At 50.1% G+C, this 69,929-nt stretch overlaps 2 protein-coding genes and 1 long non-coding RNA gene across 3 annotated transcripts; 1 reads left to right on the forward strand and 2 right to left on the reverse strand.

The window, feature by feature from the left end:
- Nucleotides 1-1,293: 1,293 nt before the first annotated feature.
- On the forward strand, nucleotides 1,294-51,329 carry HTRA1 (HtrA serine peptidase 1). The gene is made up of 9 exons (XM_072972045.1): nucleotides 1,294-1,907; nucleotides 26,841-26,940; nucleotides 27,369-27,573; nucleotides 44,072-44,266; nucleotides 45,252-45,284; nucleotides 47,207-47,321; nucleotides 47,953-48,010; nucleotides 49,467-49,562; nucleotides 50,618-51,329. Exons 1-9 carry the CDS (start codon nucleotides 1,313-1,315, stop codon nucleotides 50,784-50,786), a joined length of 1,566 nt encoding a protein of 521 aa, XP_072828146.1. The 5' UTR covers nucleotides 1,294-1,312; the 3' UTR covers nucleotides 50,787-51,329.
- Nucleotides 45,345-47,212, reverse strand: LOC102532739 (large ribosomal subunit protein eL28-like). Its single transcript, XM_072972046.1, has one exon. The coding sequence runs from the start codon at nucleotides 45,795-45,797 to the stop codon at nucleotides 45,399-45,401; it is 399 nt and encodes a 132-aa protein (XP_072828147.1). The 5' UTR covers nucleotides 45,798-47,212; the 3' UTR covers nucleotides 45,345-45,398.
- A 5,094-nt stretch (nucleotides 51,330-56,423) lies between the features above and the next one.
- LOC140699867 (uncharacterized) lies at nucleotides 56,424-58,887 on the reverse strand. Its single transcript, XR_012078125.1, has 2 exons — nucleotides 58,808-58,887; nucleotides 56,424-57,308 (listed from the first exon to the last, which is right to left on the reverse strand). It is a non-coding gene; the product is annotated as an uncharacterized lncRNA (long non-coding RNA).
- Nucleotides 58,888-69,929: the final 11,042 nt, after the last annotated feature.

Genomic DNA, 69,929 nt, shown 5'->3' on the forward strand with positions numbered 1-69,929 from the left:
CATGCCCCAGGCTGCTGGAACTCCTTCTTCAGGGATCTTGGTCCCAGGGATGCCTCTGGACCCTGGATGCTAACTTACCTCACATTGGGAGGTGCTCTGTGTGTGGGGGGGGGTTATACATATTTGGATTTTACTTTTATACTGTTTTTGTTGGAAAAGTACCACGTGCGCAAATACAGAAGAATGGTGAAAAGTCACTAAGCGTCTAGCGCCCCTCCCCACCAAGGGCGGCAGTCTCAGCCCAATTGTACCCACCCGCCCTTGGGAGCCTCTGCCCGGCCTGGCCCAAGGCTGCGCGAGCCCGCCTCTTTCTGGGCCCTCCGACGCAAGCTTTGCCCGTCTGCTCGGTGTTGGTTTGGAGGCCGCCACAGGCCTGGCACAGCCTGGGCATGGGGACCCATCTCCAGGGTCGCCACTGCTCCTCCTGGGGACGCCGAGACTGGCATCTGTCCCAAATGATGCACTGAGGTCTCTCAAGTGCAAGATCAAAGGCGAACTCTTCCATTTAATAACAACAATGTATTGAGAAAATCATGCACGTGGTGAAAAATTCAAACACTACAACGCCCCTCTCCCACCCAAGAATCCCCCGCCGAGTCCGCGCATTATCAGCTTCTCGCGTTTCCTTCCGGAGCTGTTCCGTGCATGTACAAGCACGCATCCCACCCATAACAACTTTTCAAAAGAATCTCATTCTGAAGATTATATTCTAATTACTTCTGCTCTTCTCTTTCTTTCACTTAACGGTGGGTTTGGGCGCTGGCTTTCTGCCAGGTCCACGGGCCCCGCCTTCCTTGTACAGCTGCACAGGGTCCACGGTCACGGTCTCGCGTGCCGAGCACTGGGGTCAGTTCCAGAGAGGTGCTCGTCCTCCTTCTCTGGAGCGCGTGACCGGGGCGAGCGGTGTCACCGCCGCCCGGGGTCTGGGCCACGGCCCCTCCCGCGGCCGGGGCGGGTCCCCAACTCGCCACTTTGCGGGAACTTTCCCGGGCGCTCGCGCGCGGGGCCGCCGCCGGTTCCCCTGTGTAGAGCCTCTTTTTCGTTTTAAGGTCGCGAGTCGCGGGGAGGGAAACCGCGAAAGGAGGCTACGTGGGAAGCGCAGACCGGGAAACCGAGCCCCGAGAGCCGGCTGACCCACCCGCGCGCCGCCCCGCCCGCGCCCACGAGCCGCGCCGTGCCCAGGCGTGCCCGCCCTGCCCCCGCCGCGGGCGGTCCCCGCTCCAGCCGCCCGCCCGCCCTCCCGCCATCCGGCCGGCCCCCCTCCCGGGCGCCGTGCCCGTCCCCAAGGCGGCTCGTCACCGCCGCGAGGCCAATGGGCTGGGCCGCGCGGCCGCGCGCACTCGCACCCGCTCGCTCCGAGTCCCTCCCGCGCTCTCCCCGGCGCTGCTCTCCGGCCCTCGCCCAGCCCGCCGCCGCCGCCGCCGTCGGAGCCGCCATGCAGCCCCCGCGCGCCTCGTTCCTCCCGCTGCTGCTGCTGCTGCTCGCGGCGCCCGGCTCCGCGCTGCCTCCTCGGTCCGGCCGCTCGGCGCCCGGCGCCGCCGGGTGTCCGGAGCGCTGCGAGCCCTCGCGCTGCGCCCCGCCGCCGGGACACTGCGAGGGCGGCCGCGTCCGCGACGCGTGCGGCTGCTGCGAGGTGTGCGGCGCGCCCGAGGGGGCCGAGTGCGGTCTGCAGGAGGGTCCGTGCGGCGAGGGGCTGCAGTGCGTGGTGCCCTTCGGGGTGCCGGCCTCGGCCACGGTGCGGCGGCGCGCGCAGGCCGGCCTCTGCGTGTGCGCCAGCAGCGAGCCGGTGTGCGGCAGCGACGCCAAAACCTACGGCAACCTGTGCCAGTTGCGCGCCGCCAGCCGCCGCTCCGAGAGTCTGCACCAGCCGCCGGTCATCGTCCTGCAGCGCGGCGCCTGCGGCCAAGGTACCTGCACTCCGGGAGCTCCCGGGTCTCCCTGTCCCGGCCCCGACCCGGCCCGCGGGACTGACGGGCTGGCCGACGGACAGCGAAGTGTTGAGGGGTGTTCCGAGTACCCACTGGCTGGGAGAGGCGGGCATTGGCCCCGGGGTGGCAGCGTTCCGCTGGCTTCCTCGGAACCGAGCTTTGCACCTAGCCCAGGGTCGGTTCCGCGCGCGTCGGGTCCTGGCCGCGCTCTGTCCCTAAGCCCGGAGCCTCGGTGACGGGACATCCCGCCCAATGGCTGGCTGCTGGGTGCCCCGCGGGGAACCACACTGCATCAGGGCCCGGGGGACAAACGAGACAGGAATGTAGGCATAAAGAGAGTTGAGAAGTTCGGGGCTGGGAAAGGTGCCTTGGACTGAGCGAGCCCGAGGCGTTGGGACAAGGACTAATTTCTGGGGCTTTCCCTTCCTTCTCTGCATCTGCGCCCCTCCCCCCTTTAAGATTAAGCATGCATTCATTTTTTTAAAATTACTTATCCTGTCACTGAAAACTTTAACTTTCTGTTTAAAAGTAACAGTACTGCCCGTCCAGCTCCCCAGTTTCCCCAGGTGACCCCCTGGGCAGGCACCGGTTTACTCCCGCGAGCATTGTAGCGGCGTCGCTGACTGCTTTGCTTCCCGTTTTGAGCCAACTCTACAAAAATGAAAGTGACTCCTTTTGAATTAGCTGAACGTGGCAATGGATCACGAAAAATGCAGAGGCAGGGGTTGGTGGGGGGGAGGGTTAGGGATGAGGAAGAAGTGTACATCTTTCCCTCTTTACGCATCTTTTCTCTATCAACAAGACCGGTCTTGGCGGAGGAGGTGGTGGTGATGGGGCGAAGGGTGGAGCGAGCGTCTAACTCTCTCGCGGGACCTTCCGGAGAGATGCTTCTGCTCTCCAGTCAGAGAGACCATGTGGAAAAACAATACGGAGCTCAGCGTTGGCCAATCCAGCGGGGAAGGGACGGGCCAGCCCTGCTTGGCAGTGCACTTGGCTGCAGCCACACGCTGCCTCCTCACCGCGGCCAGTGCATGGAAAGGGAAAGCGGGGAGCCCAGCGTGAGAGGCTGGTCTAGATTTTCTTTGTAGGAATATAATGCGGCCGTAGGGCCTGGCACAGTTTGACTGACACAGAGAGGAAGGTGCTAGAATGGGGTAGGTGACAGAGATGGTGTATTCCAGCAGCAGGGGAGCAGAGAGCCAGCCTCCGCCCTCAGGAAACAGACTGGTTAGAGGGTGGAGGAGAGTTATGCTGGAGAGAAGGGACCCTGCGGCGTCTGAGGTATGGGCATGAAAACACGTGCTGAGTCCGAGCGCCAGGCGTGTTACAGGTGTGACCCCACTTGGCGTTCACCACCTGGCGAGGAGGGAGCCTCTGCTGTCATTCTCACTTAAGGGTGGGGGAACTACTTGCCCAAGGCCACTCATCTGGAATTTGAACCTCCAGACAGTCTTACTCAAAAGCAACCCAGTGCTTAACTCAAGGCTGGGGAAGAGAGGTCAGGCAGGGTAAAGGAAGTTTCTGGGGGGGAAGGGGCGGGGAGGGCAGGAAGTGCATCCCAGGTGGCCTGGGGAGAAGGCTGAGCAAAGTCTTGTTTGGGAGGTGGTGAATAGATTGGTGTGGCTGGGAATGATTGGGGAAGGCATCCAGAGTGACCCGGCTGTTGGCACAGAGCACCGGGGCCGAAAAGGCTGGCCTGTGCTACGCGTACTCAGATGTTCTTGAACCGGGGCAGCTCAAAAAAAAAAAAAAAAAATCCTGGATAGGACCAGCCTAGTGGCGGAATGCAGAATGTACCAGGGCGCGGAGTTAGGGCTAGTGCAATAGTCTGGGCGTGAGGTGATGACTTTAAAAAAGCACATTGTACGCTTTTGTCAAAAACAAGTCAGCTGTTACTGTTTGGAGTCTCGCTGCGCGGGGTCTGGGGTAACTGGCACTGTCCAAACACCTAATTTATTGCCAGTGAGGTGGAGTCACTTAGCAGCCCTTGGAGTTGGCAGAGTTGTTAATAGTCACCATGTGAAGGGAAACAGGTCCTCTCCCACTGGCCATCAGGCCCGCGGCAGGCTCCTGGGAGAGCCAGTGTGGGGACAGCCATGGAAGGATAAGCTTGGCGGTCTAGAAAGGCTGGAGAGACAGACAGGGTGCAAAGCCATGTTCCTCTGTCCCTCTTTCTTCCTGCAAATATTTACTGAGCACTGCAGTGCGCCCGGCACTGCTTGTGTGTGTCTGCCTGGCACATTGGGGCACCTGGCAGGTAGGTGGGTGGATGATGAATGAATAAGTGAATGAATGGAGAAACAAGAGGTGCTGGAGATACACGGCCACCCAGTCTTTCCTCAATGGAAAGCTTCGCTTTTGCTGCCCTTCTCCCTTCATCGAACACTCCACCCACCCTTGACTTCCCGGAGGTACCTCTGAGGACAGGAGCCTGGGAGCCAAGACTTCATTCAGTGGAAGCCCTGCCCACGAGCAGGTCACCTGACGTCATTGTTAAATGCGGTGAATTGGCCGCCGGCTCTGGCTGAGAGGCTTGGCAGGAGCGCTGTTTTAGCTGGAGTGGACATGGGAGGCCTTACGGAGGAGGTGCTGTTGGACTAGAAGCCTGGAGTTGGAGCGAGGATGTGGAGAAGGAGCTCCCCAGACAGGAGCGGCTCCACGACTCACAGGATCGTGAGGAGGGCTTTTCTGGAGCAGAGAGCCAGGCGGACAGGAGGGAGGAAATGCCAGCAAGGGGCACCCGGGAGCCACAGTGGATCGTTGGATGGCGAATGTGTCACCATCCAAAGGAAAGCCCTTTTATCTATAAGCTGTTTAACAAAGACTTCAGAGAGAGCCTCTAATCATGGTGCTGGAAATGTGCCGGCAAATCATCTATTTCAGAAATCAGCGCTGCTGTCAGGGTTTGGATGAGAAAGTAGATGGTTATACCACAGAACAAAGCTGTCATCTGCCACCAGGAGCAGTTTGGATTAGTTTAATGCAAAAATTACACACCAGTCAGGGGATTACAAAAAAGAAAGAAATTGCAATTAATAATAGTCTGATAGTGAGGGCTCACATACATTTTGTGCTTGTTATGTGCCAGGTACGTGTTAACCCATTTGGTTCTGTCTCACCACCCGGGGAGGGTGTCCTGCAGTCCTTCCTGTGTTATAGCTGGGAGAGAGAGTCCTAGAGCAGCACCTCGCCCAGGACTGGAACCCATGCATCTGGTCCACAGCCCATTCATAATCACCATGCTGTGCTGTTGACAGAGAAACTGAGATTATAAGCCAACCCCAGCTAAGCTGAAGCTAATAGCTGAAATAAACAGTGCTCCAGATGGCCGTGGCCTTGAGATGAAATATAGGACACAACACAGCTCTCTCTCCATCAGTGCGGGGGCTGGAGGACACTGTGGCCCCCAGTTGCCTTCAAGGCAGCCTTTGATGAAGGAAAGCAAAAAAGCAGAAGGGACTGTGATAAAGATGCTTGCAGACCAGAGCTCCAGGCCCCAACCTGCTCTTGGGGAGAGAAGGGTCTCTCTGGACTGCCAGACGTTGCAACAGACCAGCCAGAATGGGCAGCCTTGCAGATCTCTGCTAAAAATGGACAGGAAGCCAGGAAAGGAGCCTGAAAAAAACTCTACAAACTTCAGAAGTCTAGTCCGTTTCTCCTAGCACTCACTCTGGGAAAGCCCCCCTCAAACAGCAGCCCGCAGTCCCGAGGTCTCCAAGCCCAGGAACTCCCCATCCTGGTCTCACGCCAGGCCTGATGAGGGAGGGCTTCTGTAGGTGGAGGCCGGTCACGCCTTCCTGGTGCAGAACCACCACTGGCTTAGATGTCTTCTGAACAGTTTATAAGGCTTGGCTCACTCTGGTTGGTTGTCGTCTTTTATTCTCTGTTGGTTTTGCTCAAGAGTTGAAATATTAAGGTTTTATAAAATTAGTAAGCCAAGAGTATAGAAGCCAAGCGTTTGAGTAACTTCATTCCATCCAGAAGGGCCGTAAATAGGTTGCATTAGGGCTTAAAATAACTGCATTCAGCAAAAGATTATGGCCGGGACCATGAGCTAACTGCAGTCAGACGTCCGACAGCCTCGGGACTGCGGGGCTGGATCCTGAGTCCGTTTGCCGTTGTCTGCTCCTGGACGCAGTTTGATGCCTTGGATTGAGAAATCAGACTTTCCATGAGCTTATATTTCAAGTGAATAGCTCTGGTCAGGCTTAATTTGAAGAAGAAATCAAGCTTGGCAGTGGGTGAGGGTTCCTTGGAAGGGGTGGAGGGGGCGGCAGGGGGAGACTGGCCCTGACCCTTCCTAGGCTGTTACCTGGCCAGGTGACCAGCCCCCGACCTCTCAGAGCCTTGGCAATGAGGGGTTTGGACCACATCTCTCTGAGGGCTCTTCTTGCTGGAATGGTGTGTTATTCTTGTAGGAAAATGAGTCTCTGAAGAATTGTGGTAACCTCATCAGTGTTTTAGAGCCTGGGCTGGCGTCTTTAAGAGTTCTTTCTTTTTCTCTAATTATTGATGATTCAAGCCAAGGTTGGCGTTGAATGCCTTTGGCCCATCTTGGGCCTGGTGACCTTGCACTGCAACTTTGTGCCAACTGCTGAAGGTCCCTGGATGGCCACCGTGGTGACATGCCCAGCCCCAGGGTATAAGCTCTGTTGAACCTGGGGCCCCTTGCTGACCCGGGGGCTCTGAGGCGAGGCTGCATGGGTCCTCTGGAGAGAGAATCCCCCCACCCCGAGCCCTTTATCCTTCCTTCCCCATCTCCACTGAGAAACTGAGACATACAGCCATTCCAGATGCTTTTCCAGAAGGCTCCCTGAAGTGGCCGGAAGTTGGTGTGGCCCAGTGCTACTGGGTGACATGTGACTAGAGCCACTGACAGGTACCAGTGGACAACTCGCTGAAGGACAGAAATGAGTGGCAGCGAAGACACATGTCTGTTGCTGCTGGAAGGTTGCTGAGTCCAGCTTTCAGAATTAGTGACATGAGTGCTATTTCTTAATTCATTCAGAGCATTTATTGAGCACCTACTGTGTACTCAGAAGGTCCAAGTATAGGGAGTTAGAGGTGAGTAAAGCTGCGTAGCCTATGATCTCAAGGAGTTCGTAATAGGTCATATCATACCCGGCTTAAGGAGTCAGATCACCACTTTCTAAATGTGTGACTTGTATGTGACGAACTCTCCAAGTCTCTTCTTTCCTCATCAGTAAAGTCATAATAAAAATACATACATCGCATACACATGTCCCAGGATTGTCGAAAGATGGAAGCACTCAATTATATGTTCTTGGTGCTTAGAGCTGTGCCCAGTGCATTACTAGAACTGGGTCAATATTAGCTGTAATAACATTTACCATCACCATCCCCATCATGAAGACATCTAACAAGGAGTCAGCTCAGTGGAGAAGTGCAGTGAGGATGTCTCCCTGTGGATAAGGTGGGCAGGTGGCTTAAAGACGGCATCACAGAGAAGGAGGGTGATGTGGGACCTGTGTGCTGGAGGCTGCCTTAGAATTTGCCAGTAAATACGTTAGAAAATTTTCTCTGGGCAGAGGGAGTCAGATACCACCTTGGCTGTCACCTGCTGAAACCCCCAGTTGTTGTCTGGTTCGTCTGAGGCATGTGTGACTTCTCTTGAATGAAGAGCTGCGTGTCTGGAATCCCTGGGATTTTACAAATGTCACCCTGTTAACCCTCCCTTGAGTTGGTGATGCTCCAGAGACAGCGGTATATAGAAGCCCCAGGACCTTCTTGAATGATGGTTTGTTTGGTTTCCATGCTTTGGGACTTCTTCATGAGGAAAGATTTGTCACATCTTAAGGGAAAAAAAAATTTGGGAGTCTACTGATAACCTATTATTTTAGATTCCTAGGACAAAGTGTGAAGTCAGCGCATTCCGTAAAAACAATCCTCCACAGCATCACGTGACAGCAGCTGGTCCCTCACCAGGAGATAATCATGTCTCCTTGGGCACGTGATGGTTTTGGAAGGCATATTGTAGTGGCTGGAATTTTTGATAATTTTCAAATTTGAATAAGCCCTGTCTTAATGAGTCAGAGCCTTGTGCAATATTTTCAAACTTCAGGAAACATCTTTTTCATTAGTTGTGCAATCAGATCTTGAGAAGAAGACAGTAGGCCTGTCTGCATGATGAGCTGGGTGTTTTGTTTTTTTTTTCCTCAGAGTTTGGCGAGATTTGCAGTAGAGTTCCCTTTCACATTGTCTCGGGTGAGATTTTACTGGATCATCCAACAGTTGAGTCATCTCACACCCCATGACTAGGAGAGCCCTCTCTTTGGTGCCAATATTCCAAGTGGCAGTCACCGCTTGGTGGGGATGGATGGACACAGAGGCTTCTTCTGCCAGTTGGGGTTGCCCAGGCAGATGGCTGCCAGCTGGTACAGAGGAGAGAAGGCTCAGCATTCAGGGTCACATCTGCTTTTCTTTTTCTCTGGCAGAGTGAGCTGGCATGGGGTCGGGGAGTGGTAAGATAGGGGACGGGGTTCTCCAGCACAGCCGGCTGGTGGGAAACAGCACAGGGTAGAACAGGGACATGAAAGCTGCCACCGCTGGGTGTGTTCAGGGGGTTGGGTGTGTGCTTATTGTGTTACGGGCCAACCTTGTGCTTCCCTCATCGCCACCCAGGGAGGGAGGAGCGTTATCTCGTCCTCTAGCAGAGGAAATAGGTGAGGCTCCAAGAAGTGACCGATAATTGTCCAAGGTGACCCGGGAGGAGGACACAGAGTCAGGATCTGAGCCCAAGTTGACCTCACCCCCAGCTGCCCTCAAGACTTCTTTGACTCAAGTGTTACTTAAGAAGTGTGTTGTTTAATCTCCAGAGTCTTGGGGCTTTTCCAGCTCTCCTCTGTTATTTCTAGTTCAGTTTCATTGCAGTCTGAGAACATACTTTGTATGATTTCTGTTCTTTTAAATTTGTTAGGATGTGTTTTTGGGTCAAGAATGCGGTCTCTCTTGGTGAGTGTCCCATATGAACAGCAGCCTCTTCTCCTCTTGTCGTGTGGAGTGTTTCATAAGCCTCAGTTAGGTCTCGGGGATTGATAATGCTGTTCGGGTCAACTGTGTCCTTACTGATCATCTCCCTGCTTGGTCTGTCCATTCCTGGAAGATGAATGTTGAAGTTTCTGGAGTCCCTTCTCAAGCTCTGAACTGCCGTCTCCTTTATGGCCTCTGAGTGTTCCAGCCTCACCTTGGACCTTTTAGTTGCTAACTCCCTTTGGCCTCCATTTCCTCATCTACAACGAGGGGATAACAGTGCTGCCCAGGAGACCTCAGAAGGACACTGTGAGGGTCAGATGCGATAATGAGTGTGAAGGTGCTTTGTCAACTTTCGGTGCTGGAGCACTGTGGTTGCAAGGAATTAGGACCTTGAATTGGCAATTCCAGACTCTTCCAGGACTCCCGGGAGAACCAGCACCAAACACGGGATCCAGAAATATGGAGAAAATAATATGCTTCCTGGGTGCCAAGACCTGGGTCACCTCTGGGCTTGTCAAGCACTGACCTGTTTCAGGGAAGCCAAAAGCAGAGCTCACTACCATCATCTCCCATGGCAGAATGCTTTGGCTCAAAACACTAGCATCCAAATATTATACAGGGCACACAACCATCTCTTGTGCCTACATCCTAGAGAACACATGCTCCTTATCGGGGAAGCTGTAGTCTGTATTCTGAGCTCCTCAGGCTGAGTTCCTATTGGACATTTGTTGGTCAAGAAATGGCCCGAGTTGAGGTTTCTTAGATCCTAGTTTGACATTTCTCCACCAGTTTGACATTTTTGGCTCTGAAAAATGTAGCTCAGTATGGTTCAGCCCTCACTGGCAAACACCCAGGAGGAGAAGTCCGGTCATAGCACAGAAGGTACAGGAGGAAGGGCAAGAACCCGGGACCACCTAGAAGGGCCCCACGTGCTGTGACATCTTCCCATCTGTGGGGTTCTATAGTACTGTCGTCCAGGTCTCTTCTCTTGGAGTACCCACCGCTGGCCACCCATACAGTCCTCCGTCCTCTGAAAAGCATCGCTGTGCTCTCGCCTTCCACAGCCCGCCTCTAACCACATCAACTCCCCGTTTTCATGTTTTCTGGGATCTGATGGACAGAGACACCTCCTTCCCTGCAGAGATGCTCTTGACTGGCTGAAGCCACCAGTTGGCTTATGGACAGAATCCCAGAGCACAAAATCTAAGTGTGGAAGGTTCTCGCAGTTCCCATGGCCCAACCCGTCACTTTAGAGAGAGGCATCCAAAGGGAATATGACTCTCACAAGCTGTTTAGCTCATCGGGGAGGGAGGCAGGGTTGTTGGCCAGTGTGGACTCCGTCCTGAGGCCCAAGGCAGAGCCTTGGAGCCCTGCCCACCTCAGCTGCACCTTTCTGCTGGAGCTGGTGGGTATTTGGGACAGGCTAGGGGCCATGCACATGATTTTCCCAGGAGGCAGAGAAACAGTGGGTGCTTTCACTTAGTCTCCCACTAAACAATGATGCTGAAGAAAACTCCTCCCACCCCTCACCCCAAAAATCCCCTCTTTGGGTTGGAAGATGACCAAAAAGCTATGTAATGACTGACTTCTCATCTCAAGAGTTATAAGCACATATTAATGCCCTTGAACCAAAATTACAGTGCTCTTGCTGAAAGGAAAAGAAATCAGTATAAACAGCCAGGTAAATGTGCCAGATAAGTCAGCGCTGAGACGCTTCAATGTCTTTTATGCTGTGGTTAGATTTTCTTTGGGATAACTGTACCAAGATTTTCCTCTCTTAGCATAAAGGCTCTTTTTAACTTCTTTTCACTGTACTGTTCCGATATCATGAGAAATGCATTCATACATTTGATAGCATATTGCACTGTACCAGTTTTTTAAAAAAGTTATAAAGAGAACTTATTACATTGAAAATGAAAGAAGACAAAAGATGCAGGATTCCCCCATCATTCCAGCAGCTTCATCACTTCTGTCCCGAGCAGCACCATGCTTTGGTTTACTGGTCCCTCTTTGTGTCCATTTGGGCCCTGGTTGCTGTTGTAGACAATACAGAAACAAACGTTTTCATGTTCATGGTTATTTCTGCACTAGGGTGGTTCTTTTGGGATAGATCCTAAGAAGTGCAGTGGCTGGATGGAAGGGTGAGGACTTTCTATGTCCTTTGGTGTATGTTGCCAAATTATTTTCTAGGGGGTTGGACCCATATTCATTGCTCTCAGCTATAGAATTATCAACCTTCTAAATCACTGGAAGCTGGGGCAGCCAAGAAGAAATTCTCCCAAAAGAGATCCTTCAGAATAAATGGAATAGGATGGTACCAGCCGCTCTGCTCAGTCAGTAAATTACGTGGTCTGTCTTTAAGTGACTGTTATTCCCAGGTTGACTGATTTTAAAAGATAAGCAGCATTTGAGGTAGAATGAGAACTTTTAAAATTTGGTTTTGCTTGTGAATGGAGCTGTGATTACAGACTGACCGAAAGGGGATTGTGTGGTTGTCAGGTCAGCTGATCCAAAACTTGTGTTTTCAGCGATGGACCAGGACCAGCCAGGGGACGTGAAGGCCTGAGGTCACAAGCCTGGTTGTGTCAGAAACTCTGAGTCCCTGGCTGCCCAGCCCAGGGCTCTGTGCCCTGAGCCTCCCAGCTGCCAGCTCTGTCCAGGATGCAGGAGGAGGCCAGACCGTGTTTGTTTGGAAAAGTGAACAATATGTTTATTCAAATGTTTGTTTACACATAGACCAAAATATAATGTAGACCAAAATATAACATGAGCCGCATGTATAAAATACAGTTTTCTAGTAGCTACATTGAAGAAGTAAAAAGAAACAGTGATCCCTTTTTTCTTTTTTAATGCACTTCTATTGAGATACAATTCACGTGCCATAAAATTCACCCTTTCAGAGTGTGCAGTTGAGAATTTTTATGTGTCTACAGCGAGGTGCATCTATCATCACTATGTAATCCTAGAACAGTTTTATCACTCCAAAAAGTAACCCAGTACCCATTAGCAGCCACCCCATACTTCCCTTCTGCCCTAGGCAACCAGTAATCTGCTTTCTGTCTGTATGGATTTCCCTCCTCTGGACATTTAATGTAAAAGGAATCATGCACTTGTGGTCCTTTGTGACAAAGCCTGGGCTTCTTTCACTCAGCATAATGTGCTCATGTTGCAACGTGTATTCGAGCTTCATCTTGTTTTATGACCGAATAATATTCCGTGTGTGAATATAGGAAAGCCATGCTTTTATTTTATTTCCTCTTCCTGATGGGGAAACCCTAATCCCAGCCCCCAAAGTCACTTTGAAAGTCTAGATGGCTGAGGTGGCCCTGACTTGTTCTATCGGGAGACACTGGAGCATGGGACGCAGAAAGCCAGCCTTGAAAATGAGAGTATTCTGTACAGATGGGAATTATATGCTGGAAGGAAAAGATCAGGAAATGCACTTTTCAGACTTATTAGATCAGGTAACTTTTTCTGGAGCTGGCAAGGATGTTGGCAATGGTCTAGCCTACCCCCTCGTCTTACTGACGAGGTAACTGAGGCCCAGAGAGGGGAAATGGCTTGTCTTGGGTCTGAAAGCCCACTTTTCACTTCTCACGTGAGCCGAAGATTCCTTCTGACTTCTGTCTCAGTTTTACAAGTCCCCCTCATTCTCCTCCTCACACCTCGAGCAAATGGGCAGGGGATACTCCTGAGGAAGAATGGTCCCCTTCCTGGATGGAGGGTCTTGATTCACAGCCCCACCTCTATCTTCCCAGCTTCCTACCCCAAACCCCAGGCCCGCCCTCCTCCAGTGGGGGCCGTGGGAGGGTGGCTGCTGACAGCTCAGGAGCCTGTCCCAGACCCATTAATAAGCAGAACCATCACCTCCCAGCCCGCTGCTTGTGGCTGGACGATTCGGGAGCCTAAACTGCCCTGGCTCCTTCAGACACAACAGCCAGGAGGAGCTGGAGCGGGAAGAGAACCCAGCTGAGAAATCTGGGAAGGTCATGACCGGAGCCAGATGCTTATCAAGAGGAGAGTTAATAGCGTTTTTGTGGACTGAGCAGTCAGCCTTTTCCCCGAGGATAATAATAGACACCATGTCGGGCATCCAGGAGATTTCCGAAAAAAGACGTTGTGGGGTGAAATTGATGGGAAACTTTTCTCCTAATACATAAAATAGGTCAGCAAAGACGCTTAAAGGTGACAGTACCCACCAAATCCACATTCACCACAGGTTTACAAGCAAGGACCTTTTTTTTTTTGGCCAGTGAGACTGAAAAGTGATTATCAAAGACAGGCACCTTTAAACACAGACGCGTTGTTCTGGAAAAGCCACCTTTTCCTGGGAAAGTGGTTGCTGCAGAACCGGGCCGTGCTGGTAACTGACAGCCAGCTGGCCAGGTGCCCCGCCAAGCTCGTTCCTCACCCGCAGGCTGTCTTAGACTTGTTTGGGTGGCCCTTTCTCTTCCTTCACTTCACCTGCCCAAGTCTTTGCAGCACCATCGACAACAGCCTTGGCCCAGCCCCTGCAAACAGTCTCTTGCTCAGGGCACATGGATGTGGGGGACGGCTCTGCAGGCTGAGGTCTGGCGTCAGGTGAGCTTTTCCCATCCTGCGCCGTCTGGGAGACTGCAGTGGAAAGAGGGGCTGCCAGCGCTTGGATGTGCCAGTGTGGGCAGGAGACTGAGGCCGGGCGCCCAGGCTCTGCCGCCTTCCCTCTTTATTCATCGGGAGGGATGAAATGGGTCACACCTCGCTCTCCTGAATTTTATTTATTTCCGTGCAAATGGCAGGGAGTGCAGCGGCCCACCATTCCATTTTGAACCTTAAAGAAAAAAAAAAAACAGTTGCTACTTGTGAATTCAGTTTAAGAAAAATAGTAAACTGACTATACTGCAATTAAAAAAAATAAGAAAAGAAAAATAAGGCTGAGGGCCTTTGGCCATGGGAAGCTTGACTCCAAAGCTGCGTCTTTCCCATCTCTTTCTCCCTTTGATTTGCAGACAGCGGCCCCAGTGACGTGCGGGACTTTCAGGCTGATTTCAGACTTAAGCCGGCTGCCTTGGCCACAAGCGATGCCTTTCTCCTGCTGGTGCAATTTCTCTGCAGGGTTCAGAGAAACCTAGTTGCATGGGCCCCTCTGCCCTGGAATTTGCAGCCGCAGCACCGATTAGAATGGGGGTCTGGTTTTCTGGAATGTGCAAGGTCTCGCTTCTGTTTCTGCTGCCTTCACGGTCCAGACCAGCGCTGGGCCAGACTCTGGGTTGCTGCTATGGCTGACACGTCTCCTTGGAATTCAATGTAGTGGGACAGACAGAAGGCAGTCACTCAAACTGCAGACATGGAGAAAATGAGTCTTGCTGGGCATCTTTGCTGCATTCACTGGGTTGTGCTTTTCTTTCCTCCCCCAGTCCCCAGCTCTTGCCAAAGGAGGCCCCATCCCCTTTACACTTCATGCGTCATTACCCATTAGGAACCTGTTTAAATTGATTTCTCTCCTGACCCTCAGGGAGAAAGTAGTCAAAGTTCAGTGGAAGAGGAGGAAGCACTGTGTTTCTCCGCTGTCCTGGCTCCTTTCAGTGCAGCCTGCCTGCTGCTCTTTCTCCCCCTCCGCTGGGCTGGACTTCTCCTCTGCCTTCAAGGTAAATCTCAAATTCATCACGCAGACTCACAAAGAGAGCTTTTCTTAGTGAAAAAGCATCCCCTGTGCTCTCCCTGACGGTGGGCCAGCCCTTCTGCCAGCTGCGTGGTGTCAGGTTAGTTAACTGCTGGCCTGTCTCCTGGGCCTGTCGCCACACGCCTGCACACCTGGGTCAGGTGTCCCACCTGGACCTCGGGTGCTCGCGCTTGGCCAGGTTCTGGAAGCCATATTCCAGGCCTGCCACAAAGGTCCTGATGTGGGAGAAGCGTGGCGGGGCCCCGGCGGGCAGTGTAAGGCTCAGTCTTCTGGCTTCTTTTTCCGCGGTGCCAGCGGCTGGCTGTTGCAGGTGCCCCGCATCAGCCGGCCTTGGACTGCAGCCGCTCCTTCTCTCTGCTGCTTTGTCTCCCTGCAGGTACACCCCGGCCCCATCAGAAGTGTGGGGACCTTTGGCTCTGGGCAGTAGGCACAGGGGAAGTAGAGGGAAAAGCTTTGGATCCATCCCTGTGTCCCCTCCCCACCTGCACCCCCAGCCTTGCCAGGCTCCACGTGGCCTCTCTGTAAAAGAACAGAGTGGGTGAACGTGGGCCCCGGGCCCTTGTGACGATGTGCCTGGAGTGTGATAATTTCCTCCTGCTGGGATCCCTCTGGATTTGGGCCTGGATTTATTTAACATCCAGTAGCCTCTTTGTAGTTATGATCAATCTGACCGTACTGGGGACAAAGAAATGTCCGGACATGACCCCGGGACCACCTAAAGATGAGGAAGAGGACAGCCTCTGAACTGCAGCCCCATGGCAAAGAGTTCTAGGGTGTCGCTGGATTCTAGGTCTGAATCTAGGCTGGCACTTGGAGGATGGGGCTCCAGAAACTGGATCCCATATCAGGGGCGGGGGGAGAAGCTCCTGCTCGTGGTGTTGGGGCTGTGGGAGGGTGGCTGATGACAGCCAAGGAGTGTGTCCCAGACCCTTACTCAACTGAACCATCCTCAGTGGCTATTTAAAGTGTTCATGGCGCCCCACTGGGAGTCTGCTGTGTTTGTTCCTTTATTTACAGTTTCTGAGCCTGTAGGAGACTGGCTGGCTGTGTCTGCTGGTGGCCAAGAGAAATTTCCCAAGGCTTTTGGGCAAGACTTTGAATCTAGAGTAGTGGTGGGTCCCAGCTGGCATCTCAGGGTAATTACTTCTCCTGGTCCTTCATATGAAAATGGGAACATGTTTTTCATTGGCTTTCATTTCCAGCCTCCTCTGTGCAATGCATTTGTGTCCTTGCCTTCAAAAGAACTGTATTTCCTTTGTCACTTATACCCAATCCCACACCACAGAAAGGACGGGAGGCGTCAGGGGGACTGGGGCAAGTGCAGGAGGGTGGCTGCCCTGACCAGCCTGCCATAGTCCCTTGGTGAGCAGACCCTGGATGCATCCAGCCATCATTTTGGTGGAGTTTATTCCCATATTGTACTTTTCTCAGCATCCTGTCAGTTGTCAGGACTGGGCTGTGCTATGACTAGCAGTCTTTAAAATATGAGTATCTTTGCTGGCACTTAAAGTTGAAGAAATTAGGTTTAAAATCCTAAGTGAATTCTTCCCTTAACTCTGTGGAGCTGAGAGGGACCTTGGAAGCCACTAGGTTGAGCCTCCTTATTTTAAAGTGGAGCAGCCTTTGGTTTGAGGGGGCTGGCCTCACGGCCTGTGAGCTGTGCTCGGCATCCTAGGTCATGGGAGACGGGCACCTGCCTCCCAGCTCTTGGAGTGTTGCCTCCGCCCCTGTAGGCTGACTCCTGGGCTCAACCAGATTAAGGCAGCATCTCTATCAGGTCCTGAGCAAATGTGATGCTTCTCAGTATTTCATGGGCACTTTAGATTTTAAATCAAATGACTTTGGAATACAGGTAGGGCCGGTTTCACGGGTGTGCGACCTGTCCAGTCCCGCTGGACTTGCTTAGTAGGATGCTGCGTGGTTTAATGCTCTGCTGTGACTATCTTGGAATTCATAATAATTTTGAAACAAGGAGCCCCCACATTTTCCTTTTGCACTGGGCTCTGCAAATCATCTAGCTGGTCCTGAATATAGGACAGTGCATTAAAATGCAAGTGATTTGATCAATCCGCTCCTGCAGCTGATTTGAATTTGGGGAACATGCTGTTCCCGTTGAATAAAGGAGGATTCATCCCTTTTCCCTCGAATACACTGCGTTCTGTTTTCCAAATTAGCTCTACTTATCGATTCAGTTGAGAATTTGGAAGGCGCGATTGTTCTTGCTGGAAGCGAAGGTTGGGTCGTTAATCCTGAATCCTGGCTCTGAGTTCTCAGGCTTGGGAGTGGGAAGTGTGTTCCCACAACTGTGTGGGCCACAGGGGGCCGGAGGCTGGGGTGAAAGGGCTGGGACCTGGAAGCGAGGCCGCAGATGCAGAGCAAAGAGCTCCAGCCCAGGAGCCGGACAGATGGGGTCAGCCTCCTGCCTCTCCTGGTCCCCAGCTCTGAAGCTTTGAGCAACGTGCTTGACTTCTCTGAGCCTTAGTTTCCTCATCTCTCTGTAGACAGGGGAATCCACCCTGCAGGTTTGCAGGAATAACTAGAGAAAAATGTATTCGGTGCTGAGCATTGCGCTTGATGCACAGGGGATGCTCTGTAAATGCATGCTGTTATTCTTGCAGGTGTTAGTACTTTACCTCCAAGACTGAAAGTTGGGTAGGATCGACCAGCTGCTGGGGAGGGGAATAAGAGTTTTAGGCAGGAAGGGAAATAGATGTGAATGCAAGGAGGCGGGGTGGAGCGTGGTATTTCTGGAGGCCTGGCAAAAGGTTTGCAGGAGTGGAGATTGTGCATTAAGGTGTCTTGGGAGGCAGAGCTGGGGACTCAAAGCCACGTGCTGGAGTGGCTTGTGGGGGAGACAGGAGACAGGGGTGCCATGGGGTCCTGCAGTAAGTTCACACACCCCAAGTGGCAATTTTGTTGGGGGAGACTTCAAAAACAGGCCCGACCTGCCTGAGTTAGAATGTAAAGGTGGGATTCTGAGACGTTGCAGAAGTATGAGCGGAGCCTCGCGGAGGGGCTGAAATGTACCTGGGAGGCTGAGTGCAAGGCTGAGAGCTGGCAGGCGACCTCGTGGCCTCAAGATGGGCATGAGGTTTAGTGCTTTACCTGCTTCTCTCTCTCAGAACCCCCAGACCCCAGAAGAAACGGTCTTAGCTCCACGTTGCAGGAGGAGAGAGACCGAGGCTTGGACAGGGAGAGCCACTGCCTGAAGTGACCCAGCTGTGAGGGGCAGAGTCAGGACTGGAGTCACCCTGGAATTACAATGAACCTGGTGACCTTTCCCAGCCCTGCCAATCCTGCTAGAAGGAACTGGGGTGGCGATTCAGCTCAGCCCATCTCTCCCAGACACACTGAGTTTGTGAACCCGAGTTGCCATGCCAGGTGGCAGCTCAGCGTGGAGAAGGGAGAAGGGACGGAGCCGAGCGGCAGAGCATCCAGATCCAATTCTAGGATGACTGGAGCTGGGGCTGGGGCACCTGCGCTGACGTGGAGCAGGGGCTGCTCTGGAGGGCTCCCTTGGTCCTTCTAAAGCGGATCCGTCCCACGCTGGCCATGGTGACTGGTCGGTGACTGGCAGCCCGGCTGGTGTCCTGTAGGGGCAGCTCAGGTGTCCTGCTGGCCTGGTTCAGGCGTCTCCCTTCTACCCTGTGAGCCAGCCATGTGCTCTGGAGGGTCAGGGAGCCGCGAGGGTGCCCCGCCACCTGGGTGGGGATTGGCACGCCTACCTTTCCCCTGGCAGATCCAGGTTTGATGGGCTCTGAAACTTGTATGATTTGGGGCACCCTTTTTAAGAAAAAGAATTCAAAATTATGAACGCAACCTTAGGCATGGAAATGATTCTTTATTTAGATTGAAAAAACAAACTGCCACAAATTAAAATTGTATGAAGTGGGCAAATACTACAAACTCCACACAACCCAGAAAAATGTCATGATGTTGTTAGTAACTACCAGGTGGACCTTTACCTTTAAAATACTCCCCCCCTTCCCCTACTCTTCGGCTGTAGGCTCTTTGATCAGCTTTTCATGTGACATATTTTGTAATGTTTCCTATGGAGAGACAAGAATTATTATTATTATTACTCGTATTAGTAATTTAGTCTTTCCTGGCATACTTCTCTGCTGCCCACATACTTCCAGAATGGATCAGTGTGGTCCATATGTGTAACCTCTGGCCTCAGGTAGGGGAGCAAGCAGGGCGGCAGTGGCAGTGTCCCTGGAAACCATTTCTGTCCCAGGACAGGTAACTTAACTAGATGCAGAAGTGACTTCAAAGCACATGAATGTACATCATGAAACCCAGAGAAGATGATCCCCTTGGTTTTATTTTCCCTTCAGCCACGTTCCCAAATGCCCACAGCCTCTCGGACAGGATAGAAGATGTGTGACAGAGGGAATGAGACACTGCAGTTTAAATATTTTCCTTCTACAGTTGTCCCAGAAGCCTCTGACCACCGAATGCTTGGCTAGGGCCCTCGCAGGGCGAATGCGGGCTCTAAGCCGCAGCCTTGTTTACCTTTCCTGTGAATGCACTTCTGCTCCGAACTGTGGCAGCTGTGCCGGAGTCAGGATTATCTGCTGGAGAGAGTGCAAGAGACATCAGGCTGAGGTTCCCAAACTTGCATGGTTTGTGACACTCTTGGTGTCTGAGTAATTTTTCATGCCCCACCACCCACCCCAACCTGGGCCAACAGAAGGATTTGGCTGTTTCATTTGTCAAGTAATTAGGTCCCAACAACTTAATAAGTATTTGCATCCTTCCAACACAGTAGTCATTTGACAAAAAAAAGGAAAAAAAAAGACATTTTAATTGCATTATTCAATAACCACAATTACTTACAAGTGGTCAGTGTGCGCCTGTTGGCTGCCATACAGTCTCTCAAATCTTGGAACCAGATTGGACCCCACCACCCCATTTCCAGTTCAGCATTGATTTTTGTATGGTACTTGCTTTTAATCACAGTGACCACCAGAAATCCAAATCCACAAAGATACGGGATCATCAGAAGAACTTAGTGCAATCTGATTTCAACACTGTGAGCAACCTAAAGCTACTTCTCAGGGTGTCCGCCAGATACTTGACAGTCCAAGGTGTCAAGCAGCACTGTGTTTCCCCAGAAAACTTGGAATATCCTGTGGGTTTGCTGTGGCACTCTGGGGTGGCTCGCTGCAGAGTTTGAGAACCACGGCCTTAGGACTGGAAAGATTTCTTTCTTCTTGTGCCTCACATCTAATCTTTACCTGACATTTTTGCCATAAAGTTGAAAGAAACACACATTTCAATGCATTTAAAGCGCATGTGCAATTGTGTGCTAAACCTTTTTTGTTTTTGTTTTTCGGGGCGGGGAGGGTAATCAGGTTTATTTTATTTTTTTTAAGAGGAGGTACTGGGGATGCGCTCTGCCACTTGAGCTATACCCTCCGCCCTGAAACGTTTTGAGAGAAATACAGATAAAAGTCTGTCCTTTGATTCATGGTCTTCTCATTGTGATTTATATTTTCACTGCAACAAATTTTCTTCCCTGTGATAATGTGTGTCAAGTACTTCACTTAGTGCCTGGCTCTTATCAGTAAGCACTGAATAATGGAAGTGTCTCTTATTCAATTTTGATAATAATTATTGAAACTTAACACTATTGGGGGGCGTGTCCAGGACACGTGGTTCTCAAACTGTGTGTATATCTCTCTTGCTATACAGAAGTTGTTGAAAGTAGTTAAGAAGTATTATCTGTAAAACTCCAGGGATGATAGGTTCCAAGGAAGCAACATTTGTGGAGTTTTGTGCATGACTAGTAGTTCATAAAGAGGAAAGATGAATAATTTACTGTCTTTGGATGGGAACCTGGCAAATGTTGGCTACTCTTAATGGGTCATTTGTTAGGTTAAAAATCAGTAGTGATAAATATTTATTAGGTAAGTAGAAAGATCTGTCTTTTGTAAAATGTGACTCAACATTCTTCTAATCTTAGTTTTTCAGAATCTTTCTGTTTAAAATAAAACCATGTAGTATGTCATTCATGTTTTCTCTTTTTGAGAATTATTTTGATATCCTAGGTTCTTTGCTTCTCACGTAAATTTTAGAAATAGCTTATCAATTTCTACAAAAACTTCTGCTGGGATTTTCTTTGGGAGTATATTGAATCTGTAGAGCAATTTTAGGAAAATTGATAGCTTAGTAATAGCCTTTTGACCCCTAAGTATTTATTTAGGTTTTCTTTAATTCAGTTCAGCAGTGTTTTGCAGCTTTCGGTGTAAGGTCTTGCATATATTCTGTTAAATGTTTTCCTAAGTATTTAGTATTTTTGATGGTGTTATAATTGGTATTTTTAAAAATTTCAGTTTCTAATTGTTTACTGCTAATGCATAGAAATACAATTGATTGTGTGTATTGACCTGTTATTTTGTGATTTTGTGATGCTGATAAGCTCACTTATTCTAGGTAATATATTTATAGATTCTTCTTCTGTATAGGCCCTTATGTCATCTGCAAATAAAGACAGTTTTGTGTTCTCCTTTGCAATCTCTGTGCCTTTAATTTCTTTTTTTCTGGCTTTGTTCTGTCCAGGACTTCAGTAAAATGTTGAAAAAAAGGGGTACGAATGGATGTCCTTGTCTTGTTTCTGTTCAGAGGGAAAGTGTTAAATCCTTCACCATTAAGTATGATGCTAGTTTTAGGTTTTTCTGTTGATCCCTTTTATCAAAGGAGGAAATTCTCTTTCTGTTTGCTGAGTGTTTTTTTTTTTTTTTTTATCATGAATGGATATTCAGTTACGTCAGCTCTTCCTTTTGTATCTGTTGAGATGATTGGGTTTTCTTTTTTAGTATGTTACTGCATAAGTTACATTGTTAGGCTCTCAGACGCTCCAACTACCTTATTCATCCCTTCCTGGGATAAACCCCACCTGGTAATGATATGGTATCCTTTTTATTATATTGCTAAATTCTGCTGGTTAAAAAAAGTTAAGGACATTTAGTCTATGTTCATGTTGGATATTAGTCTATAATTTTCTTACAATATCTTTGGCTTTTATATTAGGGTGGTGCTGACTTTATAACGTAAGCTGAGCAGTGTTTCCCTTCTGTTTTTAGAGAAAGTTTGTGAAGTGTTATGTTGCTTCTTTCTTAACTGTTTGGTGGAATTCACCAATGAAGCCATATGGGCCTGACATTTTCTCTGTGGGAACATTTGTAACTATAAATACAATTTCTTTAATAGGTATGTAGGATTATTCAAGTTATCAATATCTTCTTGAGTGAGTTTTGATAAATTATGTCTTTAAAAGAAATTTGTCCATTTCACATAAGCTGTAGAATGTACGTGCGTAAGTTCATTCATAATACTCCCTTCTCCTGCTTTTAATGTCTGTAAGGTCTGCAGGGGTGATCTTTCTTTGATTCCTTATATTGATCATTTTTGCTTTTTCTCTTTTTTCATTAATCAAGAAGATAGAAAATACCTACCTTTCACTTTTCTGAATTCTGAATTGCCAGCTTTCTGAATGCCAGCTAATTCCAACTTTCTGTTCAATAGTGGAGCAGCTAGAAGGGCCAGGCCTCGACCCTGCTTGAGACCTCTCAGCCTCATTACCTTCCACCACGTCAGCTCTGGCCTAACTGAACCAGGCCCTCGCTTCGCAGAGTGGGTTGTGTTTGTCTCCTTCTGGTGCAGCTCATCTTCCGTTCATGCTGGATTCTTCTGCTGACCCAGCTCCTTGTCTCCGTCTGCGATGGCTGTGAGGTGCTCTCATAAGCTGGGCAACAGAGGTACACGTCACAGCCAGAAAGCTGGCCTGCCACACAGCTTCCCCCTGCTGCCTCTGCACTGGTGGCCACAATGGCCCTGTTGGGGGGCGTGTCCAGGACACGCATAAATGTGCCAAGGTGGGGAGAGTGGTTCTCCAGACGCCTTCACCTCTCCCTTCGCTTCTCTGCTGTGCCACTGAGGTGTGTGGTGCTCACACCTGTCCAGGGCTGCCCCTGAGCAGCACCTTCACCAGTTCCTTTTTTTTTTTTTTAATTTTTAAATCGTATGCCATGACTTGGCCAAGCACTTCAGCATATCCAGGAGCTCATAAAATCAGCACCAGAAACACATGGAGTAGGTGTTATCATCATTGCATTTTATGGACGAGGGGAGAAAACTTGGAGGCGTTAGTTCACACACTTAAGGTCACACAGCAAGTAAATCCAGGTGTCACACTCCAGTCCTTCTGAGACCAGAACCTGTGCTCTTGTTACGGAAACGACAGGCCAGTCAAGAAACAAGCACCACTCGGAGGGTTGGAGTACTCAGATGTATTACGCTGGCGGGCTTAGAGGGGCTTCTGCTCCGAAGCTCTGAGCACCTCCAAGAAGTGCGCATGAGGTTTTATAGGGTAAAGTACAAGTTTGGGGTATTCGGCCAATAGGCATGGAACAGCTTTAGCAGCATTATCATCACAAAAGTGGAGGTGGGGAGGCAGCAAACCAACATTCCAAAGCCAGATATGTATCTTTGAAAATCCAGCTGGCTAGCAAAAAAACATAAACAACAAACCAACACTAGTTAACTTAGATTTACAAGTTAGTCCAGCAGAACTCAGATCAGTATTTCAATACTTAGACTTGTGAGTTATCTTGTTAGCCCAGCCCAGCCTCTTCTTCACATTCCTAGACCTGTGAGTTATCTTGTTAGACCAGCCCAGCTTTTCCTTCACACTCTTACCCAGTCTCCCCATGCTGAGCGGCCTGGACACCCCAGCCTTTTGTCTGTTTGTATCACTCAGAAAGTGGGTCGTGGCAGAGCCAGCCTGGGTCCATCTCTGGGAATTTTCCGCCCAGGCAGACCCCTCGGGGAGGAAGACAGTTGACCTGCAGTTGAGATCAGAGCAGATGGGGCCAGCCAGGGTTTCTAAAGACCAGGAGGCAGCAGCGACTTCCCCTGGTTTGATGGACGACCTTTTAAATGGAGCAGGACCCTAGCACTGAGCCAAGCTGCTCTTAGCAACACTAGTCCTCATTCTGAGATCGCATTTGGAGAAGACAAACGCTTCTTCTTTGGCTCAACATTTTGCCCACCTTTGAACTCGTAGTTGGCAGTTCAGCTGTTTCTGCTCTATTTCATCCTCCCACTGACCGTGATCCACTGATGATGATAACAGAGGTCATTCGTTGCTTTTTCACCCAAGCTGCACAATCAAGGCTTGTCAGTGGAGCTTTTCAGTATGGTCTGTGCGCCCATTGCTCCTCCTTCCTGTTCACTCATCTGCAGAATTAGGAGAGTCCTGTGCCCAGTCGCAAATTCCACAAGCTCCTTATCTTGCTGTGGCATGTCGGAGTGAGAGGGAGACTCAGGGATTACATCATAGAATGTTGGAGAGGAATAGACTTCACAGCTCATTCTAGAGGTGGTTGGCCCCATTTTACAGACGGGAAATGGAGACCACCCAGTAGACTGTGGATGGAGCCCAGGCGTTCTAGTGTCCCGGCCAGCGTCCTCCCTACTCTCCCACATTGCTGTCCCAGGTGGGCAGGTCTAGGGCCACTTTCTCTAGGGTGTGAGAAAGCAACTGCTTCTCATTTTAGTTGGAAAAACCCATTCATTTTCACCCCTGATGTGGGCAGATTCTCCCAGGCCTATGTGGGAAGTAGAAAGAGGAAGTAAGTGAATGAGTTTTTAGTGGCAAGACTCTAGTAATTGTCCTTCTTGTGAGGATCTCAGAAACTCCATCCTTCCCTGGGGGTTGCTGGCCTTGTTAAAGGATTCAAACTGCTTTTGACCTTTCCCAGGGAGCTGGTCTAGGAAGCCCACATGCATCTGTTTACAGCTGCCTTTGGGTGATGTTCACCAGGTTCTGTGTCCAGGAGGAATGTTTCTGTCCCCTTATTTATGGCTCCCATTGGAGACTTAGGGAGAAACACCAATTAAACACAGCTACCCGGAATTCTGGGAGGGCAGCAGACACGGGTGGGGCCTGTATGAAACGGAATAGTTGTAGGTTTGGCCAGATTTGTCTGTGATTTATATAATCTCTTAAGAAAAGCTGGTATCTATGGAGAAGTCATTTATAGTTTATGAGCCTCAGTTTCCCTAAATATAACATGGGAACAGCATCTGATTTTCCTCTTCTACAGGAAGGGGACCATGTGAAAAGGTTTTGGAAGCAAAAGTAGTAAGAAAGATGCTATCATGACTTCTTGGAATCGGTTTATCTTGCTGAGTACTTGCAGGTCTTTTCCTGCCCCTTGGAAAAATCAAGCCATGCAAAAAGAGAGTGGATTCCAACCATGAAATAAAGCACGAGCCACATGGATCCCAGTCTCTGGGACCAAGAGAGGCCCTTTGTTCATCCACGGTCCCTCACTCACCTCCAGGAGGGAAAGCTTGGGAGGCTGCCCTGTGCCCAGTGGTCTTGAGCTGGAAAGCTGAGATCCGTCTGGACAGAAGCTGTGGTGTCCTAGGGTTGCCAGTGGACACGCAGCTCTGAGAGCCACAGGGACATGAGAAATGTCATAGCTTCCACAGTCACGAGCCCGGGGAATGGCTGTGCCCGCCTCGCAGAGGGAGGTGTGTGTGTACGTGTGAATTTATGTATGTGCGCGAATGTAAGAGTGTGTGTCTGAATGTGTGTTTCTGTGAGAGTCGGAGGGAGTCTGTGTGAGCTTGTATGCATGAGAGTGAGTGCATACATGTGTGTGGATGAGTGTATGTACGTGTGAGTGTGAGTGCTCATGAGTGTGTTTGTGTGAGTGTATGTGTGTGTATGTGTGTGCATGTGTGCATGTGTGTGTGTGTTGGGGACGGGGCGCACGGGCCCTTTGGTGAGCAGGGGCATTTTTGCAGGCCAGCGGTTCCCTCGTAAACTGTGGGCTCTTTGGGAGTCCTGCTGAGTGACCAGTGACAGGAGAGACCCTCTGTGGTGAATGATCAGCATTCTTTTCCTTTTATTTCCTGCCCATCATGGACCAATACTTTTGTAAAATATGCTAAAAATGAATTGCTACCAAGATGTAATTAAAAAGATACAGAATACCAGCCCCAATTTCAAATTTTTAGATGCAAGAGGCATAAAATTCCTCTGTCAAATTGCTCTGAAGGTTTCAGAAAGCTCCCTTTGAGTTTCTGCACGGGGCTGGGTGGTCACAGGGTGGCGGAGCCGCCCAGTGCTGCCCTGAGCTGGACCCACGGGCTGAGGCGGAGATGCGAGAAAGGCTGGGATGTGTGGGTCTTTAGCTGCAGACTAGCCTGGAACCCCTCTGATGTTCAAGCAGAGACTTAATGAAGGGTCTCAGCAGGTGGCATAGATTTGGGGCCAGAGTAAGAGGCTCAGGCTGCGCCTCCCAGCAATGCCACCTCTGCCACCTGCGTGCCAGCAAAGTGGGGGCTCTGGGACCCTGAGTCTCTGGTCCCTGAGCTCATTTCTGAGTCAGAAGCCATGGGTGTGTGCACCTGGCTGGTGATAGCTAATTTTTTGCTTTGCTGGGAGCCCGACATTGGATGTGTGATAGCTTTGTCTGAAAGTAGCTTTACAAATGCCCCCCATATGGGGATTCACTAATTATAGTGCATATATTTTATACAGAGAATTACAATCATTTGATTTTTCTTTTTTTCTCCAACAGTATCAAAGCGTGTCTTGTACCTTTTGGTCTGGGGTGTCTGGGGGTGGAGGGAGTGAACTGAATGGTCAAGGTGTGGTGGAAAACTGCTGTGGGGACAGACAGCGGGAAAGACACAATCTGCCTTTGTCTTAATGCTTTTTCATAATAGTCTTTTTAAAATCTGAAGCATCTGATGAGCATCCCATCAAAACAGCCTCAGCCTCCCCCCGATGGTGGTGATGTGCTGAGAAGGACCGTTTTGTGGTGCTGGGGAGTTGGGGAAGGGACCCTGGCAGAGGATGATGCCATTTCAAGGTGACCTTGGATGGCCAACTTTTTGAAATAGCCAGTAAGAGGTTCAGGTGTTTGCCGATGCCTCTGGCTCAACATTTTTGGGGTGAAATCTTTGAGCGCAAGGAAGTCAAGCAAAGGGGTCATCTTTGCTGGATTTTGCTGTCTTATCTGAGTGGGTATTTTCTCAATAGCCAGAAAGACTTTTGCAACTGAGCCCAGGTCTAGGATCTTGTCCTCACCTCCCTTCTGGTTCTAGAGACCTCTGTGCGCATCTTTTGGCTCCTCTAACCCACACCTTTCTCTAGGTGATCACAGCACAGGGCACCATAAATATCTTGTCTTTGTTAAGCATCTTAAATATCCTGTCTTTGTTTCTGTTCTCAGGGCAGGAAGATCCGAACAGTTTGCGCCATAAATACAACTTTATTGCCGACGTGGTGGAGAAGATTGCTCCTGCCGTGGTTCACATCGAACTGTTTCGCAAGTAAAGAGAGCCTTCTTTTTTTTCCCACTGCCTCTGAAGCTCCCACCAAAAACGCTGCCGTTAACAAAACATCAGAGCTATTTTTGAGACACTTTAAAGTGTCACTGAATATAGTCCTACAGGAAGATAAGCATTTCTCCCTTGGGATGTTTTCCTGTTTGACTATTTAAATCTACATTCTTGACCCTTCTAGATGTTTTAAGAACCTCTGGTTCTGAAGAGGTTCCCTAAGAATGTTTTCTAAGTGGAATTTTTAGATGCGTATCAAAGTCAGCCTAATATTCCATTTTTTTAAAGTTAAATAAACCCAATATATAAAGTAGCAATTGCTGGGTGTGTGTTGCTGTTACCAAACCAATTCATCAATGTGTCAAAGAATTGATTTTTAAGGTGTTTCAGCCTTAACTGGGTACCGTTTTTGGTTCTAGGCTCCCTTTTTCTAAGAGGGAGGTGCCGGTGGCCAGTGGGTCTGGGTTTATCGTGTCTGAAGATGGACTGATTGTAACAAATGCCCACGTGGTGACCAACAAGCATCGGGTCAAAGTTGAGCTGAAGAACGGTGCCACCTATGAAGCCAAAATCAAAGATGTGGATGAGAAGGCAGACATTGCACTGATCAAAATTGACCACCAGGTAAATGTGTTCCCACCTCCAGGACCACGTTCTCAGGTGCCTTGGCTAAAATTTAGCAGAACCTGGAGAGATCAAAAGGACCGGAACTCCCTGATTTCATGAGATTCTCAGAGAGAGCACTGAAGCGGGTCTGAACCAGTCAAGTCTGGACCAAAGGAGAGCATTTAGGAGATGCTGAGTGTGGTCTGGGGTGGGGGAAGGGAGGGAGCTCATGGGAGCTTCTTTAATAAGCAGACGATAAGAGCAGAGTTTTAACAACAGTGTTTTTTGTTTTTTGTTTTTTGTTTGTTTGTTTTAATGGAGGTACTGGGGATTGCATCCAGGACCTTGAGCATGCTAAGAATGTGCTCTACCACTTGAGCTATTTCCCTCCCTTCTCTGCTTTAAATTTTTATAAAGTAAAGCAATAGGTTTGTGAAGAAATGAGTAGATAAGCAGTGAAATTGAGTCTCCCTTCTATTCCTGCCCCCGAGGCAACTGTTGCTACAGGTTTTTGTTTATTTGTGCACTCACCGTGTATGGAGTATTTACCGAGTTTTGAAGTTAGCCATCATTAGCATGTAAACAGCCGCTGTGAAAACAAACCAGGTCGCCCCAACTGGGTCTTTGCAGAGTTAGGAGATGTATTTTAAAGCAATACTCCATACTCGAAGTTTTGGAAATCTTGAGTTAAAACAAAGCTAATGAATTTCTTCCTCGTAGCCACTTCTCTGCGCTTTCAATATGCTCATGTGGCTCTCCTGCCAAAGGATGTGTGCAGGGAAAGCTACAAATATCTCAGTGTAGAACTTGTCGTTTCCCCCCTCCCCAAAACTGAGACATTAAGAGCTCAGTTTAGGAAATGGTTTGCTTTCTATTGAAATATTCTTCTTGTAGTCATTTTCCCTCTGTTGATTTGTTTAGCAAAGTCTTTCTCTCTGAAATTGAATCCCATTGCTATTAGACTGTCAGAAATTCCCACTTGCTGGTCTGCTGGTTTGCTCTGTGCCAGGTGCTAAGGAGGTTGTGTCTTCTGGTTTCTCCAGGCCCCTGTCATTTTTCCCTGACTTCCTGTGGAAGGAGGACTCAGGGTAGGTTCGAACCTCGTTTCTGGCCCAGGAACAGATCGTAGACTGAGAGCCAGGGGCAATCTTCCTTTCCAGCTCTCTGTACATTTCACCTGGATGGGGGCTGTGAGGTCAGACCCGGGTGGCACAGCACAGACTGTTCATCCAGACAGAAACGGGTTCTGTGCCCGGTGTAGGTGACTGGCCTTTAATGAGGTTGCAATTGCATATTATTTCTGTTGGGTTGCCGTGGAATTTCTGTAACAACTCATCTTTCAAAATGTGCTTATTGGTCACAGCATAATCATAATAACTTCTACTCGACAAGCTCCAAAGCTGGACCAGGCTCTGACTTCATTTGTCACTGTCACCTGACCTACAAGATAGCTGTATCATTCCCATTTTATATAGGAAGAAACAGCGGTTCAGAGAGCTTAAGCCACCTGCCTGAGGCCACACAGCTATGCCGTGGTGAGTTACAGCCTCCGAAGCCAGCCAGACTTCCCAAGTGCCCAAGCCCACGGTCATTATAGGAAGGATACAGCTGGTCTTCTGTTGTGATGGGTGGTCTGATGGGAAGGCTCAATTTTAAATAGCCCACAGGGAGGCTGGCACACCCCTGTTTAGGAACAGGCTGCTTGAAAGGAGTCCAGGATGTGGTAGTCTCACCGGAAGGAGGCTGGCCAGAATAGCACATCCTGTGGCCGCATGCGGGGCTTCTCAGCTCCTCCGAGCCCTGGGAGGGCAGCCCGCCGTGGGGGCTCTCTGCAGGCAGGACGCTGGTCGGATGCTGTGTGCGCTGCCCCCGCTGAGTAATTTCATGTTTGGCACGCGTGGGTGAATCCCATGCAACTGCTCTGGCCCAGGGATATTCTTTTCAGATTTTGAGCCAAGGTGGAGAGTATCTCCTCCTGTCATCCCCGGCATGTCTAGGCAGGATGTGAACCAGCTCCACAGACCAGCTTTGCAGGGTGTTTCTGACCCGGCTCTCGCTGTTCCCAGGAGGCTAGCCTTCTGCCAGCAGCACGCTATTTGAGATGAGTTTCTAGCCCAAGAAAAAGGAGCTTGCAAATTTAAAGTTGAACTAATGTGGCTTTTCAAAATGGAATCGGAAATGAAAGGATATTGAATTGCAAACACCCACACAAGAGACTGGTTTCCACTGACTAACCTTTTTTTTTTTTTGCTGATAGTCATTGGAAGTGGGAGACTGAAAACATCTCTTCCAGCTCTTTCTATTTTGTTCCCTTAGTTTGATGATGGATTATTTAGGAGAAGGGGGCGGAGACTGGCTTGTAATGAGGCTCAGTTTGGATGGAGCCTCTCACCTCGGTGAATATGATTGTATAATGCGCAGGCAACGCGTTGGTGGGGGTTGGAGGGGAGAGGGGGAGGCGGGCTTGCTTTGCACTGTGTCTCCTCCGGAGCAAGAAACAGAGCAGGAAATCTCAGAAGAAGCAGAACAGAACCAACAAAAATTAGACTCATGGACCGAAATCATTCCAAATGGCACTTATGCTATGAGGTCAAGGTCCAGCCTCCCCAGGGCCATTTCCAAATAACTCAGTAAAACTTGTGTGACCACCCCCCACATACATGGGCCCAGTGGCTAAATTGGTGGCTCACAAGCTGGGCCCGTTTCCTCTCCGCAGCACCAGCATTTCATGTGAAGGATTCTCCATTACTTAAACGGCAATCCTCCTTCCTGAGCGTGCTATTCTTGCCACTTTTAATGAATGGAAATGACCGCGGACACCTGTTGTCACTGTCCACTTGTCTCCCACGCCGCTCCCTTTTCTTCTGGGAGCAGCAGCCAGCATTTTCCTTTGGGGTCTACTTCTTCCGCACTGGACAGTCTTGGTGGGGACATCAGTCATGGCGCCCCATCCCCTGGGGCCAAGGGGTGGGCACAGGACCCATCAGATCGAGCAGGTCCTCCTCTTGGAGCTGCAGCTGGATGTCACCGGCAGAAAAACTACATGGGGAAGGCTGGTGTAGCCCCCGCTGCTGAGGCCTCCGGCGCTGAGTCCCTGTCCTTTCTGAGCCTGGTCTGCCTCCTTTCCCTTCCATTCTTCAGGCCCTCCTCACATTTTCAGTAAACCTCCCTTGCCTTGAAGTTGCCAGAGATATTTCTGGGCTTGCAACCAAAGGCCTTTTTTGCTTTTCACTGCTGAGCAGACACATGTGCACTCACTTTCCCCACTGTCTTGAGCCAGGAAGAACTTTTGGAAGAAAGCTCACTGAGCAGGGCAGCCGTCTTTTCCTGGTCTGCTGCCCCCACCAAGCTGGAGGAGGAGGGTGTCCCCCAACAGGCCCGCCCCCTCCAACCGCAGCTGGCCTGGACATCTCTTTCTGTGCTTCTGTCCTAGAATTTGCAACTCCCCTTTTTTTGGAGCCGTGACTGTGGCCAGCATTCACCAGGGGAGGGAAGTAAGGACAGTGTGCATGCAAACAGTTTAATAGAAAGCAGCTTTGAGGGCAAACTAGTTCAGCTTCAGATAAAAACAGTTTCCAAATGTGTTTAACATGACGCTGGCTGTGTTTGCAGAACATTTAAAAATTTTATCCAAAGGCAGCATTTTGTCCGTGCAGTTTTTTGCTGAGTCGTTCAGGAAGAGAGAGAGAAAATATTTGGTTTCTTTAGGCCAGAGTGCAGGACAGAAATACTGGGGATGGACTGAAGGAGGGAAGAGAGGAAAGTCACTTTTGTCCCAGCTGTTTCTCCAGCCGAGTTGATTAGGAACAAGCTAGAGAAAAGCACATGTCCTCGCCTTGATGGTTGCAACTTTCAGATGTGTCCTGTCTGCCCCCTGGGAGCCCCTTTATTCTTATAGAGAGATCTTAACTCCTTAGCAGGGCCTTCAAGACCCACCCAGCCTGATGGGCACCCCTCTCTCCCCACCCCCTCTGCTCTCTCTACCCCTCACCCACTCTGCTTAGCCAGCCCCCTCCTCTGTTGTCTCCCACAAAGCAGGGGTGTTCTCCTGGAGCCTTGGCCTCCCTTCCCGGGGTGTCTCCCTCCAGCTCCTCCATAGATGACCCTCCGCTCTTTAGGCCTTGGATTAAATTCTGCCTCAGACAGTCCTTCCCTGACCCATGGCCCAGGGGTGCGCCCCACGTCCCAATCCCCCCATCACTTGGGGCACACGTCACCCCTGAGATGATCACATCTCACTGTTCATCTTCCCTCCTCATCTCTTCATCGTTACAATTGTCTTCTTCACTTGTAGATTTAAGTTCCTCTGTGCTGCTAGAGTGGGAGGGACACACCTGTCTTTGTCACTTGTCACGTAGTAGATGTGCTCACCAGCAAAGTCCAGGGGATGAATTCGGAGCCCTCTGCCCAGGAGGAAGCAGGCCCACTGCCCGTGGGATGGGGGTGCAGGAAGGCCCCAGGGCCCATACCATGAGTTGCTCCCCCGCTTCCTGGGGACGAGGTGACTGGGCAACAGGCTGGTGGCAGAGCAGAAGCCCGACCCTCCAGACTCCGAGGCTAGTGCTCATCCGATCCTGAGGGCTCCCTGCAGTGTGGACGGCGTGTGGCTTTGCCGGGGCCCCAGGAGCTCTGAGGTCTTTGGGAACTCAAAGCCCTGGTGGGGCGGTGAGGTTTCCTGTGGGCTTTTCCCTGACGCCAGCAGCCCGGGGAGTATTTGGAAGCAGCCCTGTCGAGGCTTGTGTGGTGATTCTCTGCCTTCACCCCTAGGCCTGCATCCGTTCCCGGCTACCTTCGGGCCAGATGCCACCGACAGCCCTGTTTGAAGTGGCTGAAGAGTGACACCTCCGGGCCCAGGGGCTGCTTTGTTGGCAGAGGGTCCTTTTCCTGCTGGGCTGGCTGCCGGGGCCAGAGGAGCTGACGCCACTGATTGTGAAGTTCAGAACTGGGGTCGCTTTGGCGGGTATCCGAGGGGCCTGGGCCCTTCAGGCAGGAGTCCTGGGAGCTGCTGGGCCGGCTCTGGTCCCCGCAGGCCCGTCTCTCAGAACTTGGTCTGCTGTGTGGGGGGTCTGCTGGGCTGACTTCTCCGAGCCAGGAGGGTCCAGGCGGCCCCAGGGACAATGGCGAGGGAGGGGAGTGGTGTGTCAGGCGTGACTCATGTCCCTGTTCAGCCAGTTCTCCTCAGACAACCTGACTGTCAGAAGACGGCGCTGACTCAGCCGCCCGAGCCCGTCCAGAAGTGAATCAGATAACACGGAGCCTGGGCTGGAGCGGCCGCCCATCTCCTGGAGTCCGTCACTCATCCTTGTAAAGTAACGGGAGCCTGGAATGCGGCTTGCAGTACCATAGCTACCCACATATTTTGTTTCTGTATTTTTCCATTTCGAATTCCCCCGACTCCCTCCGGCCGGGTCCTGGTCGTTTTGTGGTTTGTCCTCTTTCCCTCCCCAAACCGTCAGGGCTGCACTGCGTTGGCTCAGAGGCCACAGCCCGTGACGATTTTTATGAGGCTTCTATTACCGTATTGATTTCTAACCATTTTTAGGGGGATGGGAATCAATATTTCATTAGGTGATGTCAGTCAGGACGCTGGCGTGGAGGCCGGCCTCTTTGCTCTGGGCCAGCCTTTGTCCCGGGGCTCCCGGGGACGCAGCTCCTGCGTGTTCCAATGGCAGCTTCTCGTGGAATGTGAAAATATTTCAGTTCCCCAAACTATCAAAACCGGAGCCCTGTGTGTTCTCTGGCCGCTTTTCAAGAACTTCGTTGATTGTTAAGGAAATTCTTTGGCGATGTTTTTCTCTTAATATGGTAATGCTTTTTTTTTTCACTTTGGCAGTCTCTCTTCAGGGAATTAGACTAAGAGGATCCTTTATGGTTCTGACCAAGCAGTTCCCAGCTTGTGGGGACTGAATTTGTAGGTGCCCCTCTGGGAGTGTCTCCTGTCCCTTTCACTGAGCGGGGAGGGCATACATCGGTTCCATTTGCCAGGTTAGTGAGTGTGTAGCCGCGTGTTGGGGTCCAGGGTTGGCTAACTGTGGCTGCAGGCCAAATCTGGGTCCCCCATCTGTTTTTGTAAATAAAGTTTTATTGAAACACGGCTATGCCCATTTGCTTATGTAAAGTCAATGACTACTTTTGCTGACAGCAGCAGAGTTGAGTAGCTGGGATGGAGACCACATGGCCCGTGAAGCCAAAATCACTTACTTTTTGGCCTTTCCCAGAAAAAGTTTGCCAACCCCGGTGTGAGATGATTAACACAAACACCTTGTTCTAGAGGAGCCGAATATGCTCGGAGCCAAAGATGCTCTTAAGACCCAAGTGAAGTGAAGCATGAGGTGACCCCAGGGGAAGGGGCAGGGAAGCTGCCCTTGTGTTCTTGCTCTTGGGAGACTGTGCTTCTTTGCTGAAGAAGAGGCTTCGCTTTTGCCGGATGAAGCACAGAGAGGCCTAGTTTTGACCCATTTCTCTGTAATATCCGTAGAGAGGAATTTTGTGAATTCCAAGGTGTTTTGCAAATGACTATCCAATTTTCAGTCCTGATGAGCTGTTAAGGTCTCGTTTGTTTGTTCTTTCAGTTATTCCTTATCCATTCACGGAGTCTGTAAATATTTACTGCGTATCTATTTGGCCAAACACTGTGTTAGGTACTGAGGATGTAACAGCCGTGGGCAAAAGCCACAGAACTTACGGTCTAGTGCGGGAAACAGGTCAACTAGGGTAAATGTGGTGGTGGGTACAAGGAAGGAACAAATGGAAGGAGTAATAGGAGGCACTGGGGGCTGGGGAGCCCTCTGATGCTAGTGTAGGCGGGGAAGCTTATCTGAGGAGGTGACGTCAAGGCTGAGACGTGAAGGACAGGTAGAGCGAGCCAAAGGGAAGAGTCAGGGGACTAGAGTTGCTTAGTTTTTCCTTTGCTGCTCAGTCTGAGGACCTGGACCTTGGGCCAAGTGTAAACTTATTTACCAGTGAGTTCATTAGGGCCCCCCAGAATACTAGCCCATACTTGTGGTTAGCTGATTCCTCTGCATATTGTCTACGCCCCTTGTTGGCCTTGGTTCTTTGAGGTTCCTGGCTGTGCTCTGGAAAGCTCCAATTTCTTATGTAGTTTATCTCCTGAGAGTCTAGAAGTGCACAGGATTTGTAATGAGCTGGTCACCTCTCATTCATGGCAGGATGGGGGCAGTTTCCCAAAGTGGGTTTTCTAAAACCACCCAGACCACCTTCTATGGCAAGGCAAAAATAAGGCCTTCTGGTGAATTGAGGACTGATTGTTTTAATAAATGTGCTAATTAACAGGTCACTCTTGTTCAGTAGGGCCCCAGAATCTGCTAACGAGAACATGTAACTCATGGTTTTTCCCTCTTTGCTTTGGCTGCCAAGCAGCTCATAGAAACCGTTGGCCCTGTGGCTAGAATATTCTCTATGCCCCGTTTTATGTTGTGAATATATATGAATTAACTTATTGTAATAAGCCCTGTGTCATTGACCATCTCAAGTTATTTTTATGTAGAGGAGGTTATACATCTTTAAAATGTTTTTTTAAAGAATGATACATCCTGGACAACTTCCCTGCATATGGACCACACAGGCTCTAAGTGGTTGTAGGGGAGCAGTGTGAGGGGAGCCACTGTGCCTTCAATTCAGTTCTGCAGATACTGAGTGGCTGCTATGTGTTGAGCACTGAGCCTACCAAACACAGTGAGGCCGTGGCCCTTCCCTTTGGGGAGCTGGTGGGTATAAGTTGTCCCTTTGTCCATCTAAGCCCTGAGCCTGCAACCTTACAGATGCCTGAAAACCAGGCTGCATCCAGAGTCAGTTAGCTGCCGTCCTTGGCTAACCCCAAATATTGGACTAATCCCCCTTTTGAGATTCTGATGGCTCTTTTAAGATCTGGTTTGTTTATTCTTTCATTTATTCACTTTCACATCGTTGATTTTCATAAACATTTCTTGGCCAAACAACATTATAGCAGCAGTGGCCAACTTGAAGTCGCGGATAAAATTAGAAGGCTGACGTCTGGAGAAGACCAGAGTCACACTTGATGAGACAGTGTTTTTCCTCCTGCAGATGCCACCGAATATATACAGTCACTGGCCGCTGGGCTCCCGTATAGAACTGTTGATATGTTATGGTTTAAATAACAAGCATACAGGAATAGAAATGCCGGTGTTTCTTGATACAGCTTAAAGGAGAGTAAATATTATGGTGGTGTTTGTAAACTGGGGAGGGAGTGTGTCTTATTTGCTCTTTCTCTCTTTTGTTTTTGTGCAACCGTCACTCCGTGTTCTTTTTCTCTCTTTGCTTCCATCTCCCCCACTTCTCTTCTCTCTCCCACTTGAATCACGGCCCCACCACCCTCCCATTCTTCCCACGTCTTCCCTTCCTCCCTTCCCTGTATGGCAACTAGAAAAGTCACTCTAGGGGAACGGGTGGTGGTAACTCTTGATGACACCGTTCTTCTGAGCTCTGTGTGTGTTGTGATCTCCGTGCCGTGTAGGAGAGCCATCCCGCCCTGGCTCCTCGGCTCACCTGCTCACTGCAGCCACCCTCCCTTGGTTGTGCCCTTGACCTTGTCATCACTGATCTCCTCTACCTTCTCTGATCTGAATCCCAAGCATCTCATTCTTGGTCCATCACCTTCTCATCTGGCCTGGCTGCTTGGTGGGCATGTGACTCCAGCACTCACAGACCCTGTGCTCAGAAGGGAACCCCGCTTGATGGTTTAATTCTCTGAGGTCTCCGTTTTAATTTTATCTTTGAATTTGTGTTTTGTAAGTGAATTTGCTGGACAGTAGAGTGTGTGCTGGGGGCTTGGAGCCCTTCCCAGGATGGGTTCTTGGCTTCCCTGCTCCCCAGTGCCTGGGACCCCTGGCTACACACAGCGATCACTGCCACTCTCTTCCCCCAGGGAGTGCAGGCATGGGAAAAGTCGGATTTGGGTGCAAACACCCTATGGCATTTGGGGCAGCAGATAGTGGCAGGGCTCAGGTGGATGATGCCACAGGGCATTTTCCTAGCGACGAGGCAGGGACTAGCCTCTCCCACCCCATTCAGGGACCTAGTGCATCCTGGTGCAAAAGGAAGCTGCGATGCCCTTGGGGGTCATCCATCCTCTGTGAGTTGGGACAGTGGGCCCTTGGGATGGGAAGATGCCTGGGTTGACTTCCCTGCCCCTGATCGGGCACAGTGCATGGGTCTGTCCAGGAGCTGGTGAGCAGAGCCCTGAGGCCCCTGGGTCTGCATTCTCTCCATGAATGTATTTGTGCCCCAGGGAGCGTGACACCAACCAGCAGATGAAAACATCAGGACGGATCGAGAGAGAGAATGTGGAAGAAAAGAAAAAGCTTTGTATTTTAGTTCCTTTAATGGTACTTTTTATGCACTTTATGAACAAGGGGTCTATACTTTCATTTTGTCCTGGGCCCTGCAAATTATGTAGCAGATTTCTAGTTCGTCTGGGTCCACTGATCTGCCCACCTTTCCACAGCCCCTCGCGAGCTCATGTCCCTCCTCGCCCAGACTGATCTCTGTCTCTCAGGTCAGTCTTAGATGCTCACAGCCTCCTGAAGTCCTCCGAGGTCTAGTTTGTTGTACCTTAGGAAGCATGCAAGTTCAATGGGTCTGCTTCTTGCTGAGTAGGGGGCACGTGCTGTTTTCCCCCACTGCATATATTTCTTTTTTTTTTTTTTAAAGAAAATGAAATGTTAGCATAAATGTTTCCAGAAGACACACTGAATCACTTAGCTGAGTCTCAGCCAGTTACTGCAACATTAGCCTTTGAAGCAAATTTCAACCAGCACCCAGGACCAGCCTGGGAGCCCCAGCCCCTTGAAAACGTGTGTGCCAGGCAGCTGGCAAATACAGTGGTTTCTGCAGATTGAACAACAAAAATATTTTTGTAACAGGAGCACTTTATACTTTGCAAGGAAGAGAAAGAGCAGTGGACTTGCATCATGAGGTTAAAAAAAAAAAGCTGCCAATTTTTCTTCTAGTTTTATTGGTCTGTTTTATTGCTCCTCTCTCCCGGTTCCAGGGAGTGAGGTTGCGATGAGAGGAGGGCTCAGGGCTGTGAGACAAAACCCAGGGTGGCCAGAAGCTGAGATGTTGATGGGTCATGGTTTTTAGGTCCCCTCTAGATGATTACCGGCTGAGCCAGCACCTGGAGAATTCCAGGAATCCCCTCTCCTCTTGCAGCTGTAAGAGTTTGCAGGGATCAGCTGACCCCGTTGCGGAGTTGTATGGAAAGAGATTTATTAAGGACTCAGGGGCCTGTTTTGATCTGACCAGTTTAACCATTTTCTGCTAATAGGGTTTTTGGGGAATCTAGCAGGTCTTCTGGAGAGATCCCTCACTGTCAGAGCTGCGATGACCCTGACTTTAAAAGCGGTAAAACTGAGACCCAGAGAAGTTGTCAAGTGGCCCAAGGTCAGAGTGAGTTAATTCAGATGTCCTGCTCCTTGGGACTGGGCACCCCTAGGCTACGTGGCAGCCACGGTGGTGTGTATGTGTGTATGTGTGTGTGAATGTGTGCATGTGTGTGTATTTTGTCTGTGTCTTCACTTCTGTACTGCCCTTTGTTGACGCTGGAGAATAAGCCAGAAGGACCCCTCAGCCGGGGGCCTTACTCAGCACTATGGTTTCTTCCCTGCAGGCCTCAGCAGCTGTGACGCACCTCTGGGGGAGCCCAGGCCACACAGGGAGCCGGTGCAGCCACCAGTGCCACAGAGGCCTGCCTCCCCGACCCCACCTCCCGCGCTCCGCCTCCCCCACCCCAGCCGGGGCTTGTCTGAGGATATTTCAGGCTCCCATTGGGAGAAAGAGCGTGGCCTGGGCTCCCACCCTGAGGACTTACCAACTCAGCTTCCTCTGACTGGCCTGTCTGGATTTTCCGTCATCTCCCCCGTGACCCTGGCATGTCCTCTCTGTGGCTGTCTCCCACCCCGTGGAAAGGTCTGGCACAGAGCAGCTCTTTTTTGATGGCTGGCTGTGTGCCCTGAACACCTGGGCTGTGGACAGAATGGGCTGGTGAGAACATGTGGAGTCTGGGTACCACCACCACCACCAGTGCCGTGTCCCACCTGCCCACGGCGCGGCTGGTTGTGAAGGCCAAGGGGATGACAGGGCACGAGGCATGAAGGGGGTGAGAGTAAGGGAGGAGGTGCGTCTACACTGGCCAGGCCCTGCTCGGGCCGCTCGGATCTTGCGCTGACTGCTGTGTGCAGCTGTGGCCATTGCTCTCCTTTGAAGCAGACTTCTCTTGCTCCCACCCCACCCCCGAAAAACCTGCATGAAGGACTTAGAGCCCTTTCGAGACACGTATTAGGACCACCACTGGGAAAGGAACCATTTCTTCCTAGGCTTCGGTGGACTCCGATGGCGGCCCACCACGCGGCCCTCCTCCTCCCTGCTGCTGCAGCCCTGAGTTAGTTTTAGGTCCACTAGTTTTAGGTCCACTCCTGACCCCACTCCATTCCTAACTCAGGCAAGTCCCCAGAGGGCTAAGGCAGTCATGGGGGCCACAGTCCCCCTCGCCAAAGGGCAGTTGAGGGTAACCTGATGACTGGACGGTGGCCGATGTGCGGGGCCCTTCTGGAGTCTTGAGCTCTTTGAAAGAGATGCAGCAGGGAGAAAAGATCTTGTTATTTCCATGGGGCATCTTCACATCCTCATGTAATGCCTGGAATGGTGGTGGCCCTCTTGTGACCATGAGAACAGGCTGCCGTCGATCAGATGGAAAGATGGAGGAAGCCCCTCCTTGACCTTGTCCTTGAGCCTTTGAAGTGAACAGCCCTGCCCCTACCCTACCCTTGAACAGGTGAAATTTACTCTATTTCACTGGGTTTTCTGTTACTTGCAGCGGAAAAAAAAAAAAACCCTAATTGATGCACCCAAAACATTTTTAGTGTTGACTTCTATATTTAGCCCTTAGGGAAGATTCTAGGCTGAGTTGCTGTTAGGGAGGGAGATGGATTTTATCTCTTTTTACTGCTCTGTGTCCTCCTGGCTTGTATGTATCCTCACCCATCAGACAGTAAGCCTGGAGGGCACGGGTGGGTTTCATTGATCTTTTGTGTTCTCTGTGCCAGGCCCCAAATGGATGCTCAGTGGATGTTTGTTGAGAAAGTTCTGTTTCATGTAGGCAGGGTTTCGTGCTGCCAGGCCCTCTGGTGGTTGTTCTTTTGTTTGTTGTAATCTAAACGAATGGTCAGAGCCTTCTTTACTCATGCTGTGCGCCAACCTCTTCTAAGTTTTTGCAGTAAATCCATCACACAGTTAGTATCCTGCCTACAACTCGTGTTTAGTAACCTAACACGGACATGGTATGTCTGGAGTCCACACGCAGGACGTCTGACAACCTCATCTGGGCTGTTTCTCCCTCGACCAGGGTGGCGTGACCGACAACCCGGGTGCTCAGGGGATCCGGGTTCCCTTCCAGGCCCTCTTGTTGGCTGTTTTGTGAGGCTGTGTGTTTAGTACAAGTGAGTCACTTGCAGGCTGAGGTGGGTGTGCATTTTAGCCTAGGCTTCCCCTCTCGCCTGCTGGCCTCCCAGGCTCTTCCCTCTCTTGAGCAAGAGCCCGACCTTGAGAACTGGCAATGTGATGGATTCACCTTGGGATGCCCTTTGTCCTGGAAGGACTGGGCCAACATGAGCTACAGGCTCTCCTGGTGAGGCTCCGGGAGCCTCGGGGTTTAGCTTCTGCCCCCAGGAGCTCTTTCACGTCACTACTTTGCTGCATCCCCTGCCCCCACTCCCCTGCAGTGGCTGGAGAACCTGAGGTGATGCATGCGCATGCCCCGTTCTTCCTCCTCCCCCGTTCTTCCTCCCATCTGCCAAATGGAGGATGGATGTCTGCACTCTTCCTTTGTAGGCGAACTGCAAGGCTCCAGCGAGATGCTGAGATGTGGGAAGTGGCTGTCAGGAGAGGGGCTGGCGTCTCCATGATGGCCTGTGGCCTGGCCGCTTCAGAGGGAGACTCAGACAGAGTGTCTGCAGCCGGAGCCTTGAGACGGCTTTGATGTGGGCAGCGCGGGAACCAGCCTGCGGATGGCGGCGCAGGGTTAAAGCAGGAACGCATGGCCCTGGCGTTTCCCATCCACGGATCAAGGCTGAGGCGTGCCTTGGCGCTTCCAGCCATATCTGCATTTCATCTCCCCCAGGTCCCCCCATGGAGCATGTGTCTAGACAGCTCTGGAATAACATGCTCAATTACCAAGTAGGAATTTGGCCAGTGGAGGTATAGCTGCGCTGAGCAGACAGGCCGGAGGTGAGGACAGAGGCTCAGGATGAGCCCCACCTGGACCTGGAACAGGCTGGAGAGCCTGATGTCGCGGGGCCGGCCGGCACCTGGGGGGAGCAGGGGCCAGACGGCTCCCATAAGGCATTTTGACCTCACGAAGAGCCGTAAATCTGGCCTGGCCCACACCTCTGTGCCACGTGACTCCCTTGTAATGATTTCTGCCTACAACCAGAATTCCAGGTTAACACTTACAAGCAGAGAGGTGGGGAGCCTGTTCTCTTGTTTAGCCAAGCTGCTTATGAGCCTCGAGGAGTCACTACCCTTCTGAGCCTCACACATCCGTACAATGCGGGAAACATGCCCCACCTGCCCGGTGGTCATGGAAGTGCTTTGTCACCTGGGAGGTCAGAGGTCATCCCTTTCATACCAATCCAGGCTTATGTTCTAGGAATCCCGCCTTGATGTGTGTCCACCTGCTGATTTCTGTCTTAACGATTGTCCTTCAGAATCTATGAGACGTTTGAATGAATACAAACTTAAACTTGCTTTTGCCATCGGTGCAGGTTTGCCTAAATGACCACCTGTGATCCGAATTTCCTCCCCTTGTGTTCAAGTGAGGACTGGTTCTCTGGGAGACTCTGGGCTCATATCACTGGTGTCCGTTCATCCAACCCTGCCTGGTCACTTCAGTGTGGATGACTTCACTGCGCCGAGCCAAGCTTGTCCACGGGGTTCTCTGGGCCTCGTTACTGGCCGCTGGCTTGGCCCTCCCACAGCTGAATGACATGCAGGCCCTTGGGGTTCTCCTCCCCTCCTGGGGGTCTCTCTGTCATCACAGCTTCTGCTTCCCCAAGAGCTTCTGTTTTCTCTCCACATCCCCTGGGCCTGAGCTCCGACTTGGAAGAGAGGAGTTCCAGAGGGAACTGTCTTTAGGCCCCTCTGCCTTCTAAACCCCCTTAGAGACAAGGGCCTGGCTCTGGCCCCCTTCCTGGCGGGAGGAGGTGGAGTGGCAGGCCGGGGAATTGAGACCTCCACAATGAGTCCTGCCATGTAACTTTCTGATGTGCTTCCAGCTTGTGGCTGAGCTGATGTGGGCTGGGCCCACCTTTTTGGGTTTGAACTTGACCTCTTGTCTTGAAGCTGGTGGAAAGCAACTAATCCTGGGCAGCCTGGCAGATCCCGCCCAGGAGACTTCACCGCTGCGTCCCCTTGCCCACCCCTCAAGCCCAGCCCTGAAAGCCATTCCTGGGCCCTGAAGGAATGGTAGTGTCCATGGTGGGCCTCCCCCAGAGTGGCCAAGTGCACATCACCAGCCCTGACTCCTGCCTGTCCACCCGCTGTGACTGTTGGATGAAGTCATTCTTGGCAAGGGCGGCTGGCACTGGCCCAGGGTAAACAGGCCGAGCTGAGCTCATTGGCGTGCTGCTGGACTCTAATGAGCCCGGGGACGGGGAGCTGCAGGCCTCCCCTTCTAGAGCAGCCCTACGTGCTTCAGCCTCAGGTGACTCCCAAGGGCGAAGTGTCACTGTCAGGGCAGACCTGAGCCACCAGTCTTCTCCTGAGTGGAGGGCTGGATGACACGGACTAGCTGGCGGGAGTTTAGTTGGTGGGGTTCCCCCCCGAGTCTGCACTCACCCAATGTTAATAACAATAACCAACACACCTGATGCTTACCTGTCCCACTTACGTGATGCTTGGTGGAGCCAGGTGTCAATCAAAGAGCTGCTCAGATCTTAAGTCACTTAATTCTCACAACAAACTGATGAGGAAAGTGTGCTAAATTATACCTATTTTCCAGATGAGAACACTGAGAGAGGTTGGAAGCTCAGGCCCAGAGCTAATCAGGCCACCTGGCTCCGGGTCAGTGTGTTTGACCGTGGTGCTCTCCTGGGAGGTCTCCCTGTCTGTGATTTGAGGGGCATTCCTCTTATGCAGCCCCCTAAAGTTTTAGGTCTTGGATCCTTCCCTCAACATCCCTTCTTCCTCCATGAGTTTTGACTCAACATGTTCCTGACCAGCATCTTCCTTACTAGGGACCGCAGGGGATCTTTGTGGCTTGGTGTCGTGTAGTGGATGAGAGAATCTGGGTTCAGGGTTGTTGTTTTAAGTCCCTGGCCTATCACAAGTCACTCAGTTGCTTGGAGCCTCCATTTCCTCATCTGTTAAATGGGCCCACCTCATAGGCTGGTGTCTGCTCCACCCCCGGCAGAGAAGATGCTGAGCTCCACCCACCCTACCCTCCCAGCCCCCTCTCCTCTTTCTTTCTTTTTTTGAGGCGGACAAACATGAAGATGCTTGCAATTGGCATGAGGCCTGGGCTAGGCCTTTGCTTTCTGGGCTGGCCCTCATTGTTCAGAGCAGCTGCTCGTTTTGACTTGGGAAACAAAAGTGAAAGGAACTTGGTTTGCTTGGCTCCAGGGAGGAAGGGAGGGAGGAGAGCCTAGAGCCTTCCCGGACGGCAGCCCTGCTCTCCTCAGCCCTGGTGATGCGAGCTGGCTTTCTTTTGTCAGTTTGGGCCTGAACACTAGTTTGGGGCTCCTGACTCTGCCTGGCTGCCATAGGACATTGGGGATACATCAGGCTTTGTGGGTTAATCAGCCCACTTGGGCCCAGAGCAGAGGGGGTTGATGGAAGACTGTTCCTGGTGAGGAGAGGGCCCACCTCTTGGGTCTTGGCATCTCAGGGCTCTGGGTGCCTTGCTGCCCCCAGCCCCATCCCTGCCCCTGCCCAGGACGGCGTGTGCTCAGCACAGACGCACTGGACTGAGTCAGGGCAGCTCCGAGCCTGCACAACTCCCGCCGCTTCTCCAGGCCCGGGACGGATGTGCCTATGACAAGTGGGGGCAGATCCAGTCTTCCCCTCCACCCGGGGGTGTGGGCTCCAGGTCCTCCCTGGGACTTGACTCTCTGAGCCCACTGCAGTCAGGCTTGCCCCAAATCTTAAATTTGTCCCCCTCTGTCTCCCAGTCTCAAGGTTTGAGAGCAGGTCTGTGCTGATAGCTTCAAGATGTGCCGAGACCCCGAGTCGGCCTCCAGGGTCCTTCCCACGTCTTGGCGTGCGGCTTCAGTGCTCTCTTGACCCACAACAGCTTATGATGCGCTGATTATCTTGGGTGGGAGGGAAGTTAGTCCTCAGCCGGGAAGGGATGTGAGGCTGGACCTCGGTTTCCTACAAGGCCTGGTGAATTTTAGCGGCCCTCACTTCTTGGTGTTCCTCGTCTGTGCATTTATCTGTTCCATTAACTTAACCAAACGCAGCAACGCCAACCTTGTGTTTCCAGGGAAAGCTGCCCGTGCTACTGCTTGGCCGCTCCTCCGAGCTGCGGCCGGGAGAGTTCGTGGTCGCCATCGGAAGCCCGTTTTCCCTTCAAAACACAGTCACCACTGGGATTGTCAGCACCACCCAGCGCGGCGGCAAAGAGCTGGGGCTCCGGAACTCGGACATGGACTACATCCAGACTGATGCCATCATCAATGTGAGCCGGCTGCTGCCGCCCACGGGGGTCGGACGGGGTTTGGGAACCAGGGGTGGAGTCGGGATCCCCAAGGTGCTTCCAAGGGGTTCCCTTTGAACCTTTAAAGCAGAAGAGGCAGAGGGCTTGTCCTCAGCCTATTGGCAATTTCCAGGGACTTCTGTGATGGTCACTTTAGTTTGCCAGAGCCTGCAGCCTGGAGGAGCTCTCCATCCTTCCCCCACCTCAAAGGTCAGCGACCCCTGGTCGGAACTACTTGTGCAGCTTGGTGGCAGGAGGGACACTCACCTTGACACAGGCTCTGTAGCCCCCAGAGGTGTTTGCACTGCTTTGGGGTACAGTCTGAGCACCAGGCCCACCCATTCAACATCTAATGAGGTCAGGGATAATCCTGCACAATCTCATCAACAGAATCTTTTTTTAAGTCACATTTTTCCACTTCAGCTGTTTCCCTGTAGGACTGACATTTCTAAAAAGCATTTCCCCTACATCTGTCCACTAAATAAGAAACAGCGTGTTTTATGCATGTGCCGCCTCTAATAGGCTTTACTCCCAAACTTTCTTGTGATCTGCATGAAGTAATGAAAATAGAACAAGCCTGTGGATTTCCAGTCCCAGCAGCAAAGTAGGGGGTCACATAGGTTAGTGGGGCGGGGAGTCTAGATTTGAAATACTGTGATACGGGAGCAAGTGGGCCAGAGCCTTTTGCCAAGAAAAGATGTGTTGGGTGTTTTAGGGAGTTTGTAGTTGGCCTCTGGGCTTTGAAGCAATATACAAATATATGTGTGTATATATGTGTCATCTCCCATTTATGGCACATCTAAAATTTTCTGAAAGTTGTTAAGGTCCTTTTTTTCCAGCAAAATATTAGGTTGACAGGAACAAATCTCAGGAAAGAACTTGTACTCAGGGACTTGCCAGGCAGGGAAGTAAATTGGACCATGTCATGACGTGAACTCATAACCTTTTAATTTTTGCTTAATTTCAGTATGGAAACTCTGGAGGCCCATTAGTAAACCTGGTAAGGCCTTTAAAAAAGCTATGCACATGCTTTTTTTTTTTTTTTTTTGCTTTCGCTTTCTTTTCTTTTCTTTTTTCGGCTGACATCGTTATTGCTTTTGGGAGGTGGGGGTGCTCAGGAGCTTTTGGTGGGGCGGGTCCGCTTCCTCTTCACCATCACCGGCTTCTGGCTGTGCAGGATGGCTCTAGCTCTGCGGATGGCGGCCGTGCGCAGATCCGCGTGGATCATGTGACGGATGCTGCTGAGGGTGGCCCGAGCATTTTTGTTGGTGGTGGTCCGCACATAGAAAGTGGCTAGCTTTGGCTGGCGGGACCTCCACTTCATCACCACCGAGACACCTTTGCCGTCGGCTGCTGGCTCCACGCCCACCGTCTTGCGGTGAATCAGTCCGTCGTAGTGGAAGGAGTTGCGGGCCTTCAGGTTATTGGGTTCGGGGCTGTACGCCTGCTTACTCCTCTTGATCAAGAAGCTGGAGCAGTTCTGCACGACCGTCCATTGCAGACGCGCAGACATGGCGGCAGCTCCTCTCTTTTCGGCGGCCGGAGACGGTCTTTTGCTTTCTTTTCAAACATGAACTTACCAAAGCACATCATCAAATTCTTTTAAAGTGAAATCTGTGAAATTTAAAGTGAACGTACTGTACCTTGCAAATTACCCTTACCTTTTCTGGAAAGAGTCAGGCCTGCTGGCATTGCGAATTGGAAATGTTATGCCAGTGGAATGCTTGTGTTTCAACATGACAAGTAAATGCAGTGGAATTCAGGTCCAATCCAGGAGAAGCTAAAGGAGCACGTCTTTATTTTGAAGGTGTCAGCAGTCCTGGCCTATCCCCGAAGGCATGTTCCTCAAATAAAGTCTCCAGGCTGTGGAGGGAGCTGGCTCGGCTCATCCACAGTCTTTGTCTTGGCTGGGAGCCCTCCCTTAAGACCTGGCTGGAACGAGGAGTTACCCGGCTCACAAAGATGTCGCCTAAGCTTATATTTAAACACATAAGCACACAAAGGGAAGCCTTGGAATCAGACTGTCAGAGCTGAGATCACCCATCTCAACTCTCCTTTACAGGTGGTAAAATTGAGGCCCTGTTTAGCCAAGCCCAGGATAGCAGTGCCACCTGGATGGTCCCTGGAGCTGGGGGCTGAATTCTCAGTGCTACAGGAAGTGTGGGAGGAGTGACTTACACTCTCCTGGCAGTTTCCCGTTCTAAGCCTGAGCTGAACAAACCTGTAACAATAGTGTTCGGAATAATGGTTGGATGGCGTGAGGCGAGCCTTTTATTCTGGGATCATTTCCTATGGTGTGGCGTTACTCAACTGAGACTTTATCTTGAATCGAAGCACACCGGGTAGATCGGCTTCCTCCACAATTTAAAGCTACTCTGTGACACGCAGAGGAAATGAGACACAATGTGGCCCCTCTGCCTCCTGCCAGCCCCCGCAGTGCCCCTGAGGCTGCTCTGAGATGAGGCTTTGTTGTCCTGGTGATGGAGCGAGTCTGCCCTAAGCACCAAGGCGGTTTCTCCCTGATGTCAGCAGAGGAGTCTTAAGAGCATTAAAAATGGAGAAGCAGGAAGGTGTGGACATCACCTGAAGGACTCTGGGGGTTTTAGAAATGTATTTCTGGTCAAAGGAGCAAATGTGCATTTTGAGATTGTTTGATGCTGCGCTTGCATCCTGGCGATCACCGAGGTCCCAGTCTGAAGTGGGTGTCGGGTCTTCCGTCACTGAGTATGGCTTATGCTGTGCAAGTCAGGCCTTTCCATCTACGACCCAGCAGCCTCCTCCCTCCATTGCGCCCACCCCACCCCACTCGTTCTGGGAAGTAGCTCCGAGACTCCGTTCATGCAAATCCTCCATTCTCTTTGGGTGTGGAGCTTCCGGTCAACCTTCATGGATTCAGTCAGCTGTTTCCATCTTGCTTTTCAGGACGGTGAAGTGATTGGAATTAACACACTGAAAGTGACCGCTGGAATCTCCTTTGCGATCCCATCTGATAAGATTAAAAAGTTCCTAACGGAATCCCACGACCGACAAGCCAAAGGTACAGCAAGGCCCAGGCAGTCCACAGGAGGTTTAGGCCTGGGGCTGGGCTGCCCCTTGGGGACTTGGGGCAGGGCCAAGGGCACACTTGAAGGTCAGCCACACTTTTCCTATCAAGAAGGAAAGGAATGCACACCGTAAGCCCCTGGTATTAGGTCATAGATGTTTGACAATTTTTGACCTACAGTCGTGACTGTTTTTTAGGGTTTGACCTAACAGGTACGGGGCATGAACCTAGGTGATTTCTGTACATCATTTTACTGCATTATTGGTTATGTCATTTAATTCCTTTGCCCAGTCAGGTGGGAATTATTAATCCCATTTTCCTGATGAGAAAACTGAGATCCTTCATTCCGCAAATGCTTATTGACCTGTCTGCTCGAGGTCAGGTTGGGGGTTCAGGGCTCATCAGGTTCCCTTGCAGGCGTGATGTTTACCTTCTGCATGGAGGAGGGAGGAGGCAGGCAGGGGGCCCAGTCAGGATTCGAATCACAACCTGAGTGCCTCCCCTGATGGCCCTGACCTTATGCTCCAAACAAGGGGGTTGGACCCCATGGCTCCTGGTGCCCCGGGCACAGCCACCAACTGGGCTGACCTTCTTTTGTCTTTTTTTTTTTTTTTTGTCACACCAGGCAAAGCCATCACCAAGAAGAAGTATATTGGCATCCGAATGATGTCTCTCACATCCAGGTGGGTCCCAGGACCTCCATGTCTGTCTGTGTCTTAAATTTAAAACAAACGTGAACTTCAGAAGACTCTCACTGGCACCCCTGGAAGGGAAATCTTACTTTGCCTCCAGACAGCTCAGTTTCTGGTTAAAATCAAGTACCATCAGGAAAGAGAGGAGGGGCCATTAGCTTTGGCCTCTGGTTTTATCTTTTGTGTTTGTTTGGGGGTTCTGAGTGGGTCCTTCCTTCTGGAAGATTCTGCTCTCCTCTTCGAAGGCAGGCCGGGATGCTGGGCAGTCTCCCTCCTGCTTTCCTTTCATCACTTGTTCTGTTGAAACCACATTCCGGGAGTGCCCCCAGCGCCTCCCTCAGCCCCAGAGCGCCCTGCCTTTCCTGAGCTCTGCCGCCTGTGGGCTGTGCTCCTGGAATGCCGGTCAGACTCAGCATGACTGATGGCTTGTTTTCCTGAGCTGATGGAAGTTGTAGTGTGTGGCTGCCAAGCTTATAGCACTGGTGTTTTAACCTTGGTGGAAAAATCTGGTGTAATCACAGGAGTCCTGAGACCTAAGGACCTGCTTGAAACTGTGGTAGGTAAAGCTGGCAAAGAGCAGAATGTGTTAATATAGAATTAATATCTTAATTATTATAATTAATTACCTATTAATTAATTGTGAACATAGGACTGTAGTTCAGATACATATGGTGGTGCCTTTCTTAGCACTCCAGAATGTGGGCTGATTTGCCAAGACGGCACTGTGAATCAGGTCTTGTCCTGGAACTCTGGTCTGGAGACGGAGGCATAGGGAGGGAATACAGGCCCCAGGATCCAGCTCCCTGGGTCCTCATCCCAGATCTGCTACTCCCTGGCTTGTGACCTCGGGATGACCTGACCCCTGAGTGCCTCAGTTTCCTCCAGGTGAGGGTAACAGTGCAGGCGTCTTGGTGTGTGGTGAGGATTGAGAGATCTCATGCGTGTCAGAACTCGGATGAATGGGTGGTGGCCGTGATCACTAGTGGTCATGGTGATAACACCCCTTACTAATCACGTGATTGCTCTGTGCCTGGCATCGGGCCAGGTCCTGGACCTAAATAATCTCATCTAATCTTCACAACAACCCCATGCCATTATCCCTGTTTTGCAAGTGAGAAAAACAGGGCACAGAGAGGTTAAGCAACTGCCCAAGATCACACAGTGGGAAAGAGGCAGGGCTGGTGTTCCAAAGCAGGCCAGCTGCTATATTGTACTGACTCCTTAAGCTACTATCAATTAATTAGTAATAATAATGATAAGACAGTTCCCTTGCTGTTACCTAGTAAATCTGTGACACTAGTCAACAGGCAATTTAAAACGGAATTAAAACCCTTGAGGGATTTTACCTTAGAATCAGGGAGAGGAGGAGAAGCCAGGCAGGAGCCCCGTCTCAGCAGTGGAAGGGCTGTTACTTAATGTTAACACGAGTGCTTTTTCTCCTGAGCAGCAAAGCCAAAGAGCTGAAGGACCGCCACCGAGACTTCCCAGATGTGCTTTCAGGAGCGTATATCATTGAAGTAATTCCTGACACCCCCGCAGAAGCGTGAGTTCACCGTTTTTCCCCCCTTTCCCAATATCCCTGTGTTTCCTGGAGGCAGTGGGGTGAGAGGGTGGTTCTCTTCGTATCAGCTCAGGTGACGGTGAGAATCCTTGACGAAGTGGTCAGACATCCTTGGTCAATCCTACTGGTCAGGCCTTCCGACCTGGTTCAGCTTAGGACTCATCAGCAAAAGGGTGCTTCCTTTCTGCAGAAGTCCTCTTCATGAGCGGGTATCAGATGGAAAGAGTGAAATCGGACTTGTTATGAGTCTCCAGGATGGGCCTGGCTGGGGAAGGAGGGTTTAAGGAGAAGTGTCCCTGAGACCTTTGACAGTGATCCCACGCTAAGCTTCTGGAGGCATCTCCTCCTGAAGCCTTCTCTAATTGTCTGTTATCAGTCAGGCCATGCTTGTCCACACCCCTCAAAAAGTAACCCAGAGAACATCAAAATACGTGAAAAGAAGTAGCTCAACTCACAGTCAGGGTTTGTTGCCTGGATTCACGCAAAGAGAGAAGTGCCAGACCAAGGAGGGGCCAGCTGACTGTTTCCAGCCATTTACAGAAAAGGTTTGCTGACCCCTGTGCTAGACCATTACGGACCAAAACAGCTTATTTGATGCTGTCATACAGAAGAGCTAAAGTTACAGCAACAAGAACACAAAGCAGGTGTCTCACAGTAGAACCATCAGGCCATCCCTGTGGGAGCTGCTCTGAGTGGTGATACCCATCGCAAGCAAGTTGGCCACCGTCATTGTAGCTGGTGGAGGCTTATATCCTCACCCACTTTGGGGTCATTCTGTGATAAGGTCACGCTAGTGTTGGTAGGCATTTCTGCAATGGACATGATTGATGATTTGGCCCGAAAGCCTCAAAAGGAAATAATGCGACCCACTGGCGGTTTAAGCCATTCTCACATAAGCTAACTGCCACCCCACCCTGTTTGCTCTGAGTTTTTAGGTTGTAAACTGTGTCCCCATTGATGTTAAAGCTGATCCGCTCTCATGGAGTTAGACCAGGAGGAATGGGAACATTATGATTGTGTTTCCCTTTGTGTTGCAGGGGTGGGCTCAAGGAAAATGATGTCATAATCAGCATCAATGGACAGTCGGTGGTCTCTGCCAATGACGTCAGTGACGTCATTAAGAAGGAAAGCACCCTCAACATGGTTGTCCGCAGGGGCAATGAAGACATTATGATCACCGTGATTCCCGAAGAAATTGACCCGTAGGCAGAGGCATGAGCTGGACTTCATGTTTCCCTCAAAGACTCTCCAGGGGACGCTGCACGATGACTCTGGGCTGGTGGCACCGGGTGCCCAAGACTTTTGACCGCCATGTTGCTTGTTCAGCAGAAACACTCTGGCCAACGAATCCTTCTTGATAGTTCGCAGGCAAAGCAAATGTAATGTTGTAGCCCCGCAGACAGAAGCTCGCCCTTCTGTATCCTATGTACGCAGTGTGCTTTTTCTTGCCAGCTTGGACTGTTCCTGCTTGGACAGTCAGCATTTGTCTCCTTTAACTGAGTCGTCATCTTAGTCCAACTAAGGCTGTTGCTATAACGTGTAGATGAGAGGACGGTCCCATGGGAGCCAGAGTGGTACTGGGCGCGTTTGTGCTTTCCTCCAGGTCAGCCCCCAGAGGAGGGAGATGCCGAGACCGCGGGAGGATGAACGCTGGCTTCCCAAACGGCCAAAGTCGCCTCTTTTAGGAATCTCTTCAGAACTGGGAGCACAATGACTTAGAGTTTGACCTATTAAAAATACTTCTTCATACTTTGCTTTCTGGTGTCCTTCTTTCGAAACCGGGAGCAGCTGCTTGCAGTCTCTTTGAATTGATTGTAACGACAGCGGGCTCCTCATTAACCACATTGTCCACGTGGGCTGAGCCCGAGGGCCTATCAGTTACTTCAGAGTCATCCTAGGGGCTCTGCCAGTGCTGTGGAAAACTGTGCTCAGCCACCCTGGCTTCATGGAAGGGGCCTTGAAGACGGTTGCACTTGCATCTGGAGCTTTTCAAACTAAAGAGGGGCTGTCAGCCAAGATGTCCACACGTCGTGCCGTCGGTCAGCCAAGATTTTCTGGGCCTCTGCTCTGTGCCAGGTACGGCACAGGGCTGAGTGTAGAGGGGGGAATACAGAGCGGGACCCCAGAGCTTCCGTTGAGAAAGCAGTTCTCTTCCTGAAAGGCAGATGGTTCAGGAGATCAGGACAGGACCCAAGAACAGTCTTAAATCCCTAGAAAGCATAGGCTAAAGCTGATTCTAGTTGTCCTGGGCCCTGAAATAAAGCTAGACCTTAAGTCTTGGTGGGGTGGGAGCAGGGCTCCTGTACACATGCCCTTGAACAGGGATAAGCTTAAGCAACGGTGGGCACTTCTATCTCTGTAAAAGCTTCCAGGGAAGCTGGACCCCAGAAGATGGCTGCAAAACTTAGCTGGGAAGTTTGCACAGTTCTTGAGTCCCTGTGGGGAAGCACACACTGCAGGGAGGCTCTTTGCAGCAGAAGCAGACGCTGAAGGCTTTCTAAGCGTCAGCAGTCAAAAGGGGGACCTTGGACAGGATGGAGGTTCAGTTCTCTGGACGAGAGCTTAATCCTTCCCCGACCACTAGATCTCTCAGATCCGTTTGTAGCTGGCAAGGCCGTGGGAGGCTGAAGGCCCAAGTGAAATGGAGGCGCAGCAAAGCCAAGCCCTCGTCAGTATCGATGCTCAGCCCCTGAGCAGCGCGGTTCTGTGGAACCCGGTGCACCCCTTTGCGCTCTGCTTAGATGGCCTTGCGGGGTCAGGAAGGAGTCAGCAAATCCTTTTCCTCCTGGCGCGGGTTTTGCGTTCCCTCCCTCCTCATTGAAGGTGGTGACTCAGAGAACGGCTTGTGGCTTCAGGGGTTCATGCTCAGATGTTTTGCCTGAGGGCCTGCCTCTCTGGTGGTCCCCGGGGCTGAGGGGCCACCGCAGGTGGGGAAGATATGCTGGGTGGCATTGAGGTCAGAGCAGCCCAGTCCCCGCCCATCTGTCTTCAGCCTGTCATCCGCTCGGGAGATCACAGATGGTTCTTCTGGAAGGAATCAGCCTGGCGGCTGACGGGCCTGAATTCTCCATAAACACTCAGCAGCATCTCCCGAAGGTCCACAGGACTCTGGGTGGGGTCAGAGTTTTGCCTGTGTATGTGGCAACACACAAGGCCGCAGAAAGGACAGTTTGGCATGTTGTCGGCACACGATGTGTTTGGTTACAAGGCGGCAGTGACCTGTGGGACCCTGTGTTCTGGGGGCTGCACGTCCTAGCACCCCAGACTCATCCCTTAAGCTTTCACAGGACCTCTCAAGAACAGATGTTTAATCCTGCTTTGGCCTGTGATGGAGGTTTTGTGCAACATGAATGAGACTTAAAACCAGGGAGACAGAGCTGAGTGGAAAGAGCATGGCTTTTGGAGCTCGAGGGACTTGGGTTCAACTCCACTGTCTTCATTTTACTGGCTGTGTGACCTTTGAGCCAGTTACTTAACCTCTCTGCCCGTTTCCCATCTGTAAAATGGGGATAATATTAGTATCTACTTCCTGTGACTGTCGTGGGGATTGAATGAATTAATACACAGCACGTAGTAAGCACTCAATAAACACTAGCAGTATATATGTTAACTGTCTTTGAGGCTCAGTTTCCCCCTGGATAAAATGAGGAATAATAATGTCCCTCTTGGACTGGAGTTGGGAGGGTTAACCACGATGGCACGTGGTTACAGCTGCCATTGTAGTTGTTAGTCTGCCCTCGTTCTGGTCTTCAAGGACACTCACAGTAGCTGACGTCTGTTGGGTGCTTGCTGTGTGACAGACACCATGCTGAGCATCTTACCTTTATTAGCTGGTCATTCAGTCCTCAGATCGGACAGATGCTAGCTGGTGGAGCAGCAGCTGCCCCTCTTCTCTATCTCTGCAAAGCCCCCTCCGCTCACCGACGCATCTTCCAATCTTGGCTCCCATGGCGCCCGTCCCCTGGTTCCAGCTTTTGTGAAAATTCTAGCAATGACGCTGGGTTTCGCCAGCACAGTTGCATCACTGAACCATCCCCATCCAGCCCTGCCAGATGTTTTGCTAGATGCTCTGGCCAGGAGAGAGGCCCTGAGTACAGGGGTCTCTTCTCTGTGCCTTCCCGGCCCAGCTACAGGGTGTTGTGCCGGTCGCTCTGCACAGGGCCTTACTCTTCTCTGGCTTTATTTCTCCACCTGAAAATTTGGAATAAAGCCCCTGTCTGGCGGGTGTGGTGAAGGGCAGCGTGTGTTTATCAGAACCTGCTCAGAGCTTGTCTCCACCCAGTTAGCACTTCAGATAGCCCACGCCTTGGAATGGTGGTGACTTGATTGGCTGGCAAGGGTACTAGGCCCATTTTGGTAAATGTCTCTGATGTCAGAGCCAGGCTCGCTGAGGCTGTGTAGAAGCCGGTGTATGTCTGGGTGAATGGGCCAGTCCAGGTTCAAGGCGACTGTGAAAGCTGCCATCACTTCTGAAGGTGTATGTAGTGGGAGGAGAGGGGTCCTGGAAGGTCCCGGGCCTCATAGCCCCACCCCTCACCTCCGGGTCAGCCCTCCTTTCCCCACCGACTGCCTGCCTGGGTGCGGGTCTCCCCCACTCCACAGTGCCTCCTGCAGCTTTCTCCCAGGGTCATCTTCATGGCCCATGCCACCGCCCAGCTCTCCTGCAGGGACCCCACACAGTTCTAAAGAATTATCGCCAGAATTGGTTCACGAGATGCGACCATTTGCCACCTGGATCTGAGAGGCCCGTCAGGATGCTCGCGCAGAGAGCCTCCTGGTTTTGAAAATGGTGCTGTTGGTTACACTTCTGAGCAGCCCCTCACCATGTTCCCCGCCCCAGGACGCACTGAGCCACAGTGCACAGAAAGGAAGCCGCCTGCCAGCACGAGGCCAGGTCTTGGAATGAAGTAATGCCCGTGTGTCGGAAGCACATGTCAGGAGGGCCCTGGCCTTTGCGGGCGCTGAGCCTGGTTCTGCAGGGGCTACCTGGCTGCCGACCCCGTCTGTGTCCTGCCTCTGGGGCTCCTCTGGGCAGACTCACCGCTGTCGACGGCGGCTCCCACGCGGAGGCTGTGGTCCTCTGGTGCTTCCATCGAAATGTGGGTGGAGCACACATCGAGCAGAGTCCTTCCTGCCATTAGGAAGCTGTTTAATTTAGAACTTTTAAACTTAAATGTAGCTCAGCAGTAGAGCACATGCTTAGCGTGAATGGGCCCTAGGTTCAATCCCTAGTACCTCCATTAAAAAGAAAAAAAAAAAAAACCTTTAAAAGGTGATCGCCTCAGTGTGATGGTGCCTGCCAAGAATTAGCAAATATCAAGTGAAATAAATGCTAACAAATGCATTATTAGTTTAAAAAAAACATAAAATGAAAAGTGACTCAGACTCTTTATGGAAATAGTTTTCTGTTAAATGTGTCTCACCGGGTTAGGGCAGATTTCGTAAATGAACTGCCTGATCCTCTTTCACCCTCTCTCCTCCTCCTCTTGTCCCTCACCATTGTTGAATCCCCCTTTTACTGATGAGGACACTGAGGCACAGAGCAGTTAAGTAACCAGCCCAAAGTCACACAGCAAGGAAGAAGGTGAAGCCGCTGCATTGGAACCAGGGGTCTGGCTCCAAGCCCTCTCTCCCAACCAGGAGGCCGAGGCCATTATCCCCTTTGGCTGATGGCTCCTGGTGACATTTGTAACTGAAGACCCACATTTCCACTGTGGTACAATTTCCCTTTGTCCCATCTCTGAAGCCATAAAACGCTTAGCGGCCGTTTTGCGAGAATCACTTTGCCAACTAGGAAAACTCCCACGGTTTTCCAGGCATCGCCCCCCCCCCCCCGCCCCAGAAAGGGTCATACATGCTGCAGGCAGGCGGAGAGAGCCTGAGGCTCACCTGCCTCTCCTTCTCACAGGTTCCCCGGCCCCCCGGCTCTGTTAACTCCCAGGTGCCTGTCTGCCTTCGTGCCTTTTCTGCTGTGCCATCATCTGATGAGTCATTAGATCCAGAATGTGGTCTGAAATGATACCCAGGGTAAGAAATGCTCTGCATCGTCGGAGGCTGGCCCCTATACTGATCACAGAGAATGCGTCCTAGGACCCTCCAGGGAGAGGAGATCACTAAACCACTTACGGGGCCTCAGACTGCATCAGAAATCCCGACAATCAGAATCCTCCACGTCTGTGGCTGTTTTCTCCTTTGTCATGCTTGTCCTCTCCTCGTAAAGTAACAACTGGAATTAAGAAAAGTGGAGTCTGGAGGAGTCTGAGCTGCTCTCCTGTATTAATGAAAGTAGATCAGAGGGAATGGGGATTTCGAGAGAACTCAAGACAGGCTGCTGAGTCAGGGGCTTGCCAGATCGGTTTCTATTTTTAATCTGGGTCACACATCCATTCCTGTGACCTTTCATCCAGCACTGGTTCTGTGCCCTGTGCTGCGCTAAGGCTTTCCAGCACCGTCTCAGGGATTCTCAGTGTGCCTTAGTCAACCTTGCTGTCCCTCTTTTTAGAGGAGGAAACTGAAGCTCAGAGGGGCAGTGTTCCTCGTTCAGTGACTGAGGTCAGAGCCCAGAGTCGAAACCAGGCTGTCTGCCTCCTGAACCTGTTCACTGGTTCCCACTGCAGCGGCTCCCGGCGCAGCCTCCTGATGGTGCTCACAGTCCTGTCCGGGCTGCTTCAGTGTTCCGGAGCCCCAAGCCCGGTCCCCATCCTGGATGTGGGTGGGGAAAGGGGTAAACATTCGCCAGCACAGTTTTCTTGTCTGTAAAAATCACTTTAAGCTGAAAAATCCACGGAGAGTAAAAACAAAGCATCTGGAAAGAAAACTTACATCCACACCAAGACCTGCACATGGAGATTTTAGCAGCTTTATTCAGAATTGCCAAGACTTAGAAGTGACCGAGGTGCTCCTCAGTAGGTGAATGGATAAGTAAACTGTGATATAGCCAGTGTTGGAATATTACCCAGTGCTGAAAAGAAATGAGCTGTCAAACCATGAAAAGCCATGGAGGAATTTTAAATGCTTATTACTAAGTGAAAGAAGCCAATTTGTAAAGGCTACATGCTGTATGATCCCAACTGTATGACGTTCTGAGAAAGGCAAAACTATGGAAATAGTGAAAAAATCAGTGTCTGCTGAGAATCAGGGGGGAGAGAGGTATGAACAGGTGGAACACAGAGGATTTTTAGGGCAACAAAACTATTTTGTATGATACTGTAGTGATGGACACATACCTTAGTCCAAACCTATAGAATGTACAACACTAGAGTGAACCCTAAGGTAAACCGTGGACTCTGGGTGACAATGATGTCAGCGTAGGTTCCCCAGGCGTAACAAAGGTCCCACCCTGGTCAGGGATGCTGACAGGCAGGAGGCTGCGCATTGGGGTGGGGGTAGGGGTAAGGGGTGTATGGGAACTCTACTTTCTGCTCAATTTTGCTGTGAAACTAAAACTGCTCTCAAAGATAGTCTATTACTTAAAATTTAAAAACAAACATCTGAACAGCATAAACTCACAATCAAGCCCTAGAGCCAAAGGAAGCACCTGCCTAACCCAGAAAGCGACTTCAGATTCTGCTCACTGACAATGGGCCTCCAGCAGCAGCCCCATTCTGCTTCCTGCGGCCCAGATTGCAAATCCAAGACATGTGTTCCGGGCAAAGGTGAGAGGAGAGGGCTTTTTAGAGCCTCCAAAGGAAGAGATTCTCCAGCAGGTTCAAGCCTCCAGAGTGAACCCTGAAATAAAAATGAAAACCCCAACCGCGTTGGTGGGAGGGTGGCTGCCGGCCCCAGTGTGGAGCCACATAGCTCCAAGCCCCGTTCCTTGCAACCCGCTCTGCCAGTGCTTCCCGACCCCAGAGACACATGTTCTGATGGGACAAAATCTGTTCTTGACGGAGGAGGCCGGGGATGGGGTGGGGGAGCCGGGAGTGCTGTGCTTTGGGCTGGTGTGTTGGGGGGGTGCTGTGAGGGCTCCAGCCGGGCCACACCTGTGTCTTTCTACACCCTGGGTGCAAGCAGGGCCCCTTCTATGACAGTGACCTGTTCTTGTGACAAAATCCCTCAGAGCCCAAGCAGGATGCAGGAGGCTTTGATGACCAGGGCTGCCTCAGCTCCATGAAGCCATAGTCACCTCCCTCCTGGGCTGTTGGGCGGTGCCTTTTGGCCTGGTGCATGGCCCACCTGCCCCAGGTGCACTTGCCTGGCTAACAGGTTCTCTTCCCTCCGTCAAGGCCCCCGCCAAGCCTGCTGGAGGGGGTTGGGCTACTAGGTCTGGGACCAGCCCTTCCCTGCTCACACAGGGCCCCTCTACTTCCACTGGTTCATTTTACAACCTTCTCTCTACCCGTGAGGCAGGCATAGCATATCTGAGCTCCAGAACAGCTGCGTTCTGCGTTATTGGGGCTGGGAGAAGAAGAAAGAGCGCATTCAATATTGTGTCTGGGATGACAGCATAGGTGTGTCCACTAGGGGGAGAACTGACCTCATGAAACTCCAGGGAGGTGTCGGGGACCTGGATGTGAAAGGGAAGCTACGGGTGTCTGGAGGAAGCAAGGAGAGGACTGGCTTGCTAGCCTTCGGCAGGAGTGGGCAGCTTCCTCCAGCACTGCCAAGTCTGGGATGGGGGCGGTCCTGAGCCCCCCGCCTCTCCCGTTTCCCTTCTGCGCTCTGGCCATGGTAGCCCCCTTCTCTTCCGTGTACACGCCAACCTCGTTTACTTGTCTGTTTGTTTATTGCTTGTTTCTTCTGCTAAAATGTAAGCCCTGTGGGAGCAGCAACTTTATGCACAGTTGCTCCAGCGCCCCCGAGAACGTGGGGCGAGGAGCAGGAAACAGTTGAGGGATGGCTGAAAAACTGGGCGGCTGTAGAGAAATGTCTGCCATCTGCTCAGGTTTTCAGGGTCCCTCCCAGTCAATGGGAAGCATCCTGCTGCCTCTGTCCTGCACTTTGAAATTTGAGACGATTTTAGACCTAAGGGGCAGGGGAGCACCACTGGGGCCCCTCTCTGATCTTTAATCTGGGTAGTTGACTTCCTCCCCTGCTGTATTTATCGTCTCTGGTCATGGTTCTCTTTACTTGCCAATCATCTCTCCCATTTTTGAAAATCAGCAGGACTTAAGTCTCCCCTGCGGCACTGGGCTGTGATCTGGTGTCCACCACTGTGTATTTGTTCCTAGGGACACACCTGGTCTGAGCATCCCTTCCACTGTGGATTTCTGACCCCAGAGACCCACCTGGAGCGGAGCCTGGGAACCTGCACACTAACAGGCACTGTAGCTGAGAAACTCTGCTTGGGAGATCAGATCTGTTTCCACCTCACGCTGGGCCCTCTTCCTCCTGGCAAGAAATGCTGGGAACCCAGACGATAAGTGAGTCTTCTCCAGGATGGGAAACTGTCAGGCTGAGAACATTTATTTACAGCCATTTCTGCTCTCCTCTGTTCCCACACCCCCCAGGCCTCCAGGCCTCTGCCATCACTGATGTCTTCTCAGGCTCTGATGTGAGTCATTAACTCCTCACAGGGACGCTGAGCAAGTGATTCACTCCCCCAGACCTCTTGAATCTTCCCTGTTATTAAATGTTGAGGCCACAGAGGGTTCCAGACAACAAACAGCGGGGAGATGGGGGAGGGGCATTGAGTGTGAGGTTCCAGTCCAGCATGAGGCAGAGGCAGAGCTGGGTCAGAATCCACTTGCCGCTGGGTGCCCAGCCTGGGAAGAGCATTTCAGCCAGTGACCCAGGTGATGCTGGGTCTCTTGGGGCCCCAGTTTGATTCTGTCTCTGTCTCCCAGAATAGTGAACACCTACCTTCCCTTTAAACAGATTTATTGATTGCTCCTACTTTGCTATATTTGCTGTTTTTAAATAAATAAAAAAGAAATTCTCTACAAATAGATCTGGACTTCCCTTTGACCACCTAATCCCCTTCCTCCTGCCTCTTCACCCCAGTGGCAACCATTGCTATTATTTGGTGTGTCACTTTTCATACATTTATATTCCTGCATATATATCTATGGGCAATATGTATAGTTTTGTATGGAATTTAAGAATTTCATTAAGGACATCATAGTATTTTTCTATAACTTTGTTTTTATACAACTTTGTTTTTTGAGATTTATCCTGTTCAGATACAGGTATGTGGATAGACAGTCTATATTTCACTCCTTTGTAGTATTCTGTCACATGAATGTGCCGTGATGAGTTTTTCTGTTTTCTGATTGATGGACCTTTATGGTGATGGGGTTCAGTGTCTTGATCTGTAAAGTGGGAATCACACATTGTGGAGTCTATGTGAGGGGGCATGGGGGAGCGCACTTCCCAAGGCACTTGGCCACAGAATCTTCCTAAGACCTGCAGGGAGTGGTTTTCCAGACGTCAGGATGAGTCCTGTTGCAGGACACACTGTGCCCAGTGTCTTCCCCAATATCCAGCAATGACAGCCTTTCTGGTTGGCCCCGTAAATGGAGGGCTTGTGACCCAGTGAACGGGGTCAGCCCAGGGGGCTCCACTGTAAGATTGGAAGGATTTTTAGGAGTCATCTAATCCAATTTCCTTCACAAATTACCACCGTGAGCTGTCCATTCCTTCCTATCCCTTGAGGGCAGCTCAATCTTCTATTGGGTCAAAAATCTGTGTCCTCATAAGGTCCACTTTCTGGCCCCGGTTCTGCCTGCAGGGGTCATACAGGCCATCCGAGTCCTCTGTGGACCTCAGCACATTGTACATTGAACAGCAGCAGCTCCATCCATCCCTACTCCTGTCTTTCGTTCTCTCTGCCAAACATCCACGATTTAAGGCAATGCAGCCTTCCTAGGATGCATTCTCCCATCCCCTCGCCATCCTGGTCATCCTCTGAACATATTTCTGTTTCTAATCTTAGATGATAGATTCCTAGTGAACTGAGATCCCGCTGAAATGTTTGGAACAGCAGCAAATGCCAGAAATGAGCATGCGGTACCCCCTGTGGATGCTGTTTGCTTAAGTTCAAACAATTTTGTACTAAGCACCTATTGTTTATTTTTCTGCTCAGTGTCTTCTCCCCATTCACAACTTTTCCTGGAGCCATCTCTTCACCCAGTTCACATGAAAAGTGCAATGGGTCTCTGGGCAGTCATTTCCAAGAACAGTTTCCTGCCTCCCAGCCCAGTGAGGGGACCAGGGTGCTGGAAGCTCTGGAAAGTAGTTAAGGCTTCCACACCCCTTCCTCCCCAGCCCCCCATCTCTATCGCTTGTGGACACCCGTTCTTTATTGCAGACTTGACTCACTCTAATGTAAACTGCCGTATGAATGCAGTGTCAAGCTCTGCTTTCCAATGTGTTGGCCTTTTAGGTTGGAAGTAAGAGATTCTGGGTTAAGGTCGTGGATCTCTTTAAAAGAAAATCCAGGGAGAGGGAGGGGAAGATAGAGTGAAGCAAGAGGAGTGGGAGAGAGCTCTGATGGAGCAGGGACGAGGAAGGAGAGAGTCCCAAGGAGATTGAGGGAGCCCCTGCTTCCCGCCCCCTCCCGGGGACCCTCAGTGTCCCAGACCTCAGTGACCACAGGACACCCTGGATGCACAATGAATCTCCCTTTGTGCATGAGCTGCTTCCAGTTACTTTCTGTTTCTTGCAACCACGAGACTTGATTCATGCAAACCCAGAGCCAAGCCAACTCGACTGCCAGAACTGGCCACGTGACCACTGCCAAGTCGCGTCTGCTGCCTTGTCCCCTCTCTTCAGGGTCTCTATTCTTAGTCCTTGACTGCCCAATTTTGTACTGTGTTTTTATTCTAAGCCACCTTCATTTCCTTGGAAGGCAGTAGGGCACAGCACCGGAGTCAGTAAGACCCACGAGCAAAGGGGAAACTGTTAAAATGCTCAAAATGGACTTTTTTAGGGACCCCATTCCACCACTTCATCTGGTCCAGAGAGATCAGCCCCCAGATGGGAAACACCTGTGCTTGTAATTGATCTTGCAAGTGACTCAGCCGGGGGAACTGTGCAGCCTAAGGCCTCCGGAAACGTGTGAGGTCTGGGTCAGCGTCCACATCCCGCCACACCCAGTAGCTGGAAAATCGAACCACCTGAAGGAAGTCCATTCCCCACCCTGTTCCATCTCCGGCCACCCAGTGTATCAGCTTGGAGGCTTTTGATTTTCTGCAGGGCCAAGGAGCAGCTTTGCTGGGGAGGAGGTGGGGCACCTTGCTTCTGGTCCAAGCTTAGCCACTTATTAACCAGGTTGGGTTGGCCAGGGGAACCTTTGATTCTGTGTGTGTGTGTGTGTGTGTGTGTGTGTGTTAGTGGGTCTAATGAATCCTAGGTCCACTTATCTCAAAGTTTTGAGAGAAGGAAATTAAAAAAAAAATGGGTTAAAGAGTTCTTGCCAAGTAGCAGTAATAATGACAAGAATGGCTACCACTTGCTGAAGCCAGAAGTGTGCTGACTCTTAATGTGGGCGAGAGTATGGAGAAAAGGGAACCCTCCTACACTGTTGATGGGAATGCAAATTAATGCAGCCACTATGGAGAACAGTATGGAGGTTTCTCAAAAAACTGAAAATAGAACTATGATATGACCCAGCAGTTCCACTCCTGGGTATATATCTGAAAACACTCCAAAAACACTAATTCAGAAAGATAAATATGCACCTCAATGTTCATGGAAACATTGTTTACAATTGCCCCGATGTGGAAGCCACCTAAACGTCCATTGACAGGTGAATGGATGAAGAAGACGTGGTGTATTTATATACAATGGAATACAACTCAGCCATAAAAAATGAATTTTGGTCTTTTGCAGCAACATGGGTGGACCTGGGAGGGCATTATGCCAAGTGAAACATGTCAGACAGAGAAAGACAAATACTATATGGTATCACTTATATATGGAACCTAAAAAAGAAAACAAACTAGTGAATACAACAAAAAAGAAGCAGACCCAGATATAGAGAACAAACTAGTGGTTACCTGGGGGGAGAGGGAAGCGGGGAGGTTAATATAGGGGTAATGGATCAGGAGATACAACCTACTGTATATAAAATAAATAAGCTACAAGGATATATTGTTCAATACAAGGAATATAGCCAATAGTTTATAATAACTATAAATGGAGTATAACCTTTAAAAATTGTGACTCACTATATTGTACACCTGTGACTTATATATTATTGTACATCAACTATACATCAATTTAAAAAAAAGAACTGTGTTCACTTTCATATGGTCCTTGTAACACCCTGCAGTGTAGGTGTTATCGGCCCGATTTTAGAGGTAAGCAAAGTAAGCTTTTGTTCACTGACTAGCTTGTCCCAGATGCTCAGCTAAGAAGAGCAGGGAGTTGACCCCCAGGTCTTTTCTGACTCCAGGGTCCATGAGACATATGTTTCTCTTCTTCCAGCTGGCGTCCTTCAGCTGGAAGACAGCATTGTGCTGACTCACAGGTGTGTGCACATGCTCTTTAAGAAGACTCAGAGCAAGTGTGGTTTTATAGCTCTGGCTGGAAGAGAGGACCCTGCTGTTTGACTGTAGAGCTGTCTGCAGCCCCGGGGAATGGCCTCGCTCACACCACAGCAGATGGTCCTTTGTTTTGGGGCAGACTTGGAGGTCTTTGGGACTATAAAGATGAAGGCTCCAAGCTAGGGGAAACTCCTGATCTAGAAGGAGGGAAGAGATGGCTGAACTGCTTTATCGAAGAAGATGAGAGGGATTTGGATTTTTGCTGGGCAGCCCTGAGAGAGAAGTTAGCAGATCCAGAAAAATCGAGGGCAGAGGGGCAAAGAGAAAGTCAGTGGGAAATTCCTGAAGTGGAGAGAGCTGAAGGAGGTGTTTATACTTGCAGAGCTCACGTTTCTGTCAACTCCCTTCATTGCCCCCAAACGTGGGTAAAGTTTGCTGATGAAACTTTTGGTCAATGCTTGGGAGAGGAGCAAACGGCTGAGGTGGCAAGACCACGGTGAGACCAGCTGCAAAGCTGGGCGGGCATAGGAAGCTGGAGCCAGTCCTGATTTCCCGTATGAGTTACAGAAACCAAGGGGGCTGTGCTGATGCCCCCAAAAGATGGCATGGGATATGAAGCTTTTATATTCAAATATTGGAGACCAGGGTCACTCTGCAAAGTTGAAGACTTGAGGATGCACAGGCACCTTACATCTGGTTTCTCAGCCCCTCGTGACGTATCATTTCTGCTTTCCAATTTCCTTCCCATGTTCTGATGCCACCACCATATTGTATCCAGAGGATGTTGGGTACCTGTCTGTGACTTTCCTATTTCTGCAGTCTCATTCCCTCCCTGAGCAGGGTCTGGCACTCAGAGAAGGAGAATGTGGCAAGTTCCCACCTTCTTCCTAGTTGCATCAAGCCCAAACACACTGGCTCTAAACATTTAGGAAGCAACTGCCAAGCAGCAAGGAAGAATCAGCCGCCCACCACCGGGATCGTCATCAACAGTCCCCGTCAGACTTACTTTTCTCACAAACCCGACCTGATGTTTTAAAAGGAAACCTGAGGAGGGAGCCGTTCCCTGGCAGCGGGTGGGGACCATAACTAGCAGCTCAGGCAGGGACCGAGATGGCTGCTGCCGGCTGCTTCCAGCTGCGCTGGCGGTGCTGGGTTGCTATGGAAACAGTTTCCTGATTGGAGCCAAGGGTATTTCCTTTGGCTGGACCACACCCCCAACTCCTTTTTATTCTGGACGGAAGTAGCCAAGTAAATTGGCAGGAGATCTTGACGGCTGGATGTGGAACTTGTATCCTCTGGGAAGGACAGTGGCTGCAAGTTATTTTCTTTGGACACTACATTTTTCACGGACAGTTTGTCTTTTGCTGTGTCCTTGGGGCCTTGAAGGGGAATAGTGTGTGATGATCAGTTAAGGGGAACATCATCTCTGGTGTTTCCCAAATCCGCTTTCTTTTTTGGAGCGGAGGCGAGAATTAGGTTTGTTTATTTGTTTATTAAATGGAGGTACTGGGGATTGAACCCAGAACCTGGTGCACGCTATGCACCGAGCTATACCCTCTCTCCCATCCTTTTTCTATGTCCAACATATTAGTCTCACGGCACACTCACCTCATTACCAGTCACTTTACATATATTATCTTATTTAATTGTCCCATAACCCCATGGAGTAGGTATTATATTAATCTACATATGAGGAAACTGAGGCTTTGGCTTGGTTTGACTCCAAAACTTACGTTTTTACCCACCATTTTCACCAACTAGCCATGGCTCAGCTGGAAAGCCTTTTCTTTTTTCTTTCTTTCTTTTTTAAATTGAATAGTTGTGGAACAGTATCATAGTTACAGATATACACTATAGTGATTCCCAATTTTTAAAGGTTATACTCCATTTATAGGTATTATAAAATGTTGGCTATATTCCCTGGGAGACGCCAACCCCGACTTCTCCCATGTAAGGGGGTCCCCTCCCCCAGCCCTGTTTCCTGGGTTCCTAGGTCTGTGTTTGTCTGAAGTAGGCTGAATAATGCCTCCCGCCCCCATCCCCCGTGTCCTCATCCTGATCCCTGAAATCTGTGAATGTATCACCTCACGTGGCTGAAGGGACTTTTCAGGTGTGATTAAATAAAGGATCTTGGGATGTGGAGATTATTCTGGACTAGCTGGGTGGGCCCAGTGTAATCGCAGAGAGCCTTGTAAGAGAGAGGCAGGAGGATCAGAAGGAGAGAAAGCACATGTGACTACCGAAGCAGAGGTTGGAGTGATGTGCTTTGAAGATGAAGGAAGAGACCATCGTCCAGGGAGGACGGGCACCTCTAGAAAATGGAAAAAGGAAGGAACTAGATTCTCCTCTAGAGCTTCCCAGCCAAACCTTGATTTTTAGCCCTTAAGATACATTTTGTACTTCTTCTCTCCAGAACTATAAGATAATAAATTTGTGTTGTTGTTAAAGACATTTGTTGATTTGTTACACAAGCAATAAAAAACTAACAGTCTGTGTCATGATTTTTTTCCCTGCACTTCTATCCACCTACTCAGCCAGGATGTAAGTTTCCGAAGCCTGGACCCACTTAATCCAGTAGCTATATTTTGAGCACTCACTATATCTCTGAGCGTACTGTCTCTGTGGAAAGCAGTGCAAGCATAAGTAAAATATATCTCTACCCTTAAGAAAACCAATCTAAAATCTTTGTATTTTTTAGAGGTCCCAGTTCAAAAGCTGACACAAAAGAGATGAGTAGCGATTAGCTAGTGACTGCAGGTTCCCACTGTTGTGGGATACAAGGGAGGGAGGGCCAGTCGGTGAATCAGTGACTCGTGGGCTGGTAAAAGAATTCACCAGAGATAAAGTATGGGAAGAGAAAGGAGTTTATTAGGGTATGCTGTCGTAGGGTACAGAGGGCCACACAGACGAGAGAGGTGCCTGCATGAGCACCAGGATGGAAATACAGGGTCTTTTATTGGGGGAGGAGTTGGTGGCCATGTGGGCTGGGAGCGGTGTGATTAGCTTGTGCCCAAGTTCTGATTGGTTATAGGTGAAGCAAGAAGTTTAGGGTCCAGGAAGGGCAGTGGGGTTTATGACTCTGACAAGGTGGGCTGAAACAAGTCATCCTGATCTGTTATGAAATTAAGCATTATCTGAGGTTATCAGTTTTTTAGGGTAAAACACGCACAGCAAAGAATGTGCTTTATCTGTTGAGAGATCACAGGCAGACATCTGTGAGAGCCAGAAATGGGGGTTGTTGGACTCTGAAGCATGTCAGTTGGCCCAACATCCATCATACAAAGAAAGGAGTAACAAGAGAAAATACAAATAATCTGGGTACACTTTTATCAGTGAAATTAAAATAGGTGTCTTCTGATTTTTAAATGAACAGTAGTGAAAAGAAATATTTCTTTAAGAAATAAGATTTTTATTCTTAAGAAATAGAATTATCCTATTATTATTGTGATTATTCTATAGAATAAATTCTTATGCTTAAGAAATAAGAACCAAGAGAAGGGGAGGCACTGGAGCCTGGGGGACGTGAGAAGGAGGGAGGATTGGTGAGAGGCTGGAAGGAGGAATAAGGTGAAGTCTAGGGGCCAAGGGGCTGGAAGGTTCTGGGAAGAGAAGGGGCTTGGTAAACTGTTCTCATAATACTTGCCTCTGTGATTTACAATCACTTATTGCTACCTTTGAATTGCTAACTAAACACGTTAGCCACTTCTCAGAAGTTAAAATGGCTTTTATCCTTAGACCTTAAACCGGACTGTGGGTCAGCCCTAGGGCATCGCTGATGGGCTTCCTGCCAGGATCGGGGATCGCCCTGGACCCAGATGGTCAACTACATACCTTTAATGTGCAGTCTCAAAGATCACCTGTGTCAGAATTACCTGAGCAAACAGTAAGACTCCTAACCCCTGACCAGACCCCTTGATTCTGATGTTACCTAATATTTGAGAAGTGTGGCTTTTCTGTTTATTGGACAAAAGGTTTTTGAAATATTAACAGTCTTAGCAGTTTTATGAACTTAATTAGCTTGAAGTTTGGGGCCTTAGTACACCTGGGCTGAACCAACTAATTCTTGTGACTAATTCTCCTTTTTAGATTTCTACAGAGTACAGAAAGTCCAGATAAAACGTATCTCCTAATTGCCCTCTATTAGCAATTACTGGGAGTAACAACAGTAAGCATTTTATAGCATTTCCAGTCAGTTTCCCTAAATGAAAATTTATTGTTCCATCTGTTCAGCTCCTTATGCCATCCGTGTACTACTTGATAGTATGATAGGTGGCCCCTAAGGGAGCCTGATGTTTGAAGACTAGTGGATGCTGGACTTCGCCTGGAAAACTTTCCGAAATCAAAGTTATTCATAATAATAAAGCCACCCATGAGGCATGTGTTTTCCCACAATCTAAACGACTGATAACCTAGATGTCAGCAATTGGGTTGTTTTATAATATAAGTAATGAAAACAAATCTTTCTGGCAGATTATTTTTGCACAGTACGTTACTGGCATGGTCTAAATTGTGACGAAACACTGTAAATGATTAACTAAGGTGTAAGGATGAACACACTGGATCATGTCCCTGCGTTGGATGTTAGGAGGCTGGTATGATGCCTCATGCTGTTTCCAGCTTGTTCAGCTAGTTTTAGGCAGCTCCCCAGGAGCTGGGCTTCTGGAACACTAGCCTTGGGCTTGGGGTGGAAGACGTGAGTTCCTCATGATCAAATGAATTGGAAACTGAATGGTTTCTTCTTAAAACTGACTTTGAAAAGGAAAGTCAGCAGGTAGCCCTCAACTCTTTCTAGATCAAGGATCCATGTTGTGTGGTGCTCAAGTCTAGATACACTGTATTTTATTTATTTGTTTGTTTGTTAGTTTGTTTATATATTTATTTTTAAACATTTTTATTGAGTTATAGTCATTTTACAATGTGTCAAGTTCCAATGTAAAGTACAATTTTTCAGTTATAGATGAACATTCATATATTCATTGTCACATTTTTTTTCACTGTGAGCTACCACAAGATCTTGTATATATTTCCCTGTGCTATACGGTATAATCTTATCTATTCTGCATATGCCTGTCAGTATCCACAAATTTTGAAATCCCATTCTGTCTCTTCCCACCCCTCCACCCCGTTGGCAACCACAAGTTTGTATTCTATGTCTATGAGTCTGCTTCTGTTTTGTATTTATATTCTTTTTTTTTTTTAGATTCCACATATAAGCGATCTCATATGGTATTTTTCCTTCTCTTCCTGGCTTACTTCACTTACAATGACATTCTCCAGGAGCATCCATGTTGCTGCAAATGGCATTATATTGTTGTTTTTTATGGCTGAATAGTATTCCACTATGTAAATATACCACATCTTCTTTATCCACTCATCTGTTGATGGACATTTAGGCTGTTTCCATGTCTTGGCTATTGTAAATAGTGCTGCTATGGACATTGGGGTGCAGGTGTCTTTTTGAAGTACGGTTCCTTCTGGATATGTGCCCAGGAGAGGGATTACTGGGTCATATAGTAAGTCTATTCCTACTCTTTCGAGGAATCTCCATATAGTTTTCCACAGTGGCTGAACCAAACTGCATTCCCACCAACACTGTATTTTAAAAATCACTATTTTGAATGTGTTTCTTGAAAGACTAAGGGCATGAAACAGATAAACCAGAGTGTATTCACATTACAGCAGAAGGTTTGCTGGCAGGACGAGCTGACTGGACGTAGGAGGGGCTCTGGAGGCAAACAGAACTGGGTTCAAGCTCTTGTTCAGCCTCAGTCCTCAGCGCTGTTTCTCTGGGCCGTTTTCTCCACTTCATTTCAGCTGTAAAACGGGTCAATAAAACTTACCTCATAGAACTGCTGTGGAGTTCTGAGACACTGTGTAGGACATGCTGGCCCCGTGCTGGTCCTCATCACATGGAGGTGACCGTCGCCTGAGTCATTGTCATCATTCTTCAGTCTGATTCTGTAAAACAATGCTTTGTGCCTAATTTTTAGGACTGTGCTGGTTACATAAAGGCATCTTGCATCCTTATGTTTTGCCAGGAGGGACATATGAAGTCTCATTCATCTCTGTGACCACCTTTCCTCCCCCAGTTGCCTGGAGGCCTGTTGCCTTGTAAGCTGTAGGTTCTACATTAGATTATGGTTGAATTGAGTTGAATGATAAGTTTTGGCAAAGCTATCTTGATAGGAGGGTGTGGAACTTGGGTTTTTCACCCTTGAGCAGACCATAATTACATGATTAGACTTGTAAAGAGTCAACAGAGACCATTATGTCTTCTTATTTACCTACAATTAAGGCTCTTTGAAACATGCGTGCACCAGCATCAGTGCTCCTAGCATTGTGAGGTCTTGGGAACCTGTCTGGAGTCCCTGCTTTTTACAGATTAGATTTTGCTGGAGACAACTTTGGCATCTTCTGGTACCAGGCTTTGGACTTGATTTTAACAGCAAGGGGGATGGCCAGAGGCTCTTTGTAATCACAGTGCTCTTCGGTTCCCAAGGGAGATGGTGAGTGTTTCTCACCAGAGGAAGAGCAAATATTTAAGAGGTGGTGGTTAAGCACACGGGCCTGAGGCCACTTAGACCTGGCACTGAATCCAAGCGCTGGGCTTATTATCTGTGATAACAGGCGACTTACTGAACTTTCCCAAGAGTCAGTTTCCCCATCTGTAAGGCGGGGGCGATTACACTGGCACTTGTCTCACGGGCTCGGGGAGGGTAAATGAGCTACTGCCGCTGAGGTGCTGGGCACGACGCATGGAGCCCAGGAGAGCTGACTGAGGTCACTGTTGTCTGCTCTTCCCAAGCAGGAGGGAGCCCTGGGGTGAGCGACCGCCCGTGACTGCAGAGCATGCCTGCCCGGCTCTGCGCCCTGCGCTGGGGCCTCTGCTCGTAGTGGGTGGTTAGATGAGAACATCAGCTCC

Source organism: Vicugna pacos, chromosome 11, assembly GCF_048564905.1.
Source record: "Vicugna pacos chromosome 11, VicPac4, whole genome shotgun sequence".
NCBI lineage: Eukaryota > Metazoa > Chordata > Mammalia > Artiodactyla > Camelidae > Vicugna > Vicugna pacos.

Coding starts and splice junctions, on each gene's coding strand:
- LOC102532739 (XM_072972046.1), bottom strand. CDS start 45,797: ATGTCTGCGCGTCTGCAATGGACGGTCGTGCAGAACTGCTCCAGCTTC.
- HTRA1 (XM_072972045.1), top strand. CDS start 1,313: ATGGGCTGGGCCGCGCGGCCGCGCGCACTCGCACCCGCTCGCTCCGAG. Junction 27,574..44,071: donor TGATCAAAATTGACCACCAG/GTAAATGTGTTC, acceptor TTGTGTTTCCAG/GGAAAGCTGCCCGTGCTACT. Junction 45,285..47,206: donor GAGGCCCATTAGTAAACCTG/GTAAGGCCTTTA, acceptor CTTGCTTTTCAG/GACGGTGAAGTGATTGGAAT.